Raw genomic sequence first — 61,203 nt, 5'->3', positions numbered from 1 at the left:
TAATGCTGCCCAGTTCTGCCCTATTGTTGTGTAAAGGTGACTCACCAGCATGCCCTGTGTTTACATGTAAATTACCAGCAAGCATATGTAAATAGAGGCAGCATTCATATGTAAATAGGGGATATCATGCCCCCCCTCAGGGGGGGGCATGATATGTATATCATGCCCCCCTGAGGTCATAGCAACAGTAATCTCTAGCAACCAATCAACAAGCAGAAATCAAGTGATGTAACCTCTAGCAACTAATCAGTGAGCCATAATGTGTGATGTAACCTCTAGCAACCAGTCAGTGAGTGGTAATGATACACTGTAACCTCTGGCAACCAATTACAATAGCTGCCTGATCTGATTCAGTAAACTGATTTTGAGTCTAGCTCCTAATTATTGTATGTCTCAGAGCAGGTGGAGAGCAAAACTGCATGGGGGGTGGGCCCAAGAAAAGTTTTGCCCAGGGTCCAATCAATATTAAAGACAGCCCTGGTTTCATTGTGACATTGCGCAGCCTGGCGATCGAGGAGGCGGTGTGTCGGGACACTCCACATCTCCAACCTTGGTAAAGAGCCAATGACGTAGGCTCTTTACCACGGGTCCAATCACAGCTGATCACAGTGTAAATAGCGCTGACAGGTGGGAAGAGAGGAGCGCCAATAACTAGTGGGGGCATCTGCACTGATAATCAATGCAATGATTATCAGTGCAGCCACTTGCTTGACAGTGCCCACCAGTGATGCCAATCAGTGCTGCCTTTCAGTGCCCATCAGTGAAGCTTGTCAGTGTCGCTTATCAGTGCCCATTCTTGCCCCCTATCAATGCCCATAAATGCTGCACATCAGTGCCACCTATCAATACTGCATATTCTTGCCACCTCATCAGTGCTGTCTTTAAGTGCCCATCAGTGAAGCTTATCAGTGCCCATCACTACCACCTATCAATGCCCAAAAATGCTGTCCATCATTGTCACCTATCAATGTCCAAAAATGCTGCCTATCGCTGCCCATCATTGCCACCTATCAATGTCCAAAAATGCTGCCCATCAGTGCCACCTATCAATGCCCACAAATTCTGCCCATCAGTGCCCATCATTGTCACCTATCAATGCCCAAAAATGCTGCCCATCAGTGCCACCTATCAATGCCCAAAAATGCTGCCTATCGCTGCCCATAATTGCCACCTACCAATGCCCAAAAATGCTGCCCATCAGTGCCACCTATCAATGCCCAAAAATGCTGCCCATCAGTGCCCATCATTGTCACCTATCAATGCCCAAAAATGCTGCCCATCAGTGCCACCTATCAATGCCCAAAAAATGCTGCCTATCGCTGCCCATAATTGCCACCTATCAATGCCCAAAAATGCTGCCCATCAGTGCCCATCATTGCCACACGGAGGTGTGAACACAACCTGACAGAAGTCAATGCAAGTCGTATTGCAGTCAAACCTAAAGTAGTGCAGGAACTCAAGTCGCTCCTATCAGAACGGTTCCATTGCCGCTAATGCCCCATTAGCGGCAAAGGAATCGTTCTAATAGGAGCGACTGAACTCTCATGTCGCGGCAGTGAACCAGGGCTTAGTGTATATTGATTGGTTTGAATGAAAGTTATAGCGCCTACAAACTGTGATATACAGGGCCTTGAAAAAGTATTCATACCCCTTGAAATTTTACACATTTTGTCATGTTACAGCCAAAAACGTAAATGATTTAATGTGATAGACCAACACAAAGTGGCACATAATTGTGAAGTGGAGGAAAAATTCTAAATGGTTTTCAATTTTTTTTTTTTTTACAGATAAATATGTAAAAAGTGTGGCGTGCATTTGTATTCAGCCCCCCTGAGTCAATACTTTGTAGAAGCACCTTTCTCTGCCATTACAGCTGCAAGTATTTTTGGGGATGTCTCTTCCAGCTTTGCACATCTAGAGAGTGACACTTTTGCCCATTCTTTGCAAAATAGCTCAAGTTCTGTCAGATTGGATGGAGAGCGACTGTGAACAGCAATTGTCAAGTCTTACCACAGATTCTCAATTGGATTTAGGTCTGGACTTTGACTGGGTCATTCAAACCCATGAATATTTGATTTGATCTAAACCATTCCATTGTAGCTCTGACTGTATGTTTTACTGCGGCAGGTTGGCTTGGCAAATCGACGTTACCTTAAGTCACTTTTCCTTTTGACCAGGGGGGCACGTGCTCGGAGCCGATGCGAGTGCCCGGTGGGCACGATGACCACCGGGGCGCCCACGATCACTCGTGACAGAGCGGGAACCACGATGTGTGTGTGTAAATACAAAAATCACGGTTCTTTCAGGGTAGAGCCAGATTGTGTGTTCATACTAAGTATGAACACCGATCTCTCTCTCCTCCTAGACAGTCCCATCCCTCCTACAATTAGAACACAGTGAGGGAACACAGTTAACCCCTTGATTGCCCCCTAATGTTAACCCCTTCCCTACCAGTGACATTTATACAGTAATCAGTGCATTTTTATAGGAATGATCGCTGTATAATTGTCAGTGGTCCCAAAAATGTATCCAATTTATCAGCCGCAATATCGCAGTCCCGACAGAAAATCGCGGATCGCTGCCATTACTAGTAAAAAAAATATATATAAAAATGCCATAAATCTAACCCCTATTTTGTAGACGCTATAACTTTTGCGCACACCCACCACACTTATTAGGCTCTCCAGTGTGATCGGGGAGCTCTGTTAACAGCCAGTAAAGCAGCCAATCAGACCTATCTGTGTCTGATCGCCTGTATTGGAGCCCAGAGAAGAGATCTAGGGTCTCTCCATAAAGAGGACCCGTTACAGCCCATGCTATTACAAGGGATGTTGTTCATCCCTTGTAATAGCAATACATTTAACCCCCCTGGCAGTATTCCCGAGTCTGGCTTGGGGTGGAAGTTTTACACCAAAAGCGGTAACCCTGAGCCAGACTCGGGACCGCATCGCTGAATGCAGGGAGACTTTACTTACCTTCTCCCTTGGATCCAGCGATGTCCCCACGCTGTACGAGCTGCTCATCCTACGGAGTGATCTATCACAGAGCCGATCTCCGTTCCCTGCGAGCATATCAGGAAAAGTCTGATAATTGGAGGAGAGCGCACAGAGTTCCCAGCATATCTAGAGAACTGACCACAATGTGCTCCCTTGCTTAGTGTGGTCAGTTTTTAATAGGAAAGCAGGAGGGACTGGCAGGAGCACCAGGGATGTCATAAAAAGGAAGCATACAAAGAGAACAGTATACTTTATTATACAAAGTACACTGTACAGCAGGCGTATATCAGGAATACAAAGTTTTAGGGTAACAAACAAAAAATAATTGAAAAGGTACAGCTTTAAGATTTTTTATATATATATATATATATATATATATATATATATATACACACACACACACACACACACACACACACACACACACACACACACGAGCCAGGACTATTGAGGTTAAAAGACTTAATATTAGGCCAAAATAATTATTTTACATATGTTTCCATGAGCCAAGTTGAAGCCATTTTGTGCTGGTTCTTAGTTTCAACTTTCAAAGTTCATGGCTGTTGAATAGACACTGTTACTAGAGGTTTTTTTTCTCTTAAAAGGACCCAGTGCACATTCTCCCAAGTTATAAATCTTGAGAAGTCTTATGCCGCGTACACACGATCAAACAATCCGGTGGAAAAGTCAAAGACAATCCCCCCCGTGTGTAGCCTCCGGCGGACTTTTTTTACCCAAAAGTATGGCGGACTTAGTAGTTTTGCACTCCAATCTTCCCATCGGACTCGCATTTCGGCGGACAATCCAGCCGTTGGTATGCCAGTCCGCCGTACTTTTGAAATGAGCGGACTTTTCCCGCGCAGAGAAAAGTCTGCTCATTTTGAGAGGGTCTCCAGGTAGACGGGGCCAGCGAAGGAGGCGTCGCTGGCCCCGTCACCTGGTATGGAGTTAAAGGGGAACCCCAACGCCGAAAAAATCGGCGTGGGGGTCCACCCCAGACCCTTGTCCGAGCACGCTACCTGGCCGGCCAAAGCACCTTGTCCCCATGTTGATGAGGACAAGGGCCTCTTCCCGACAACCCTGGCTGTTGGTTGTCAGGGTCTGCGGGCGGGGGGCTTATCAGAATCCGGGAGCCCCCTTTAATAAGGGGGCCCCCGGATACCGCCCCCCCATGTGAATGAGTATGGGGTACAATGTACCCCTACCCATTCACCTGTAAAAAAAAAACACAACACACAGGGGTTAAAGTAGTTTATTGCACAGCTCCGGAGGTCTTCCGTCTTTGGGGGTCTTCTCGCCGGACTCCTCTTCTGCTAGCTCTTTTGCTAGCGGAGGAGCCCGGCATTCTTCTTCGACGCCGCCCTCTTCTTCCGACTTCGGGGGTCTTGTCCCCCTCTTCGGTTCTTCTTGCCGGGCCACCGTGCCTTCTTCTAGCTCTTTTACAGGCGGTGGCCCAGTCTTCTGTCGTCGCTGCCGACGTCTTCTGTTACTGCAGCTGCTGACTTTTAATAATTGGAAACTTACCTGTCCCAGGGTCCAGCGATGCGGGGGAACGAAGCCCCCCCTCGTTCCCCGCTCCGCTCGTGGTGCCAGCATTCCTACTGTGTGAGCGGCACCGCATGCCGTGATACGCCGCACAGTCATCTGGGACACGTGACAGGTCCCAGATGACTGTGCGGCACCGAGGGGAAGTGATGTCAGTGTCCGGGCGCTGAAGGAGGCAGACTACGAGGGACCCACTAGCAACAGGAATTTAGAGGTAAGTAAAAACATACATTTTTTAATGAATTTTAAGCTATTTTTTCATTTTATTTTTTGGTGGAAACACCACTTTAAGTCAATGACCTTATCCAAATTGTCTCAACCATATATGCATGTTTCAAACGCAAAGTCTACCAAGTTTGACAGTTCATGGTATTTTATATATTTTTTTTAAGCTTATGTCTAGGGTCATTCATAAATTGAAATTTACATTTTTTGAGAAACATTTAAAAAGCATTTTTAATCTTATACTGTCCCTAGTAGTAAGTATGCACTAGGGTCCGAGATCATCCCTATAGCTTTTGGGCAGGAAGTTAAATGTGTTTGCCGTCACTCATGACGTGAAAGGCATTGCCACACCCACTCCTGGGGGGAATATAGAGTGATAAACATGGCAGAAAGGGGATGGAGATTGAAACAATGGAAGGAGAGAAAGCAAGAGGAAAAGGGAACGGAGAAATGTAGGAATAGTAGAGGTTTCCTTTGGGATGCCGATATCTCTCAAAACAAAAAAGTTTCTTAGATCTCCAGTAAAGTAATAATTTTCTATTTTATATTTTGGTATTAAATTAATTTAGTATATACATGGCTAAACCATTTAACCTTTGTGACATGGCATTGGAGTTGTGTTATTTCTATCTGCAGCATGACATAATTATATTCCAATTATAAGAGAAGTACACATCTTTGTATATCTAAAAATAAAAAAATCGAATTCCAAAGTCTGTAATCAATGGTTTTGTTACGATAGATGTTTAAACATAAAATTCATTCGAGAATTATCTTTACCGTAAAAAATTCTTGATTAAATTAAGCAATCTCTGTGCACAATATAAAATTTTGTCTGTGCATTTTAAAGTGTAAGCTTGAAGGTCTATTTGTTTGAGACTAAATCACACATGTTGAATCAACACCTAGTTTGTTTTCATAGTCTGTAAAGCCATGGAAAGCTATTTACAAAGCCATCATGAAGTGTTGAGACATGGTATTTTTATAACAAGAGCTTGTGGTAAAATTTCTCATCATTTGTATTACCAATATATTTGAAGTTATAGTCTTTGTATCAAATTATATTCATATTATTTTGCACCAAATTTTTAGTTAATACATATAGATATTTTAGCACACTGCTGTATTCCTTTGTCTTCAAACAAGCATGGATAAACTAATTTGAATTATTGGTTGATCTGTGGAAAAACGTGAAAATCTCCTCAGCCATAGATTTTTGCATATTTCCAATACTGTTAATATTTCAGTATATATATATATATATATATATATATATTATTATTATTTTTTGAACCACTTCATGCCCGCGCTATAGCCAAAAGACGGCTACAGCACGGACACCAACTGCCGGGAGGGCGTCCTCCTGTTTACTTCCCCTCTGCGCGCCGCCACAGGCGCGCATCGGGGAAGTTCTGTGCTGGCCGTGTCCCTCGGACACAACCAGTCACAGATCGCTGTAAACGGCCAATCACAGCGGCTGTTTACAGCACGATCGGCGTGTCCAATGAGAGGTGATCTTATATGTAAACAGACAGAGTGTGAGGAAGGAGAAACGAACCGCTGCAGCGGTTAGTGTAAAAAATAAAAAAATAATAAAAAAAACAAAAATAAAGTGCCCATCTGTCCCCACTGCCACCTGTCATCAGTGCCATCTGTCCCCAGTGCCACCTGTCATCAGTGCCACATAGTGTCATCTGTCATCAGTGCCATATCAGTATCATGTGTCATCAGTGCCACATATTAGTGCCATCTTTCATCAGTGCCACCTGTCAGTGTCACGTGCTGTTATCAGTGTCACGTGTCATCAATACTAGGTATCAGTGTCACGTGTCATCAGTGCCACGTCGGTGTCACAGTTTTTTTTAAGGTTCACCGCAACATGCATAGATGTGAATCGAGCCTTAGTGTAACCATATTGCTACACTTAGAGGCACCTCTCTTCTCTTTTATACTCAGTTGTGACATGACACTGCTTGTATATCAAGACATCACTTGGTTTTTTAGAAGTCAAAATGTATTAACCACTTGGCGTCTATTGACGTCATGGGCTTTCAGTGGTTATATCTGAATGATGCCTGAGGCCACAGACATCATTCAGATATTGCCGTTTTCAGCCAGCGATTCCCTGCACCATAAGAACGATCATAGCGGCTGTTCCGCTGCTTGATCGTTCTCACGGGCGGCGGGAGGGGACGCCCCCCCCCCCCCTCCGGTGCTTCTACCGACTCACCGTTTCCATCGGTGAGTCGGTCATAGGATCCGCCGGCCCCAGCAAGTTATCATAGAGATTTCCAGCGGACTAGATCGTCTCCGGAGTCTTTATGATCGTTCAGAGGCCGGGCGTGATGTTATGACGTCACGCCCGGCCTCTGTATTCAAATTAACGGCGCCGATCTGGCTAGGAAGCCAGGATCGGTTTTATTTATTTATTTTTTTATTTTTATTCTTCCCAGCCTAGAGGTGAGATATGGGGTCTTATTGACCCCATATCTCACTGTAAATATGTCCAATCATGCCATATTCCTATTACAAGGGATGTTTACATTCCTTGTAATAAAAAAAAAAAAAATTATTCCTATTGTTAATTTTATTTTTATTTTTTTAGTTTTACACAAAAAAAAAAAAAATTGGATGACTTTTAAGTGTAAAACAAAAAAAATTAAAAAAAAAATTAACAATGATAAAAAAATAAAATAATTTAAAGCGCCCCTGTCCCCGTGAGCTCGCACACAGAAGCGAACGCATACGTAAGTCCCGCCCACATATGAAAACCACACGTGAGGTATCGCCGCGAACGTTAGAGCGAGAGCAATAATTCTAGCCCTAGACCTCCTCTGTAACCCAAAATATGTAACCAGTAAAAAAATTTAAAGCGTCGCCTATGGGGATTTTTAAATACCAAAGTTTGGCGCCATTCCACAAGCGCGTGCAATTTTGAAGCGTGACATGTTTGGTATCTATTTACTCGGTGTATCCTCCTCTTTCACATTATGCAACAAAATTGGGCTATTTTAAGCAAGAAACAGTTTTTTTTCTGAAAAAAAACGTGTTCGAAAAATTGCTGCGCAAATACCGTGCGAGATAAAAAGTTGCAACGAGCGCCGATGTATTCTCTAGGGTCTTTGCTAAAAAAAACATATATAATGTTTGGGGGTTCTATGTAATTTTCTAGCAAAAAAATTAGGAATTTTACATGTAGGAGAGAAATGTCAGAATTGGCCTGGATGCAAAGTGGTTAAAAAATGTTTGCTTGTCTTGCAAAATGCTCTCAAAACAAGTTACTCTCTATCCAAGGATTAAGGGCCGGTTCACACAGCGATGCGATGCGAGGCGACACGGCTCGCCTCGCCTCGCTCCCGCAAGTCGCCCCCGTTCAGTACTATGGAACCGTTCTGAGAGGAGCGTCTCGAGTCGCTCCGACTCAGAAAAAAGGTTCCTGTACTAATTCTGGGCAACTTCGGGGGCGACTTGCATTGACTTCTATACAGAAGTCCTCTGCAAGTCGCCGCTGAGATCCCCGCAGGTCGCGGCGAGGCAAGTCGGAGACGCCTCGCCGCGCCTCGCTGTGTGAACCGGCCCTTACTGTAGTTTTTCTAGGCTAGTCAATCATCAAATGGAGTACAGAACAAACAGGAGCGACAAACCATTGTTTAAAGCAAAACTCCAGGTTTACTTTTAGTTTGTTTGGGCCAAGCTGGCACAAATGAACTATTCCTTTTACGAACAGTTGCGGCTGCTGTCAGCATTGCATAAATTGTATGTAGCATCAGCTACATACAGTATACAGCACTTTGTTCCAGCAGCAGCACAGAAAATTACCATCTGCTGTTGGAACAAAATCACATCAAGCTGAGTGCTTCTCACATGATTCTCACGCTATTCACAAAAAGCCTTGTATTTTTATGAACAATTTCAAGGCTTCCTCTGGTTGGCCAAGGTGGAGAGGCGGGCGGATGACATGAGGCTCTCTGTAAATGGCCGAGAATCACATGCAGCGTTGACAGCAGACTCAGATTAATTAGTAAAGGAAATAGTTTGGGGCCAGATTGCCCCAAAAACTATTTAAAGTAAGAGTAAACCTGGAGTTTCGAGTCCAAAATATACATTTTCTCATAGAAAAACAAAAAACAAAAAAAACAGGCATTAACTTTATAAGGAAATTAACATATTTTTCTGGATGTGTGGTGCTCTTGTTTCTTCTGTATCCCTTGGTCTTAACTCTATGGGCACCCACAATCGCTCGTGACCCAGCGAGAAATGGGATCTGTGTGATTCGGCACTGCGTCGCTTTAATTGACAATTGCACAGTCGTGCAACATTGTACACAAACAAAATTGACGTCCTTTTTTTTCCCCCCCACAAATAGAGCTTTATTTTGGTGGCATTTGCCTCAGCGATTTTTATATTTTTTGCGCTATAAACAAAAAAAAAAAAAAAAAGAAGAGCGATAATTTTGAAAAAATAAATATTTTTTTTTTACTTTTTGCTATAATAAATATCTCCCAAAAATATATAAAAAAAACAAATTTTTTGCTCAGTTTAGGCCGTTCTGTATTCTTCTACTATTCTATTTGTGGTAAAAATCGCAATAAGCGTATATTGATTCGTTTGCGCAAAAGTTGTAGTGTCTACAAAATAGAGGCTAGATTTATAGCACTTTTATTATTATTATTTTTTTTACTAGTAATTGCGGCGATCTGCGATTGTTATCATGACTGTAAAAAATATGACAGACACAACGGACAATTTAGACACATTTTTGGAACCATTGGCATTAATACAGTGATCAATGTTATAAAATTGCATTGATTATTGTAAAAATGTCACTGGCAGTAACACTAGGGGGCGCTCGAGGGGTTAACTATGTTCCCTGGGAAGTGATTCTAATTTAAGGGGGAGGGGGACTGACTGGAGGAAGTGACAGATTGTGGTTTCTAGCCAATAGGAACACACGATCTGTCACGCCTGTCAGAAAAGAACAAGGAAGTGTGTGTTTACACACACACACACACACACACACACACACACACTTACTTGTCCCTGTTCTGTCTCTCCTAGTCATGACTGCTTGTGGCCGGCGGTCATCACGACCATCAGCCACGAGCATCGGCACCCTCACTGTGCTATCCCAACCGCACGAGCCGACATATAGCTACAACGGCTCGTGCAGGGGAGCCAACCTGCAGCGGTTGGTAGGGAAGCAGTTAAAGCGACACAGTGCCATATCACAAATAATTGGCACTTGCCCACTGCATACGTACAGCCGGGTGGGCGCCCTCTCCTTCTGAGTGGACGTTCAGGATAGTCCCTCAGAAGATGCCGGATCCCGATGCGCTCGTGTCACCCGGACACGGCGCATCTTAGATCGGCAGGAGGGCTCCGTTATTGGCCCTCCTGATCACATGATGGCCGTGTCCCATCACAAACAGCCTTTTGCTAGGCAATTGGCTCTCCTCTCCTCTCACGGAAGTTGTCGCACAGAGGAGAGCAGATCTCTGCAGCCGATCAGCGAGTAGGAGCTGTTTCTTACACCAGTCTAGTGTCATCTAGTGTCACCACACATGTAAAAACACACATAGTAAATAAACATGTCCCCCACATATTTAACAGTAAAATCACATGTCCTAATTATCATTTGCACACATGTCCGTGATCACCTGCGCACATCTGTACATGATCATTTGCGTACATATGTCCGTTATCACACAAACCAATTATTATAGAATTAACAGGATTTTTTTTTTTTTTTTTTTTTTTTTTAGCAAAAACATGTAATACATTTTGGTTTAAATTTATGACAAAATTAGATTTTATTGGATTTCTTTTAAAATATCCAAATTCCCGCTCTTTTTTTGCTTATTATTGCAAAAAATAAAAAAACAGAGTCGTGAATAAATACCACCAAAAGAAAGCTCTATTTGTGCGAACAAAATGATAAAAATTTCAGCATTGCATGACTGCGCAATTCTTATTGAAAGTGCGAGAGCGCTGAAAGCTAAAAATTGGTCTGGGAAGGAAGGGGGCGAAATTGCCCAGTATTGATGTGGTTAAGCAGCCAAATCTTCTGCTGAAGTGGTTAAGTAAATATCTCAAAATAAGGCGATTTGTCTTCAGTAGTTTTAAAACATTGATCAATGTCAGACAAAAAGAAAAATAAATAAATAAATCTATAGCTCAGTCTTTAGCCGTTCTGCTAAATTCTCTTGGTCAATGTGATCATCCTTTCCATACCACTGATGGTAAGATAAAAGAGCTACATTCTTGGCAGAAATGGCACTCATCTCCATGGCACTGGCTGCCCATTCAATGCCATTCAGGTAATAAATTGCACGGTGAAGTTTTATTGGTGGTATTTTCTCTGGTGGGTTGTATCTCGGATAAGCCAACCAAGTTCTCGCTTTAACTGTATGGTAAGACTCAAACAGCTGATGCAACTGTTCATCAATTAGGACTTCCGGGGAGAAGATTTTCCAGACTCTGAGACCTGAATCTTTTGATGCGTCAGATTCTGGTACTGGATTGACTGGTGACACGGCTGAAATACTGCGGATAAAAAGTTTGGGGTTTTCCGTAGTTAATATTTCTGATAACGGAAACTGACATGGTTTGGCGTATCCAAAGAAGGAAGCATTGATCCGTCCATGAACAAATGTGGTCACTGTCTGTTGGTAAGGTCCTGTAAAAGTTTCGATTGGTGGTTCAAAGCCCACAAACTTGACGTTACCAAGATTCCTGTTGAGTGGTGTTGCGATGACTACAATGTCATACAAGTCCAACCCAGGTCCTCTGTCCGTCATATAGCTTATTTCATACAGTGTCACTGTATTTCCTGCAATGACCAAAAAAAAAAAAAAGCATATTAATAAATTAAACGCTTGATCTTCTGCTCACCTTAATTATAAGCGCTTTAATGGCACCAAAGATCTGAACACCAACATCACTGAAATGTTGCTCTCAATAGTGACAAGGGAATCCCTCACAGCTTAATCTCACATGCATCCATAACGTCCACTCCAATATATAGCGAAAGATCCTCAAAGCAATAATATCACAGCTAGTGCTCTCTGTAAAGATCTTTATTACTCTTAAAGACAAATATACATACAAATAAAACATTTGTAAGCCAGCAAAATATTAGTGCTTCAAGCTGGATGTGCTTAGTTAATGATCAGGATGGGTCATCTCAAACAAGCCGCCGCTCAGAGGGTAAGGCCGTGCGCAATGATGTCACTCCATAACGCCACTGGTACACGCTGCGGTCCTGGGAGGGGACTTCTTCAGTGGGTCCTCTGAAGAAGTCCCCTTCCAGGGACACAAAGCACCAGAGCTGAGTTACAAAGTGTCATCACGCACAACCGCACGTCGCTTACCCTCTGAGCGGCAGCTTGTTTGATCTGTCCCATTCCGATCATTGACTCGTTTTTAGAGACAAGAGGTTATAGGAATACTGGGATAGTTGCTAATGCTGTACCCTGTGTATCCAAACCTACAAGATTTATTTTGAATATATGGGCTCTCTCAGTACTAGGTAGTAAAATATACAAAAGTTTAATAAAAACCAAGAAATATACATACACATATACATGCAAATAATTAAAAACATATCCACCGCAACTAAACAATTTCTATCGGGTTTCCCCGTATGATTTATGTTGAGAAGTGGTGTGACGAAATTTCTCTACCGGTTTTTTCGGCGAACCGCTTCTTCAGGAGGAGGTTCTACAAAGTAGATGGCATAATTGTATACAGTAAAATAGGAACAAAAACAAAAACTGTCATTGATGTTAAAGTGGGCAATACACGGTATTAAGTACTGGGGTATGTAAACTTTTGATCAGGGTCATTTGGCTAGTTTGTTTTTTTCATTAGGATTTAAAAAGAGTAAATACAGTAGATTAATAATAAATGGCTTCATCCAAATACTAACCATGAGTGAAAAATGTTTTTGTGTTATTCATATTTTCTGAAAAATGGCCAAGATATCATACATTTTGCCAGGGTATGTAAACTTAGGAGCACAACAGTATGTACGGCCCGACGCAACTTACCCTCTGATCGGATACTTGTTTTTTGGGTCTCATCCCGATCATTAGGAATTTCGACACTCATAATACTTAAAACAACTGAAAAATGTAATATCGATATCAAGTAACCAACACTAAACTTGTCAATGCAGGGCAAAGTGACAGTGCCTCTGCAAAGGGAATTCCCCAACACCTATATACTTACCTTACCTATACTCTCTCACCGATTCTTCCTCCCCTACGCCCAGCAAAAATACCTGACATTTCCATGTATTGGGGAGTAGTGCTTGGTCCTAGCAGCCAATTGCTAGGCCCAAAAACTTCCATGTTACTGAGTGACATCATCACTCCCCAAGTTCACCGGCATTGTCAATTTCAGCGCTGGCTGCATAGGAGAGAATGGTGAGGGAGTATAGTGTAGGCAAGTATAAATAAGGAAGGCAGGGGATGCCCTTTGCAGACACTGTCCTTTAGCACTGCATGGGCAAGATGACAGCGTCTTTGGGTACAGTAAAAAAGAAAAGTTAACCAAAGTGATTAGGACTCTTAAAATTCAGTCTAACAAATTAGCAGACTTGCTAATATTTAAATTTTCCTCTATTTAGCCTAACTTGCATTGTCCGAGGAGGACTCTGTATTCTGGGGTTAGAGATGAGGTCACATGAAGTCCGATAGTTACTGCTACACAAAATGCCTGATCTCATACTGATAATATATGCAATTCACAAACCTAACACCAGAATAAGCTTACTTATTTTAGAAACAAAGTGCTTTATTATCCAATACAGTCATGTGAATAAAAACAAAATGATTCTTATTTCTTGTTTTAAACCTGTCTGAATTTATTCTGTCTCAAAAGTACATTACTATATCACACAGTGGCGGCTGGTGGAATTTTTTGGTGGGCGGCAAACAACCACCCTCCCAGGTAGCCGGCAGCACTTAACCACTTATTGTTTAATACACTGACCTTTTTTCCCCTATTCAAGCTTCTTCTGGCATTGCTCTCTCGGCTGCTAGAAAGGATTTGAGGCAGAGTGCTCTTGGTATCACGCCACCTGGGACAGGAGCTGGTGCTACAGAGGAAGCATTGGCTTATGCAGCTCCCGATTTTGTGGCCACCTGCTTCCTCTGCCGCCGACGCCGGGCTTGATGCACTCTCATGCTCTGGGATGATAGCGGCCAGCTGCTTCCTCTGCTGCCAGCGTGTGGCTAGCTATTCCCAGAAGTGGGTGCAGATACCTGGATTATACAGGTATCTGCACCCCCCTCCCCCCTGAAAGGTGCCAATTGTGGCACCAGAGGGGGGGGGGGAGGAATCCGATGAGCGGAAGTTCCGCTTTAAAGAACCTCTTTAATAATAAATGATTTCAACTGAATATTATTTGTGCTGCCTTATAATTATGGCAAATGTATAGTATATCACAAATTAAAATTTGGACATGTAATTGACATGTATCATGTGCATGATCAAAGTAAATGAGAGCCATATTTTGCTCCCAAGCCAGTGATTAGGGTCACTGGGACAAAATTACACATTTATAGTGTGTATGATCTCATGCCAGCTTTCTGTAACATGGATAATACTGAAGAATAAAGCAGATCAACAGATTTATCTGGAACACGTGGATCTGAAGTTATGCCAGTCACACTCACCAGGCTTTGTAGAGCGAACTTTCTCCTGCACAGAAGTGACAGTGCCCTCAATTAGCTGGGCTTTTGCAGAATATAGGAGGCCATTACAAACCAGTTTATTCCCGCCCACCACTGCCCACAGTCCAGAGTCAGTTCCAGCAAGAGAAACAGCACCTAGGGGGAAGAAAGAAATAAAAAATAAAAAAAAATGAACCATGAACAGTGACAGTAATTAACATTGGGCTAAACACAATCTAGTCTCATGGCTCAGACCTGTAGGCATCTTTACTAACAATGTATATGCACAGATATTGTCAGAAAGGTGGGTATTTTAACCTAGAATTCAAGAATAACCAAAACAAAATAGTACCCCCTAGCCAATGATGGCATCTATAAAATTCTACCAGTCTGTCTCCGATTCCAGACTTGATTGTATTGACCTAGAATAAGCATGCATCAATTAAAGCAGTTGTAAACCGCAGGTGGTAAAAATAAAATAAAATAAATCCTGCAAGGCAATGTCATAATGTGCATCGCATAATAGCATATTATGAAAGACCATAGAATGAAGCCTTTCAGCGCCGCGATGACAGCGCTGAGACGGCTGACATCTTCCCCTGGTCTTCCAGGTTTGCATCCTCCGGCTACATGAATGGCTGGAGGCGCAATGAAGTCACTCCTGAGCATGCGCGTGGGAGGCACCATTTCCGGCACAGGGTCCGAAGGTCCGGCACTGTAAGCTGGACCTTTAGAGCGCATATGTAAACTTTGAGATCATAGGCTGTGTGCACTCTGAATAATCTCTTAAACTTGCACAGTTTAGGAGATATTCACAGTACCTACAGGTAAGCTTTATTATAGGATTGCCTGTAGGTACAAGTGGTGTAACAGAGTTTACTACCATTTTTATATCAGAAACAAAATGCATACTCATCATCCCAGGTCAAATTACTTTATTCTGGGTGTAATCTTACTAATGCAGGGAGCAGTACTTTATTAGCACTGTGCAACCAGCCACTACTCTTCCACTTACTTCCAAGTAGTACAATAAGGCCTCATTTACACTTGCTTCAAAATGTGGCATTTGACACGATTTTTTAAAGCATTCTAAATGCCAAAGCACCTTGAAGCCTACCTGGTTACCTTACAGTCCTGTTCACACTGTTTGCTTTGCTTCAAAAATGATACCCAGTGTCGCTTTCTTTATTAAAGTATCTTCAAAGCCTCCATACAAGTCTGACAATGCTCGTTAACAGCACCTGAAGATTTTGAGGGGCTTTCATTCAGGAGTTAGCTTTGCTTTGTTTTGGAGATATTGCGATTATGAGATATCCCAGGATGCAGTTGGAAACCAAGTGAACCAGAAAGACGTCAGCAGTCACTTCTGGTTCATGTTTATATATTCTGTGAGTATCTGGTGCAGGCATCACATCTGATGTACAGTGTGGAGCAGCAGGAAGATGAGTGGGGTCTGGACTGGAGCAACTAGCAGACGGCACATGTGGTGTGCAACAGGGGAACGTTATAGCGAAAGATGAGCAAGGACCAGAGACAGAGGAGACTCAGCAGCAGGAGATCAGCAGAGCTGGGGGATAGGAGCAGGTAAACTAGCAGCACTGGAGCAATATAGCAGAAGGTGGGTGGGAACTGGAGAGAGAGGAAGATCAGCCAACAAGGGCATCAGCAGAGTTGGGGGTTACTACTAAGAGGGGAATAAGCAGAGCTGGGGGTACTACAGAGCAGGAGGAATCTCCTGAACTGGGATACCAATGAGCTGGGGATCTGCTGAGAGGAGGGGGGGGGCTACCAAATCGAGGTTCTACTGGGCCCCTTTAAAATTAACACACAGAGGGCATTTTGTTAGGGCTTGTTCACACTTGACTAAACTTCAAACGCTTAAATGTCCTATACCATTAGTATGGGCATTAGACTCGCTTGAATGAGCCTTAAAATGGGCGTTAGACTTGCGTTTTACAAGCGTTAATGACAAGTTAAAAATGCTCCCCAACTGCCCTATGGGCAGTTTTGAAGCGTTTGATTAGCATTAAGGCACGTTAAAACTGCTGCACAAATGCCTATTCCATTACCATGAATAAACTAATCTTAACAACCCGCATCCGCGTTTGCGAAGAGTTACCGTAGACTTAAATGGGACACATTGAAAGGCTTCAAATGCCTCCTGACTTGAAATGAGGCTTCAGTTTTGCAGCGATGCAACACTAACGCTTCAAGTTTGATAGTGTGAACAGCACTGTGTGCCAGAGTGAACTTAGCCTTAAGCTTCAAAGAAACTATGCTAAAGCGGTAGGCACTTTAACGTGTGTTAAAGTCTAAGCAAGTGTAAAGGAGCCCTAACATACACAAACAAACAGAAATAATTTAGAGTGGTTAAAATGTTAGCTAGAACAGTATTTAAAAAAAAAAAAAAAAAAAAAAACACACAAATTTAAGGAAATGGCACATGTTGCCACTCTTGCAGCCCTTTGTGACAGCAGTATGGTCCACACGGCCACTTCATTCTTTCACAGAGTTATGTGAATTAATCAACTACAAGTACTGACATTCATTGTGGATGTCAACTTGTAGTTCTTAACCTTTCTTGTGGTTTTCCCCGAGTGTGACTCAGGGTTAAATTTCAGTACCATTAGCAGTAATCCCGAGCCACACTCGGGATTGCATTGCAGGATCCTGGTGCAGTGTACTTACCTTGACCCCAGGGTCCTGCAATGATCCTGCGACGTCCCCCCCGCTGTGTCTGCGGGCTGTGTCCTCCACCCAATGCCTCTGGGTGCCAGGCTCTGTTCCCTGCAAGCTTTTTCAACGCACAGGGGCGGAGCCCGCCGGCAAATTCAAAAAATAGAAAATTCGTAACACATACAGTCTTACAGATTACATTACTGTATGAAATCGTTTCACATTCCTTTTGTCCCTAGTGCTTTGTCCAATGCCCTGCATGCAGTTTTATATTATATATACTGTTCTTTCTGCCTGGAAACTGGAGATTGTCCATAGCAACCAAAAAGTGTCCCTTTACGTCAAAAGTGGTTTTAGATCAGCTAGAACACAGCAAGAGTAAATTATATCTACTAGACTCTTGTTTGGACAGATTTAGACCCCTTTCACACCAAGCCGCCCCAGGTGTCAGCGGTAAATCTGCGCTATTTTTAGTGCCGCTTTACCGTTGTTTTAGTGGCGCTATTTGGCCACTAGCGGGGCGGTTTTAATCCCCCGCTAGCAGTCGAAAAGGGGTTAAATCCACCCACAAAATGTCGCAGAGGCAGCGTTTTGCCGGCAGTATCGCAGCGCTGCCCCATTGATTTCAATGGGGAGCAGCAATGAGTTCACCGCTCCAAAGAAGCTGCTGGCAGGACTTTTTCTGACGCTCTGCCAACGCACCACTCCAGTGTGAAAGCCCTCTGGCTTTCACACTGGAGTGAATGGAGATGCTTTTTTCAAGAGCTATGCAGGTGCTATTTTTAGAGCTGTAGCGCCTGAAAAACGCCTGCAGTGTGAAAGGGGTCTTAAGTGTGTTATTGCTAAGAATTACAGGCTTACAATATAAAATGCCGAATTTCTCTGCAAAACAATTGTATCGCTTTGAGAAGCAAAAATCTGACATAATCATACTACCAGGTAGGATACTGAACCACCACGGCACTGTTGAGCTCTGTGGTAGTGAATTGAATCTTCCTGCCTGCTAGTAAGATTAAAGGGCAGACAGCTTACACTGACAGTCTACAGGAGTGCTGTATTGCACCCCCGATCTGCTAATCGCTGGCACAATGATTTCCAGGCTCCCAAAAAAAATAAATAAAAAAAAAATCATTTTTTTTTTTTTTAAAGGTGAACTTATTCTTTACTGGAACAGACACCAGAGCTTGATTCGGCTGCTCAGCATGCGCTTGTACTGAACACCCAAGTGCTTCCGTATGTGAGGGTAACCCGAAGGAAAGGGAGTTTCTTTCTTATTGGGGCCAGCATCTTATTTAGTCGCTCAGCAGATGCACTTCTGCTGAGCATTAAGAGAGCCTGACACTCATTTTCTGATGAGCACCCATTCGGTGCTCATCTCACCCCTTCCTGCTAGCCCCCAGGTGTGATGCTGGAAACAGGCAACGTGGTGAATAGGAGATAAACAGCGCAATGTTAAAAATATTAAAAAGATTAAGTTGCCAAAAAGCCCTTTTCATTTTTAAAAGCCTCAGACATTCTTAAAAGCATCTCAGATTTAAATATGGTTTTGATTAAATTATTATTATTTTATTTTTTTATCAGGACAAGTAGACTGTCAAAGGGACAAGTAGATTGGGACCCCAATTTAGTCCCTTGGACAAGTTTTTTGATGATGTGCTGTGTCCGAGGAACACTGTTCACCACCAATCGCCATGCTGCATGCTCCTGGAGGAATAGGATGTCCACCTGGAAGGAGAAGTGTCCCGTCCGGCCTATAGCAGATTGATTAACTGGTTAAAATAATTATAAGCTTTTAAAATTATATATAAAGTTGATCCAAAACCTTTCACCATGTCAAGGTAAACATCTCTCTAGCATTGTACAGCCAACAATTAGAAAAATCATTCCTTAGCATAGCAGATTCTCACCAACAAATCCATTAATCTTAACTCCTTGCCCGTAGTTGACTCTCATAGCTGGAACCACTATGTCATCAATAAACCTCTGCGTGAAGCCAGATTTCTGCATCGCTTCATCTATGGTCATGTTTAGCTTTGATATGAAGTCATCCCCGCCCATAGCATGCAGTAAGGATTCTGTGGTGGAGAAAGAATAATCGAACGTCTGATAGCGGTAAATCCTGCCAACAAAAGCAAAATATAGTAAAAGATGATGCTGTACCCAATCACATTCTACTTAAAGAGCTGAAAAAAAAATAAGTTTGACAATTTTACCTTTAAGGGTAACAGGTCATGAAAGAAACATGTGGGCCTGTCACTGCTTTTCTATGACTTTACTAATCTGCATACTTGTTCTGGGTCATTGACAAAGTACTGGATGAAACAGCTCAAGATACGCTATCAATGACCTCCCAATTAGCATATCATCACAGCGCTCAAACTCACCCTCCACCCAGCTGCCACTTTAAAAGTAAATGAATCTATCAAGAGGTGAAAAAAAAAAAAAAAATCTACCACTAAAATACAAGTAACACCTAGTGGCGCTATAAAGACTGCACACTGTTGAAAAAACAGTGTGTTAAAATCCCCAAAAATACCAACATAAAAATAAAAATAATAAATAACTGTGCATCAATGTAATCAACAATACAGTGAATATATCGTGATAATGTGACAATAAGAAATGCAAATAAAAACAAATTTTAGAATAAATGCATTAATAAATCGCACAGAGAAAAATGCAGTGGAAAAAATGAAAAAATGATGAAAAACACATGCAAAATGACAAAAAAGTGCTCTAATGAGACTGTGCAGTTCCAAAGTGCCTTAAAGTGGTGATGGCAATAGTTCAAATAAAGAGAAGTAAAATCTGCAAACAAATGTCCATCAGCTGCAAACCTCCACCACACCCTAGTGGTCGTGCCCCCCTTGTTCAAAACACTCGCCAAAGGTTTTGCCCAGCACTCTCGTGTCGGGCAAACAATGCTTATAATGTATGCAGGTGATGATTGATTCTCCAAACCACTTCTTATGCCAGCACCGCAGGTGGAGGTTAATCGCTTAATAACTCAAAGTTACCTCAGGGAGACAAAAGAAACTTCCCATAGTGCAATAATGTAAAGCTGTTTAATCTCAATAAAACGTTCAATTAAAATCACACTCACATGGATCCAATAAAAAATAGGCACTTCACAATAGACAATCCACTGGTCAAATCAGAGATTCATCTCTCATGGGCATTGGTGAGTACACTGGAAGCAGGCTCAATTCATATCAAATCGCACTGTCTTTATACAAGGAATCTGTGTGGTACCTGACAGCAGACAACTCGATTCAAAGCCAGCGCCAGATAAAGATATCCAATCCTTCAGCCTGTGTGTTCCCCTTCCTCCGCCTTCTCTCTACTCAGTAACTGTGTAAGCTGGTCGCCCTATAGCCACGCCCCCCACATGTTTCGTCCAATAGACTTCTTCATGGGTTTGTACACAATGAAGAAGTCTATTGGACGAAACATGTCGGGGGCGTGGCTATAGGGCGACCAGCTTACACAGTTACTGAGTAGAGAGAAGGCGGAGGAAGGGGAACACACAGGCTGAAGGATTGGATATCTTTATCTGGCGCTGGCTTTGAATCGAGTTGTCTGCTGTCAGGTACCACACAGATTCCTTGTATAAAGACAGTGCGATTTGATATGAATTGAGCCTGCTTCCAGTGTACTCACCAATGCCCATGAGAGATGAATCTCTGATTTGACCAGTGGATTGTCTATTGTGAAGTGCCTATTTTTTATTGGATCCATGTGAGTGTGATTTTAATTGAACGTTTTATTGAGATTAAACAGCTTTACATTATTGCACTATGGGAAGTTTCTTTTGTCTCCCTGAGGTAACTTTGAGTTATTAAGCGATTAACCTCCACCTGCGGTGCTGGCATAAGAAGTGGTTTGGAGAATCAATCATCACCTGCATACATTATAAGCATTGTTTGCCCGACACGAGAGTGCTGGGCAAAACCTTTGGCGAGTGTTTTGAACAAGGGGGGCACGACCACTAGGGTGTGGTGGAGGTTTGCAGCTGATGGACATTTGTTTGCAGATTTTACTTCTCTTTATTTGAACTATTGCCATCACCACTTTAAGGCACTTTGGAACTGCACAGTCTCATTAGAGCACTTTTTTGTCATTTTGCATGTGTTTTTCATCATTTTTTCATTTTTTCCACTGCATTTTTCTCTGTGCGATTTATTAATGCATTTATTCTAAAATTTGTTTTTATTTGCATTTCTTATTGTCACATTATCACGATATATTCACTGTATTGTTGATTACATTGATGCACAGTTATTTATTATTTTTATTTTTATGTTGGTATTTTTGGGGATTTTAACACACTGTTTTTTCAACAGTGTGCAGTCTTTATAGCGCCACTAGGTGTTACTTGTATTTTAGTGGTAGATTTGTTTTTGTTTTTTTTCACCTCTTGATAGAAAGTACTGGATGAGCAGGACTGCCGGGTGAATGCTGATGGCTTGGTGGTCACGTGACTCTGGGGCTCTCGGTCTGACAGTGGCTTGGCTGAAGCGGCGGCTGTGCGAGAGGCTCCCGCTGTCCTCCCCAGACAGAGGAACAACTCCAGCAGCAGTGCATGCTGGCAAAAAGCCAAGCACTGAACGCTGAGATCCGGAAGATTAATTCCACTGAAGTATGGTATCTCCCCTGAAGCACTGTGTGGCGAGAGAGGACCTCCCTGAATCAGGAACCAACTTGGCAGAGCGATGGTGGATGGGTGAGAAACATGCAATGAATATTCCACTATACTCAAATTTAGTTTCACTGCCAGTGTGAGAGACTGGCAGGAAGTCAAGGGCCAGGACCTGGAGGTTGGGGAGGGATTAAACCTTAAAGGAGATTTGTAGAGGGGGTGGTTCGTGCTTCTTAGTTGGGACCTGTGTGGGGGAGAGCTCACACAGCCTATGAACTCACTGTTGTATAGCGAAGAGAGAAACCTTAGATTTAAAACAGTGGGTTCTTTCTGCACTCCAAACCTAAACATCAGAGACGATCTAGCTTGCCCAGTATTGACATCTAGTGGACACTTAGCTAATAGTAATGGGGTAAAAAAAGAAAAAAGGCACATCTCCGGGTGCCAGCCCCCCTTTTTTTGGGGGGAGGGTGCAGGTGCAGGTGCTGTCCCGCCTCAAGTAGAGGAGGCCCGGCTGCAAAAAATTCCACCATGACAAGAAGGGGGGGGGGGGGGGGGGGCAGCACAGTGCCAGAGCTATTACACAGTTGCAGAGAACCACAAAGGGGAGTCAGGCAGCGGCTCACTTGGAGAGGTTTGCGCATACTTTGGCCAGACCCCTCAAAAAAAAAGAAGAAGAAAGAAGAAAGAAGAAGAAAGAAGAAGAAAGAAGGAAGAAGAAGAAAGAAGGAAGAAGAAGAACCCGCAAGCACATTCCAATCAGCAGTCTGGGGCTCCAGCTATGAGAAAAAGCCAAGAGCATAGTCAAGTAGTAGCAGCAATGGAAGCAAATAATGCAGGAGGGAAATCCGCAGGTAAGGAAGTTAAGGATACCCCAAAATCACCAGGCAGGTGCCATCATTAATTATGTTTTATGCATGTCTTATTGTCTTGGTGACTGATTCACATCACAACTTCATTGATACAAAAAAAAAAAAAAAAAAAAAAAAAAAAAAAAAATGGGGGGGGGGGGGGGTATGATTTATGGTTTTGCTCACAACTGCCCCACACACATGCAATGCATGGCTACATGTGTGGGTTCAGTGATCAGCAAAAAAAAAAAAAAATAAATAAAAATAATCAATGAAGTTGTGCTGTGAATCAATCGCTAGGACAATAAGACAAGCATAAACCATAATGAAATGGCATGGTCACTTTAACGTTTGGGTCCACCATCAAGTTTATTACGGTCATAACTTGCCAAATTTGTATTACAAGGTAAGAGTACTTAGTGCCTAGATATCATCCTGCCATACTGTAAGGATTCTCTGAGTGGGTAACACAGAAATGTTGCCAGCTATGCTTATTACAAAAAAATTATTTCAGTATAAATAAGGGACAGTCCAATTTAAAATTTGATAGGATTCATCTACTTTAATGATATTGTGATCTAATGAAGACCTCCAAATGTGATAGAAGCAGCAGACCATGAGTTTGCATCCATCAGTCCTGGACTGGCAATCTGTAGAGGAGGACAGAGGACAAGCACGGCCTGGCTCGCTCGGGTCTCTCCCCACAGTCCTGCTGCCCACACATCCAGTTGTAAGGAGTCGGGTGAAGGTCTTCCCCCTGTAACAGCCTGTGTGCAACAGTGAGCCAAGGAGGAAAGCTCTGGAGATTGGGACTCAGAACACGTGTGTCTCCTCTCTTGCCAGCGAAGTCAAGCGAGCGTCACAGGGTGGCTGGGGATGATGTCAGTGGGAGGCGGGAAAAGACAGCGCCACTTAATTCGGCTCTGGACTCAGAAGCAGGGCATGGCGCGGCACGAGGATGACGTCATAAATTTTTTTTTTTTTTTTTTTTTTTTTTTAAAGTTGTAGCATTGATGCCACATCGTGGATGGCCGAATCCAGATGCATCAATGATACGATTAATTTCAATACCCCTAGTGACCACCATCATTTTACAGCACTGCCTTAACACTCTTGGGCATGGAGTTCACCAGAGCTTCAGGAGGATGCCACTGGAGTCCTCTTCCACTCCTCCACGACATCGCGGAGTTGGTGGATGTTAGAGACCTTGTGCTCCACCACCTTCCGTTTAAGGATGCCTCATAGATGCTCAATAGGGTTTAGGTCTGGAGAGATGCTTGGCCAGTCCATCACATTTACCCTCAGCTTCTTTAGCTAGGCTGTGGTCATCTTGGAGGTGTTTTTGGGTCCTTCTGTTGGAATACTACCCCGTGGCCCAGCTCAGCTTCAGAGCCATCTTTATGCAGAGAAACAATTCTTTTTTTCAGATCCTCAGAGAGTTCTTTGCCATGGAGGTGCCATATTGAACTTCCAGTGACCAGTATGAGAGAGTGAGAGCGATAACACCAAAATTTAACACACCTGCTCCCCATTCACACCCGAGACCTTGTAAGACTAATGAGTCTCATGACACCGGAGGGGAGGGGGGGGGGGGGGGGGGGAATGGCTAATTGGGCCCAATTTGGACAATTTCACTTAGGGGTTTACTCACTTTTGTTGCCAGCGGTTTAGACATTAATGGCTGTGTGTTTAGTTATTTTGAGGGGACAGCAAGTTTACACTGTTATACAAGCTGTACACTCACTACTTTACATTGTAGCAAAGTGTCATTTCTTCAGTGTTGTCACATGAAAAGATAGAATAAACTATAAAAAAAATGTGAGGGGTATACTCACTTTTGTGGGATACTGTATATGTATTGTTCGGTGCATATGATTTGCAGGTGTATAGTTAAGCCTACCTAAATCTATATTTAATAGTAGAGCAGGAATATTCAATATTCTTACCGACTCCTGTCACCAGAATATAACATTATTATACAAGATTTATATAGTGCCAACAGTTTGTGAAGCACTTTTGGAAACAATTAATCTGCATGCAGATCTTGACACTAGCAAAGCGTAATTATTACCACATACCTCATGAACTTATCCAAAATATCTTCCACCCACATGTACATTCGAAGGAAATTCAGTCCATAATTCCACAGCATTTTAACAATATTTATAAGGAACCATTCACTCTCTTGAAAAACAAACTCATCCCCATTGTAAATTCCCAGCAGATCTCCAGAAGGTTTGCGTGGATTCAGACCTGTAAAAAATGCAGAGTGTTAACTAAGAAAGTTGCAGTCTGTGTGTGAGTAGACAACTGATACAGTCTTGTGATTGACAGAAAAAGGTAAACAGAGAGGCTGAGACCTGGATAACTCTGGTCTATAGAGGAATAGGCCTCATTCATAAGGGCGCTGAGGCCTGTATACCATTTTCAGTGTTTCTAGACCCCAGGTTCTGTATGCAGGAAACCCATTCAAGTCTATTAGGACGCAACACCCACTCATCCCAATTCCACCAGCTTACAGTTGTTGGTGAGTGGCCCCAAAAGCAGACAGTGTGTGCTCAGGGCCACTCACCCGCATGTCTGTCACATTAAAACAAGAGGCATTCTCTGTGCATCCACTGTATCCTTAGACTTGGATGACTGCCTATATGCCGCACCTGGAGTCTAAAGGGGATGAAAAAAAATAAAAAAAATAAAGGCCGCCCACCCTATAGCAGCACCTATGTGAACAAGGTCATAGACAGAGCTGTGCAGCAAAATGGCCAGGAATCTCTTTGAGATTGTTGTTGTTACCCCTGAACACTGTAAAGCTGGCTATATACTCTTCTTTTTACATTCCTTCAGAGACAAGGATGAAGAAGCATCCCCCCCCCTCCCAAATCCATACAAAATAAAGTGATGGGGGAATTCCCACACTAACCATAAATCCAATACACCCCCCCCACAGGACTGACAGTGGTACCCGAAGAATATACTGATCCGCAGCTGCAGATCAATGGAAGTTTTCCCAACATATCCCTTCAACAGAAGTCGATTAAGCAGTCAACTTCTGTTGAATCGGGGAGCCCACACACCTCGAAATTCAGCAGTCCCAACTGATCCAGACGAATTTAAATCAGTGTATTACCAGCTTAGCTTTCAGGGTTGGATGAATAAAGATGGGCAAAAAACCCTGCTACACATTCATTCTGCTGATTAGGCCAAGTCCTTGAAAAACTCTCCACTTGAAGACAAGTCTCACTCTATTGTGTTTTGTGCCACATTTGTGGGGGCACAGCAGCCTATTCGTTTGAATGGACTGTGTACCTGCGAGAAACTGTCTCTGCACCTTTGATAAAATGCAGCCGCACACAAAACCTCATGGAGCTTTTGCACCCGAAAATGTGCTAAGAATTAATGGCACCCCACACATCTGCGAGAAGCTCTCCGAATATGACCAATTGCAGATCATGTTTTCTTGGTCCATCAAATCATAGAACTTATCCTTTAATTATGATTAAAATAATCTGGATAACATGCAGTAATTAAATTGCTGTACACTAGACTTACCCAGATCTTTAACAAAAGCTTTCATATGGAGATTCAAGGGGTGTATCACTGTCCCCCCAGCCTCATACTGGTTCCCTTCCACCTCAATCGTAGCCAGTCGGCCACCCACATCACCCTTCTCAAATACATCAATGTGGACATCTTTCCCAAACTTCTGACGTAAGAAATAGGCTGCCGACGTTCCTCCAATTCCGGCTCCAACAACCGCTACAAAACATACAAAAATAATTAATTTTGCATAAAAAAAAGTTAACTTCACACAAGCATTCATTGGGGGGGGGGGGTTTAGTTATAAAAAAAAAATAGTTTATTTCCTATGATTATCAGCTCCATCTAGTGGCCATAATACAGCAATATCCTTAAAGGCCAAATTCACCTTTTTCCTAAATTCCTGCCCCCTTATGTACTAATAAAGCATTAATGAACTTCTTTTGCAAAAATAAAACAGCTCTACCTCTAGCCTACACTCTCTTCATAGCTGTTTAAAAACACTGCTGACAAGACAGAAGAAGGATCCGAGATCAGGTCAATAGCAAGCTGGGTCAGCAACCAAGGAAACACACTGGAGGTGCACAGGGAACAGCTGAAGACCTGTCATGTTGTTTGTTCGCCTGTTCACGTGCGCGTTTGACTGATAGCTGTTCTGCGGAGATTCATGCTACTTTTTTCGATTTTCAGGTGCGACCTGCATAGACATCTGTGCATGAAATCGCAGAGATGTCAGCCAAGTCCCACCTGAAGTAGCACATATTCAAAGCCGCATTCAGTGTGAATCTTGACTTACAACCACTTTAAATATTTCAATCAGGAAAATTCAGCATTATGGCCACTAGATGGCACTGGCACTTATTTAACTGGTTGCCGACCGCCGGCTGTCAAATGACGGCGTCATATGACGTCCTCCCATTTAAACAGGGAATGCACGCGATCATGCATCCCTGTTCCTTCGGTGTCGGCGTGTCACAGAGAGACACCGAGGGGGGTGAGCAGCCATTGGGTACGGCTGTTTACCACGTAATCGGCCGTGATAAAGTCAAGACCGATCACAGATGGTTCCACCCCCACTGTGCACTGCGCATGCGCGCAATTGCGAGCGCGTGCACGTCGGTGGCGGCATGTTCCCGGGAACAGAGCTTGTCACCGATGCTGGTAAACAGCCATGGGACAGCTGTTTACCCACGTGATTGGCTGTGATCCTTTCACAGCCGATCACTGAATGTAAACAAACCGAGGTAACGATAGGTTACCAAGTTCTCCTCCTCACACACCAATCATGTGTGGAGGAGGAGATTGCGGTAACATCTCGTTACCGCTTGCAGTACACACCAATCACACCGATTGCCGCCCCCCCCCCCCCCAATAAAGAGGACCTGTCACCACCCATCAGAGTACCCGTCACAGTCCATCAGAGTACCCGTCACCACCCATCAGAGTACTTGAATAACTTGAATAACAGTCACCAGGCCATCAGAGTACCTGTCACCAATCCATCAGAGTACCCGAGTACCTGTCACCAGCCCATCAGAATACCCGAATACCTATTTGCAGCCCATGCCTCATAGAATATACGTTGGGGTGTTTGCTTTCCAAACTGGGGTCATTTTGTGGGTAATTGCATTGTCCTGGTGCTCCAGGACCTTCAAAAGTGTGATGGGTAGGAATGAAATGAGATGTGCAATTTATGCTCCTAGAATGCCTGAAGGTACTACTTCAATGTTTTGCCTCTGTATGTGGCCAGGCTGTGAAAAAGTCTCACACACGTGGTATCGCCATACTCGGGAAGAGTAGCAGAACGTGTTTTGGGGTGTAATTGTTGTTATATACATGCTATGTGTTAGAAATATCTTTGTGCTAAAAAAAAAAAAGGTTTCATTTTTTTTTTTTTTTTTTAACATTTTCAAAAAAACTTCTGGAAAAAAATGAACCGTTCAAAAGACTCATTCTGCCTCATAGATTATACAATGGGGTGTTTGCTTTCCAAAATGGGGTCATTTTGTGGGCAATTCCATTGTCCTGGTGCTCCAGGGTCTTCAAAAGTGTAATAGGTGGTTGTGAAATGAGGTGTCATTTTTGCTTGTAGAACACCTGAAGGTACTACTTCAATTTTGGTCCTCTGTATGTCTCACACATGTGGTATTGCCATACTCAGGAAGAGTAGCAGAATGTATTTTGGGCTGCAAGTTGTTGTATGCATATGCTGTGTGTGAGAAATAACCTGATAATAAGACAAATTTGGTAAAAAAAAAAAATATATATATCTTACATTTTGCAAAGAATTGTGGGGAAAAAGGACAACTTAAAAAACTCACCATGCTACTTACTTAATACCTTGGAATGTCTACTTTCTAAAAAGGGGTTATTTGGGGGGTATTTGTACTTTCCTGACTTGTTAGTGTCTCAAGAAATGTACTAAAGGCCTGATCAGATGTGATCAATTTTCAGTGATTGGCACCATAGTTTGTAGGCTCAATAACTTTCACAAAGACCAAATAATATACACTAATTTGGGTTATTTTTACCAAAGATATGTAGCAATATAAATTTTGGCCAAAATTTATAAAGAAAAATGACTAATTATTTCACAAAATTTACATTTTTTTTTTATTTATAGCACTAGTGATTAAATACCACTTAAAAGAAAGATCTATTTGTGTGGAAAAAGGACTCAAGTTTCATATGGGTACAGTGTTGCATGACTGAGAAATGATCAAACTGTGAAAGAGTTGAAAGCTGAAAATTGGTCTGGACAGGAAGGGGGTGTAAGTGCATTGTATTGAGGTCGATAAACAGAAATTTACATTTCACACATACAGTAAAGCAGTGGTCATCAACCCTATCCTCAGGGCCCACTAACAGGCCAGGTTTGCAAAATAACTTAAATACATCACAGGTGATATCATTTACTGCTCAGTGATTGCAGTATTCTAGTCTGCATCTCCCCAAGGTAATACATAAAACCTGGCCTGTTAGTGGTTTTTCAGTACACGTACGCAGGGTAGTTTACAGTAGTTTCTAGGCAGTTGAGTTTACAGGCATTTTAAGCACCAAAACACTTCTAAATGAGGCAATTCATGTTTAGCCGCTTTTCGTTTACAGGAGTTTTTCATTTTTGGCTATTTTTAACCACTTCCCGCCCGGCCTATAGCAGAATGAAGGCCAGAAAGTGGATCAGTTATCCTGACTGGGCGTCATAGGATGTCCAGCAGGATAAGCCACTATCGATGGTACGGCGTGTCAGTCTGACACATCGCATCACCGATTTTGGTAAAGAGCACCTGATGGAGGCTCTTTACCACGTGATCAGCCGTGTCCAATCACAGCTGAACACAATGTAAACAGGAAGTGACGTTTATCGGCTTTTCCTCACTCGCATCTGACAGACGTGAGTAGAGCCGATCGGTGGCTCTCCTGACGGGGGGGGGGGGGGGGGGGTTCTGTGCTGATTGTTTAACAGCGCAACCCCCCCCTCCCCCCATGCATTCCCGCCCAGGACCACCAGGGATGGCAACCACACAGGAAATCCATGTATGCCAACCTAGACCACCAGGGATATGCTAATCAGTAACCAGGCAGCTGCCAATTAGTGCCCATTAAAAATGCCTGCCAGTACCACCAGAGATGCCTATCAGTGCCGTCCATCAGTCCCCAGTGCCACCTATGAGTGGCCATCAATGCTGCATATCAGTGCCATTTCACTGGTGCCACCTTATCAGTGCAGCTTATCAGTGCCCGTCAGTGAAGGAGAAACTTACTTTTACAAAATTTGATAAACAGAAATAAAGAACTTTTTATTTTTTTTATTTGTTTAGCAAAAAATAAAAACCGCAGAGGTGATTAAATAGCACCAAAAGAAAGCTCTATTTGTGGGAACAAAATTATAAAAATGTTGTTTGAGTACAGTGTAGCATGACCGTGCAATTGTCATTTAAAAAGTGAAATGCTGAAAGCTGAAAATTGGCTTGGACAGGAAGGGGGGGGGGGGCCAGGAGGGGGGGGGGGCGCGTAAGTGCCTGGTATTAAAGCATTTTTTTTTTTTAAACACTTCTTCACGTAAACGCGGGTTACTATCTGTCAAGGTAACTCATTCAGGAGAGGTTGTAAAAACATTCCGTGTACATGAAGCCTAATAGACACATTACGGGGATCACTTGCAACTGCTGTGAAAATGAAACACCTGCACAGCATTTTTTTTTAAATAGACCTCTTAGGCTTCATGTACATGGAACGTTTTTACAACCTCTCCTGAACGATTTAACTTGACAGATAGAACCCATGTTTTGCTGCATTTACATGCCGCGTTTAGAAGCGTTTTTAAAAAATTAGTTTTTTTCAAAAAAGTACAGGCTTACCTTTAACACCAGAACACTGAGCTAAAAGTGCTGCTTTAAACAGCCCATTCTAAATGAACGGGCTCAGGTGCACCTCAATGCATGCAAATCTGGGGTAGGCCGACTTTTATAGATCAATAAACATCTGCATTTCAAGTATTTAGAAGCTTCACTTGGAAATAAACCTGTGATGAGAGGAATATAGAGTCTGCTCCTGCTATACCAGTCTAGTGACATTGCTGGCTGTCACTAGTCCACACAAGCTGAAGCTGCCTGTTGATACAGTAGCCAACACATTCTGATTTCTTTCATCTGCTACTTTCTTGTTCTTCCTCGTTGCGTCAGAAGGGTGATGTGATCCATTTCTGAACTAGCATTTTGTGAAGGAAGCCAGCAATGGCAGCCTACTTGATCTATGACTGGTGAGTTTTAAGGCTGAATTGGGAAATCACTGTAGATGTGCGGGTAACGCCACACTGCTCTGAGGACAGGGACTGGTCAGACTAGTCATTATACCCCAAAGTAGTAGTTCCCAACCTTTCTTCACTGACATACTTTGGCTCCATTCCCATCAATTTTACCCTTTGGTCGCATTCACATGGGGTGTACTATAGTGTACCCCGTATGAGGGCCGTACTTACCTGCATGGAGATACACAGGGGTTCCATGAATTCCCATGCAGGCAGGCTCAATGTCCGGTCTCCACTTCCTCCACCCCAGTTCTGGTGACTGGCCTGGTGTTCCCCGACGATCAAGGACACTTTATTTATAGTCACAGAAAAACTATTTGGGCCACACGAGCACCCCTTGATTGGTGGTACCTCATACAAGCCACAGATGGCCCTCCAAGGTACACCACTGCCTTTTCCTAGCATTACTGCCTCCAGCCTCGGCCCCGGTCCCCACCCCCTCCAGCCCCGGTCCCTACCCACTCCAGCCCCGGTCCCCACCACCCCCGGGGCCTACCCCCTCCAGCCCTGGTCCCTACCCCCTCCAGCTCCGGTCCCCTCCCCCTCCAGACCCTTCCCACCACTGGTCCCCACCCCCTCCAGCTCCGGTCTCCTCCAGCCCTGGTATCTACCCCCTCCAGCTCCAGTCCCCTCCAGCCCTGGTCCCCATCCGCTCCGGTCCCCTCCAGCCCTGGGCCCCTACCCCCTCCAGCCCCGGGCCCAACCTCCTCCAGCCCCGGGCCCAACCTCCTCCAGCCCCCGTCCCCTCCAGCCTTGGTCCCTACCCCCTCCAGCCCCCGTCCCCTCTAGCCTTGGTCCCTACCCCCTCACAGCCTTGGTCCCCACCCCCTCCAGCCCCGGTCCCCTCCAGCCTTGGTCCCCACCCCCTCCAGCCCCGGTCCCCTCCAGCCTTGGTCCCCACCCCCTCCAGCCCCGGTCCCCTCCAGCCTTGGTCCCCACCCCCTCCAGCCCCGGTCCCCTCCAGCCTTGGTCCCCACCCCCTCCAGCCCCGGTCCCCTCCAGCCTTGGTCCCCACCCCCTCCAGCCCCGGTCCCCTCCAGCCTTGTCCCCACCCCCTCCAGCCCCGGTCCCCTCCAGCCTTGGTCCCCACCCCCTCCAGCCCCGGTCCCCTCCAGCCTTGGTCCCCACCCCCTCCAGCCCCGGTCCCCTCCAGCCTTGGTCCCCACCCCCTCCAGCCCCGGTCCCCTCCAGCCTGGTCTCACCCCCTCCAGCCCCGGTCCCCTCCAGCCTTGGTCCCTACCCCCTCCAGCCCCGGTCCCCTCCAGCCTTGGTCCCTAACCCCCTCCTGCTCCGGTCCCCTCCAGCCTTGGTCCCTACCCCCTCCTGCTCCGGTTCCCTCCAGCCTTGGTCCCTACCCCCTCCTGCTCCGGTTCCCTCCAGCCTTGGTCCCTACCCCCTCCTGCTCCGGTTCCCTCCAGCCTTGGTCCCTACCTCCTCAGCTCCAGCCTCGGTCCCCTCCTCCTCCAGCTCCAGCCTCGGTCCCCTCCTCCTCCAGCTCCAGCCTCGGTCCCCTCCTCTCCAGCTCAGCCTCGGTCCCTCCTCCTCCAGCTCCAGCCTCGGTCCCTCCTCCTCCAGCTCCAGCCTCGGTCCCCTCCTCCTCCAGCTCCAGCCTCGGTCCCCTCCTCCTCCAGCTCCAGCCCTGGTCCCCTCCTCCTCCAGCTCCAGCCCTGGTCCCCTCCAGCCCTGGTCTCTACCCCCTTGGTCCCCTCGGCCCCGGTCCCCACCCCCCTCCAGCCCCGGTCCCCTCCGGCCACGGTCCCCACCCCCTCCAGCCCCGGTCCCCAGACCCTCCAGCCCCGGTCCCCACCCCCTCCAGCCCCGGTCCCCAGACCCTCCAGCCCCGGTTCCCAGACCCTCCAGCCCCGTCCCCAGACCCCTCCAGCCCCGGTCCCCAGACCTCCAGCCCGGTCCCCAGACCCTCCAGCCTTGGTCCCCTCCGGCCCCGGTCCCCAACCCCTCCAGCCTTGGTCCCCTCCAGCCCCGGTCCTCAACCCCTCCAGCCCTGGTCCCCTCCAGCCATGGTCCCCACCCCCTCCAGCACTGGTCCCCTCCAGCCACGGTCCCACCCCCTCCAGCACTGGTCCCCTCCAGCCACGGTCCCCACCCCCTCCAGCACTGGTCCCTCCAGCCACGGTCCCCACCCCCTCCAGCACTGGTCCCCTCCAGCACTGGTCCCCTCCAGCCACAGTCCCCACCCCCTCCAGCACTGGTCCCCTCAGCCACAGTCCCCACCTCCTCCAGCCCTGGTCCCTCCAGCCACAGTCCCCACCTCCTCCAGCCCTGGTCCCCTCCAGCCACAGTCCCCACCTCCTCCAGCCCTGGTCCCCTCCAGCCACAGTCTCCACCTCCTCCAGCCCTGGTCCCCTCCAGCCACAGTCCCCACCCCCTCCAGCACTGGTCCCCTCCAGCCACAGTCCCCACCTCCTCCAGCCCTGGTCCCCTCCAGCCACAGTCCCCACCTCCTCCAGCCCTGGTCCCCTCCAGCCACAGTCCCCACCCCCTCCAGCACTGGTCCCCTCCAGCCACAGTCCCCACCTCCTCCAGCCCTGGTCCCCTCCAGCCACAGTCCCCACCTCCTCCAGCCCTGGTCCCTCCAGCCACAGTCCCCACCTCCTCCAGCCCTGGTCCCCTCCAGCCACAGTCCCCACCCCCTCCAGCACTGGTCCCCTCCAGCCACAGTCCCCACCTCCTCCAGCCCTGGTCCCCTCCAGCCACAGTCCCCACCTCCTCCAGCCCTGGTCCCTCCAGCCACAGTCCCCACCTCCTCCAGCCCTGGTCCCCTCCAGCCACAGTCCCCACCTCCTCCAGCCCTGGTCCCCTCCAGCCACAGTCCCCACCTCCTCCAGCCCTGGTTTCTGACTTCCTCCTCTACTCCAGGTCCAATCTCTATTGTACACACCATAGGCTCTCTCCCTGTCATGTCCTTCTACATGTGTCCACAGCCCCGCCCCCTTCCCCACACATAGTCCCGGTTCTCACCTATCCTGCTCGGAGGGTGTCGGAGCTGCTGAGTCGCTGCAACCCTTAGGCTGCACAGTATGAGTCCGGTCAGCATGGAGCTGACGGCGGCGGAAAGATACATGCTGCGTCTCGGTTCACTTCCTACTGGTGCTCTGCGCATGCACCAAATCCTCTCTGCCTCCTACGGGTGTCTAGAGGCTGATATGGGGGGGGGGTGTATACTTATAATATACAATGACCGATCACTGCTGGGGTTTGCAATAAGAGCTGAACGCAAACAAATGCAAGAGTGATCGATGGGGGGAGGAGTCCTATAAGAGACCTTTGTACCGGTTATCTAATCGTCGTGTACTGCATGAGATAGGGCTGCAGGCCAAGGGTGAGGGGTCACCTCAAACAAGGAAGCAACACTGAGCTCCGGGTCCTGGATGATTCTTCCTCAAAGGGGAGCTAAAGGCAAACATGGTTTTCCTTTTCACTTTAACCCCTTGTGCCTAAGGGTAAAACACATCTTAATGCCTGCGCACTACTTTGACAGGTGTTAGTAAAACCGTACATGCCGTCGCCACTATTAGTGCATCAGGTGGATTATACTGCGTTTTTATTTTTTTAGGACAAATTGGGTTTTCATTTGGTGATAAATGGTTATGGATATCCCTGATTTTTTTTCTTTTATTATTATCAAAGGAAACTGGCCCAACATAGTAAAGAAAAGCATTTTTTATTTAACTTTGCTTTATTTTTCTTACTACTACCATAACCTACCACCAAAGAACAACCCAAATAAATTCTCCAGCTCCCGATGATCACAGCGATACCACGTATGTGTATGTTGTTGTTGTACCCGTAGAAGTACATACCAGACAACGATAGTGCGCATTTTTATCCTACCTAAAATGTACTGATACTAATTTAAAAAATAAAAATATACTGACCCTGACCTTGACCTATATAACCAGCCCATGATATCTAGGGCTCTCTTCCAGGCACCCAATTTTTTTGTAGGACCTCTGATCTTCTGCACCACCTTCAGGACCGAGCTTTTACTTTCCTATTACAGCCAGCCTCCTACTGCACAGGTGCATGATCACAGATTGCAGGGAGACCGGTCCTGCAGCTTCCTGGGATGTACGATGTGTACCCAGGAGACTGCAGATGGGCTAAGGCTGTGTCATCCTCACAGGGCTGCTTTTAGAAATCACGGGGCCCCATGCAGCCTACCTCACGGGGCCCCCCATTCTGTCCTCAAGTGACTGAGGACAGAGATTTATCAGTTCCTTTCTCTGCAGCCTCAGCAGCACAGATGAATATGTCTATTTCTGACACCCACAGATGCTCAATAGGGTTTAGGTCTGGAGACATGCTTGGCCAGTCCATCACCTTTACCCTCATCTTCTTTAGCCAGGCAGTGGTCGCCTTGGAGTTGTGTTTGGGGTTGTTATCATGTTGGAATACTGCCCTGTGGCCCAGTCTGAAGGGAGGGGTTCGTACTCTGCTTCAGTATGTCACAGTACATGTTGGCATTCATGGGAACGCAATGAACTGTAGCTCCCCAGTGCCGGAAGCACTCATGCAGCCCCAGACCATGACACTTCCACCACCACGCTTGACTGTAGGCAAGATACACTTGTCTTTGTACTCCTCACCTGGTTACCGCCACACACACTTGACACCATCTGAACCAAATAAGTTTACCTTGGTCTCATCAGACCTCAAGAGCCACCTTCTTTACATATAAAGATCATGCAGGCACCACGTGTTATTCCCTTCACCAAGCGAGATATACGCTTACCAGATCTATTGGATCCAAACGAATATACATTCGAAGGATCACAAAAGCTTATATGTTTGTGTGTAGAATTCTCAGCAGTACATTCTCCAAGGGAATTTCAAGTATAACCGTTCCGTTCGTGTACTGGGCAGTAAATTATCTCCAACCATACACATCCATAAAAATAGTTGAACACGAATACGGCCCTCCCTCTTTACAGGGCCACCTACCTTTCGCGAGGCTGTGGCACTAAATTTCATAAAGTATGGGGCATTTGGACAGAGTCGCGTGACACCAACGCTGACTTGAATCCGGACTGATGGAGTTTCATTAATGCTTAATGGAAGAGTTCTAAGTTGTGTGATATTCATGTAACCCTGGGTCATTATTAACGTGGGCAATAGGGGATTGGTAGGTGAAGGGTGATGCTTGCATATTTTATCCTGGGTCTGTGTGTGGACTGCGGTGGAGCATGGGTGAATTAAGTAACTGTCCTGAGTAAGGTGCAGTGGTGCTGGAGCGTACAGGGGGAGGGGGGGGGGTTCTCTTTTTCTTTTTTTTTTTTTTTTTCTTTTTTTTTCTTTTTTTTTCTGTTGGATGCACACGCCGGTGGCGGTGTGTCGGGTGGGGGGAGGGGGAGGGTTATTTGGTTGTTCCCTGATTGTTGACTCAGGGGTTTTTTGTAATAATCAGCCTGGGTATGCCCAATAGGCTGTAGGTTGTTTTATTGTTTTCTTGCAAATTAATAAAAATAATTTATAAAAAAAAAAAAAAATAGTTGAACACATGTAAAGGAAAATAGGGACCAAATAGCGTAATTCCGTTTTTAAAAGAAATTTTATAAAAAGTAGTAAACTCACATGTGTACAGTAGATCAAGCGCTTTTCAATAAAAACATGGCTGCAGTGGAGTCCCCTGCAGCCATGTTTTTATTGAAAAGCGCTTGATCTACTGTACACATGTGAGTTTACTACTTTTCATTAAATTTCTTTTAAAAACGGAATTACGCTATTTGGTCCCTATTTTCCTTTACATGTGTTCAACAATTTTTATGGATGTGTATGGTTGGAGATAATTTACTGCCCAGTACACGAACGGAATGGTTATACTTGAAATCCCCTTGGAGAATATTATTCCTTATATGTAAAGAAGGTGGATGGTGATTTCTTGCACACCTGTGGATCAGACATAGATATCACATATAAGAGACTTTGTATCTCTGTTTTTTTGGACTTCTCTGTTTGGATTTTCTTTTGGTTAAAAAAAAAAAAAATTTTTTTTACTTACCTGTAATTACTACATATATGTGACTTACAGTAAGATTTTATAGGTCACCCCCTTTTTTTCACGTTGTTAATGTTTAAGAACACCTATGCACATGTTTTATATATGAGTATATATTATTTCATTTAAGGATGGTATAATATGCCTGGGTTTGAGCGCTACACCTTTGTATAGAATCTATAACGTTACACTTTTAAATATCCTTGTGGTGTGTTAGCAGCTTTCTTTTGTTATCATTTTAGTTTTAAAGGATAGCGCAGTGTTTGTTTGATAGTTTGTGACTCATCAGACCTCAAGACATGGTTCCAGTAATCCATGTCCTTAGGCCGCGTACACACGGGCGGACTATCCGTCCAACTAAGTCCGTCAGACAATCCGACAGACAGTCCGTCCTACTTTTGAATGAACGGACTTGACCACACACGACGAACAGACAGTCCGCTGAAAGCTTGCGCGATGACGTGTACGGCACGTACGACGGGACTAGAAATACGACGTCCAATACACTGCAATGCAACCTTCGGCCGTGTAAATCCTTTCTGAGCATGCGCCATACTTAGTCCGTCCAACTTGCCTACTCACGAGCGGACTGTCCGCTGAAACCAAGTTTGGACGGACAATATTACGGAAATTCCGAAAGACTTAGTCCGCCAGACTGTCCGCTGAAAAAGTCCGCTGAAGCCCACACACGAGCGGATTGTCCGCTGAAACACGTTTCAGCGGACCAAGTCCGTCAGACAGTCCGCCCGTGTGTACGCGGCCTTAGTCTGCTTGTCTTCACTAAACTGTTTGTGGGCTTTCTTGTGCATCATCTTGCTTCTGGGATGACAGACATGCAGATTAATCTGATGCAGTATGCGGCGTATGTTCTGAGCACTTGCAGGCTGACCCCCCCACCCCTTCAACCTCTGCAGTAATTCCAGCAGCACTCATACATCTATTTCCCAAAGACAACCTCTGGATATGATGCTGAGCACGTCCACTCAACCTCTTTGGTCGATCCATAGCGAAGCCTGTTCTGAGTGGAACCTGTCCAGTTAAACCGATGTATGGTCTTGGCGACTGTGCTGCAGCTCAGTTTCAGGGTCTTGGCAATCTTCTTATAGCCTAGGTCATCTTTATGTAGAGCAACAATAATTTTTTTCAGATCCTCAGATAGTTCTTTGTCATGAGGTGCCATGTGGAACTTCCAGTGACAAGTATGAGAAAGTGAGAGTGGTAACACCAAATTTAACACACCTGCTCCCCATTCACACCTGAGACCTTGTAAGGCTAACGAGTCACATAACACTGGGGAGGGAAAATGGCTAATTTGGCCCAATTTGGACATTTTCACTTAGGGGTGTACTCACTTTTGTTGCCAGAGGTTTAGACATTAATGGCTGTGTGTTGAGTTATTTTGAGGGTAAGCAAATTTACACTGTTATACAAGCTGTACGCTCACTACTTTACATTGTAGCAAATTTCTTCAGTGTTGTCACATGAAAAGATATAATAAAATATTTACAAAAATGTGAGGGGTGTACTCACTTTTGTGAGATACTGTAAGTGTGGCACGGACTGTAAGTTGACCGTACACTACGAATTTCAGCCCCTTTCTGGGGAACCAACCAAAATGAGCTCAGTGGTGCCTGACATCCCTCGACTGAGAAATAGAAGTTGAATACCATCGGCCAAAAAACAGCTGTATCCGATCAGATGCAGGCATTGTTAGAGTATTTTCACAGTTGTGGGGGGGGGGGGGGGGAGTCAAAATACATTGAGCTCAGCGTGAGATTCGTCCATCTGTGCGTGAGATTCATCCATCTGTGCTGTATAGATATGGAAAAAAAACGTACTATTTGGCCAACTATAAGCTGGCCATATGCTGATTGAAACGCAGCAAGTTCAGCAGGGACCAATGTGTGGCGGTCTCCAGTCAGCAGAATTAATTGTTTAATTGACTTGCGTTGAAGGGACATGCTGGAAAACGTTTTCGATCAGCGACTGCAATTAATCCTCTGCAGCTGCTGATCAGTGTATTCTGTTGGAACACAATTTCTCGACAGGGTGGATTCCTTCATCCACCTCGCTTTTGTTCTCTTTTATCCCTTCAGCCTATTGGCTAAACAATAAGGCTGTTTTCACACTGAAAGCACTGGTTGTTATAGGTAAAGCGTCGCTCATTTGAGCAGCACTTTACCCATGTTTAAGAGGCGCTTTTGCACCACTTTTCAGCCGATATTGGGGGGCTTTTAACGGCAAGGGGTTAAAAATTCCAGTTTTGCTGCACTTCTGAAGTGCTTTTCAGGCACTTCTGCAGTGCTGCCCATTCATTGCAGTGGGCAGGGGCGTTTTGGGAGCGCTGTATACAGTGGTGTCACTAGGGTTGGTGTCACCCGGTGCGATAAAACATTAAAACATGGTGTCACCCCGCTCCAACTATAGTTGCCCCTCAATACAGACCCCCGTCCTTCAGTACAGACCCCCTTCCAAGTATAGTTCCCCCCCCCTCCGTACAGTCCCTCCACAAAGTATAGTCCCCCCTCAGTCTAGACCGCCCACTTAGTACAGACCCCCCTGCCTCAGTATAGATCCCCCCACTAAGTATAAACCCCCTCCATCAGTACAGACCCCCTCAGTACAAACCATCCCCCTCCTCCATCAGTAAATCCCCCCCAGGACAAACTACCCCCTCCATCAGTACAGCCCCCCCAGGACAAACCACCCCCTCCATCAGTACAGCCCCCCCCCAGGACAAACCACCCCCTACACCAGTACAGCCCTCCTAGCACAAGGTACCTCCCTTCATCAGTAGAGCCCCCCCAGGGCAAACTACCCCCTTCATCAGTACAGCTCCCCCAGGACAAACCCTGTCACAACACCATGGAGGATATTCCCATCATCTCAATCCGACACCCCCCGCCCGTTACCGCACCAGCTCCGGTGGCTCAGATACATGGAACACCCGGGCGGGAGCTGGAGAGGAGGGGACAATGTGCAGCCACGCACCACCTAGGTAGAGAATAGATCATGACAGGCAGCAGCGTTGTAGAGACAGAGGAGGAGGAGAACACCCGTGGCGCTGGAGGTGGGTTCCCAGCTGAAAGAAAAAAAACTTCCAGAGTCAGCAAGGGCTTTCCTCACCCTTGGGATGGTGTCACCTATGTAGTGGGTGGCACCCAGGTGCGGGCCGCACCCCCCCCCCCCCCCACCCCCCTAGCAACACCAATGGCTGTATACAGCACTGCCACCAAACCCCAAAGATGCTGCCTGCAGGACTTTTTCCAATGTCCTGCAAGCACACCGCCTGGATGTGAAAGCACCCATTGCAATGAATGGATGGCAGTTTTCAGGCACTTTACAGGTGCTATGTCTAGCACTAAAACACCTGAAAACTGCTTCAGTGTGAAAGGTGTCTAAAAGATGAACTGTAAGGGGGTAATTCTTCCCAATGGCCACAAGTGTAGGGCGCATTCTTCCCACGGAACATCACATTAATGTATCATGAGTTGTAGATTGTAGATGTAGTCATCTTTAGCAGGGGTTCCCTGAGCCTGGAAAGTTATTTCAGGGGTTTCTCTATCTTGAAAAGGCTGAGAAAGCCTGATTGAAACATAAAAAGTATGTGGCTGGAACCAAAATGCAAAACTCTGGGTAGGAGTATAAAAAAAAGAGAGAAGCTGGAACTTTTCACATGTTAATTATGCATTTACATTTAAACAAAGCTTGCCTTTTCGGGAGTTTAGAACAGTATTCTATTGTGTAACGTATAAAGCTCCTTGCCAAGGGCAAGGTAACCTCACAGAAGTCTTACAAAGACCATTAATTAAAAATGGAGCCTTTATGCAAAAAAAAGAATTGAAAGCCTGCTATGGGAATGTACATCAGAAACCTTCTGTTACCTGCAATTACCTCTGTGTTGTCTGTTATCTCAGTATTGAACTCTTACTTAAAGCGGAGGTCCACCCTAAAATGGACCTCCGCTCATCGGAATCCCCCCCCCCTCCGGCGCCACAATCGGCACCTTTCAGGGGGGAGGGGGGTGCAGTTACCTGGATAATCCAGGTAACTGCACCCACTTCCGGGCTAGCTCTCTGCGGAAAGGGGCGTACGTTACGCCCCTTTCCGCAAGCGCCCGCCCCCTTCAGCAAGTGCCCCGCTGCCTGCTGGGAAACACACAGCTCCCAGAGGCAGCGGGGACCGTCTGGATTGCGCCGCGCGGCTCGCGCATGCGCAGTAGGGAACCGGGAAATGAAGCCGAAAGGCTCCATTTCCTGATTCCCATACCCAAGATGGCGGCGGCAGGACCCGATAGACGAGCGAGCGATCGGCTTCGGGTGCCGACATCGCGGGCGCGCTGGACAGGTAAGTGTCACTATTTAAAAGTCAGCAGCTGCAGTATTTGTAGCTGCTAACTTTTAAAAAAAAAAAAAAAACGCGGAGTCCCGGTGGACTCCCGCTTTAAAGAGGAGGGCCGGTTATACGAAAAAAAAAAAAAAAAAGTCAGCAGCTGCAAACACTGCAGCTGCTGACTTAATCAACACACTCACCTGTCCAGGGCGCCCGCGATGTCGGCCGCCCGAGGCCGACCCGTCCCTCGGCTCTCGGGTCCCGGCGCCGCCATTCCTTGTAAGGGAAACAGGCAGTGGAGTCTTACGGCTTCACTGCCCATTTCCTACTGAGCATGCGCGAGTCCCGCAACGCTTTCTGAATGGGACGCGCTGTGTTCTGGAACACACAGTTCCCAGAACACAGCGCGACCCATTACCCAGAAGACGCCGCGACGAAGACAGAAGATCTCCGCGGAGGAGGAAGAGGAAGATTAGGAGAAAGTGCCTAGCAACAGGCATTTCTGGTAAGTAAAAAAAAAAAAATGTTTTCATTTTTTTTTTTTTTTTTTTTTATATTTTTTTGTAATTTTTAATATTTTTTTTGTTTTCAGGGTGGCCCTCCACTTTAAAGAGGAGCTGCACCTTTAAAAAAAATATTGAAAGCCAGCAGCTACAAATATTGCAGCTGCTGACTTTTAATAAATTGACACTTACCTGTCCCAGGGTCCAGTGATGTCGGCGGGCAGATGACGAGCAATCGCTTGTCTCTCTCCGCTGCCCCCGCCGCCATCCTCTGTCAGGGAATCGGGAAGTGAAGCATTGTGGCTTCACTGCCCAGTTCCCTACTGCGCATGCGCGAGTCGAGCTGCGCGTCTCCACTGGTCACCGCTGTGTCCTGGGAACTGTGTGTTTCCCAGAACACAACAGGGGGGGGGCATCTGCGGCTAGCTTGTCCCGGAAGTGGGTGCAGATACCTGGATTATCCAAGTATCTGCACCCCCCTCCCCCCTGAAAGGTGCCAATTGTGGCACCGGAGGGGGGAAGGGATCAGATGAGCGGAACTTCCACTTCAGGGTGGAGGTCCTCTTTAACCAGTTCATCAAGGGACAATGGCAAAAATGCCTCTTACATTGGCGGTCACTTGTCAGTAGGGAAAATACAACCACCACACAAGTTGCAATCTGATTGTACTATCTCCTTTAGCTCTACCAACAATTATTTAGGGCAAGGGACTGCCTGGTTGGATACAGATTGATTAGATAGATTTGGTAGGTCCTCATATTACATTGAATTATTGTATGATCAGATTGTACTGTGTATGGTGACCCTTACAGTGGTGGTCAGAAAGTCATCTTCACCCACAACTAAAGAGATAATTGATGTCGTGCTGCTGGTTTTGCCAAGTGGAATCAGTCCTGGAACTATGCTGGTACCATTAAATGGGAAGTCAATCAGCCACAGTCAAGGAACCCTTAGGCCTTAGTAACCCTGGAGGAACCCTGAATGAGAATGAATGCCTTATACAGTTGGTTTTATACTTCCATTATTAACTGGTTCACACCCAGCCAATAGCCTAATGACAGCCGGGAGTGACTGCTCTAGATCCGAGTGGATGTCATAGGATGTCCTCCCCGGAACGCTCTTTGTGTGGCCCACGCGGTCCGTCACCCACTGTGTGGGTCATTGTACCGTGCCACTGCCAGTACCATGTGATCGCTGTGACCAATCACAGCAGATCACATGACAATTGTACACAATGGATGGATTCCGTTCATTGTCTACTGTGTTGCTCACTGTGATTGAGCACAGTGATGACATAGTACAGACAGGGCCAATCACAGCCCATCTGTACCATGTGATTAACTGTCTCCAATCACAGCTAATCACAACAAAACTGTACACATTGAATGAATCGATTTAATTTAGAAAAATGGTTACTTATAACAGTGAATAATATTGTTATAAGCTATTATAATGTGTAAAAAAAAAAAAAATCCTGATCACCTCCTCAGAATAGTACAGTGTTACTACTATGGTAACACTGTATTGCTCTGGTCACAGTATGTAAAGAAAAAAAACATCAAACATAAAAAAAGTGAAAAATGTAATAAAAAAGAAAAAAAATGTAAAAAAAGTTAACATTTGTTTTGTTTCTTTGGTTTACATACTGTCACCAGTCAGTGTCCCTGATCACCACCACACCAGTTATATGTTTCCCTCTGTACTGCACTGGTCAGAGTATGTAAAAAAAACAAAAAAATTTGGGAAAAAATGTTAATTCTTAATTGTCCAAAATCTTGTGACAAGAAATTACAAGTTCAAAAAACTTGTCATGCCTCATACTAAATACCTCAGACTGTCTACTTTCAAAAAGGGGTCATTTGGGGGTATTTGTACTGTCTTGGCATTTTTGGACCTCAAGAAATTAGACATCAGCACATGAGAGATGATAGGTTCCTCCCTACAGGAAACACAATCAAATCACAGCTGTTTAGAAGGCCCCACCTTACCCCTTGTCCTTCAGTTCTGATTGTGTTTCTCCCACTGCAAAACTTTTTTTTTTCTGACCAGAAGACTAAAAAGAGTCAGATGGTACCCCTGTGAGCCAGGTGTAGGAATGCTGGTGAGGGCTGCACTTACCTGCTGCCTCAGAGCTTCACAGATTGCCCCCAAAATGTCATTTGTGCAGGCGGTCTGGGCGTTTCAATCCCCCACCGTTACACGCCGCTCAGCAGCTGTGGTCTCCTCCTGGTCTTCCCCTAGTGTAGCAGGCGCCATTTTGCTGGAGTACAATCGATCTAAGCACCAAGGGGAGGACTCAGCGTGCTCCAAGCCTCACTCTAAGGCTGAAACTTCCTGTCACAACAGGAAGAGGTGGAGCAAGCCCAAATGCGGTAAAGATTGTCAAAATCGCACACCAAGCCATTTTGTTATAGGTGTATTAACAAACTGGCTCGGAAAGAGGCCTCAGGATTAATGAAAGATTTTCTCAAGTCTGTACAAGAGGAAATGTTGGCCACTATACAATCTTTCCGCAACTCTACTCACACACCCTTAGTAGTAGGTTCAGAAGAACCCACCCCTAAAGAAGGTCCCTCATCACAGGAGAGTTTACTATCCAAGCCAGGACCAAGTATCTCTTTACCTTTCTCTCAGGGGCTTCCCCCAGCTCAGCCCAGGGAAGAGGATGTGATAGAGGAAGTAGAGAGCCAGGCAAACTCTGAGCTCTCTTCAGATGAGGAGGCCGGCTTAGGTACAGATAATGATGTAGAAGACATCAAGTTAAATAGTCACCTCTTTGGCTTAGAGGACTTGGAGGGACTCCTCCAGGCTATCTATGCCACTGAAGAAATCCCTGAACGAGTTAAGAAAACCTCTGCTCAGGATAAGATGTACAGGGGGTTGGTTAAAAGCCAGGCTAGGGTATTTCCCTTACACCCTTACACTAGTCTCTTAAAGACATGGTTCTTCAGGAGTGGAAATTTCCTGAAAGGAGTTTGGTCAGTCCTAAAACCCTGAAGAGAAGGTTCCCCTTCAAGGAGGAGGAAGCGGATTTTTTTTTAAAGGTCCCCAAGTTGGACGCCACCCTCTCCCAGGTGACAAAAAAGTCTGACCTCTCCTTTGAGGACACTGGGAACATCCAGGACGCAATGGACCGAAAGTCCCTGCTGAAAAAAAGCCTGGGAGGCCAATTCTTCGGCTATGGCCCCTGCTTTAGTAGCAACCTGCGTTGCCACAAATGTAGACTTATGGATAGAGAAGCTTAATAGACATTTCTCCCAAGGAAATACATTTTAGGATATCCTAGATTCCCTTTCAGTGATAGGGAAGGCTGTTGCATTCCTGACTGATGCGGCAGTGGATTCCGTTAAGGCCTCTGCAAAAACAGGAGCACTGATTAACTTGGCCAGGAGGACCATTTGGGTTAAAGCCTGGGAAGGTGATCTTACCTCTAAGGCCAAACTGTGTGGCTTGCCCTTTGAAGGATCTTTGTTCTTTGGCTCAGGCCTGGATGATGCTTTGTCTAGGTCCGCAGAAAAAGGGAAGAAATTTCCTGTCAAACCCAAACCGGAAAAGTACAAGAATTTTTTCAAGGCCCCTAGAGACAAAATTAGCAAAGGTCCAAGAAGGAACCCAGCAGAAAGCGGGGTTATGGTAGAGGCAGGCAAAAAGGTAAAGGTAAATTTGCTCTTTTCCTCTTCAGGCCAAAACACAAAAGATCCAAAGTGACGCCAGAATGAGGGTACAGGGTAGACTGTCTCAGTTCATTCCTGGGAGGAGATTTCAGACAGTCCTTACATCATCAGTCTGCTCAGGGAAAGCTACCGCATAGAATTCTCATCATGGCCCCCACCTATGATCACATTAACGCATCTTCCCAAGGATGCATTAAAAAAGAAAGCCCTATTAGACGGGATTCAGGAAATAGTAGAACAACAGGTGGTAGTTCCGGTCCCAAAAAGCCAGCTTTACCAAGGCTTTTACGCCCACATTTTTGTGGTACCCAAGCCTTATTATAAATCTCAGAAACTTAAACAAATTCCTAGAATACAAAAGGTTTTCCATGAAGTGTATTTACGCAGTGCGGAAAAACCTACTGAAGGATGTCTTTATGACCACCCTGGATCTCAGGGATGCCTATCTACATGTTCCGATTTTCCCAGAACACCAGGTTTTCCTGAGATTTGCGGTAGTAACCCAGGAAGGAGTTTTCCACTGGCAGTTCAAGGCACTTCTTTTTGGACTAGCGGCAAGTCCAAGAATCTTCATGAAGATTCTAGCAGAGGCGGTGGCCCATTTCCACCTCCAGGGGATAGCAGTGATACCCTACCTGGACGACTTGCTAATTTCCGGTCCATCAGCCGCTCTGGTGGAAACAGATACCCAGAAGGTGATCTCTGTCCTGAAAAGACTGGGCTGGCTGGTAAACTTGGAAAAGTCCTCCCTGGAACCAGCTCAGGTCCAGACCTACCTGGGTTTCAGGCTCAAAAGCTTTTTCTACCAAGGGAAAAGGTGGAAAAGGTTGTCTCAGTCATTAAAAGGCTGTTAGGAACCCCTGTGTGCTCATGTCAACCATCATTCCAGCAGTAGTCTGGGCACAACTGCACTCAAGGGATCTGCAATACTTCCATCTTTCCTCTTGAGACAAAAAGAAAGAATCCCTGGTCGAAAGTCTAATCATTACCCATCAGGTAAAATCCTCCCTGGGGTGGTGGTCAGTCTCAGACAATTTGGAAAAAGGCAGATCCTGGGGTCAGTGGGATCCGCTAAAGGTCACCACAGACGCAAGTGCCTGGGGTGGATAGCTCACCTAGGGAAAGCCAAAGCTCAGGGCTCCTTGCAGAGGGAAGTAGCCAGATCCTCTTCCAATCTCAGGGAACTCAGAGTGGTGGGCAATGCCCCAAAAGCCTTCAAAAAGACAGTCACAGGAAAAGAAGTCCTGGTCTGTTCAGACAATGCTACGATCGTAGCTTATCTGAACCATCAGGGGGCAACCAGATCCCAAACCCTTCTAGCCTTAGCAAAGGAGATCCTGACCTGGGCCGAGTACAGGGTAGTCTCCTTGTCAGCGGTCCACATAAGGGGCACAGACAAACAGGAAGCAGTCTTCCTCAGTCGCCAAACTGTCATACAGGGAGAATGGGAACTGAACCCGAAAGTGTTTTGAGTACTAGTTCAAAAGTTTGGCTGCCCAGAGATAGACCTCTTTGCCATTCAAAAGAACAGGAAGGTAAAGAAGTTATTTTCTCTCTCTCAGGAAAGAGAGTCAGAGGGCTTAGATGCTCTAGCACAAAACTGGACCTTTCAGTTGGCTTATGCCTTCCCCCCCTGGCACTGATTCCACGAGTCATTCAGAAACTCAATCAGGTTTCAGGCCGTGTCCTCCTAGTGGCCCCATGGTGGCCAAGAAGGGCTTGGTTTGCGACCTTGAAGGCACTTTCAGTAGCGCCTCCCTGGATGCTCCCGGACATTCCGGACCTTCTCTCGCAGGGTCCTGTGCTGTACCCCAGACCAGGATTCCTTCATCTGACGACCTGGTTAGTGATTGAAAGATCCTTAAGAGCAAAGGTGGCTCAGACAGCGTGATAGACACTCTCCTCTTAAGCAGGAAGCTGGTGACAAGAAAATTCTACTTTAAGGTTTGGTGTAAGTGAAAACAAATAGTTTACACTTCTATTCCAGTAATCCTGAAATTTCTCCAGGATGGAGTAGAGAAGGGTGTGGCTGTCAACACTCTTTGAGTACAAGTGGCAGCTCTTTCGGTTATTCTTGATGCTAGAGTAGCGAAAGAACCTTTAATTAAAAGATTTTTGGTAGCCAGGGATAGGGCTACCCCTGTCAGGAAGGATAGGTTTCCTCCTTGGGGCCTAATGAAGGGTTCTAGAGGCATTATCTAGACACCCATTTGAACCATTAGAAGAAGTTTCATTTAAGTTTTTGACCATAAAACTAGCCTTTCTCCTAGCAATTACTACTGCTAGGGGGTAGGGGACTTACAGGGTCTTTCTATTAAAGAACCCTTTTTTCTGATCCTACCAGACAGAATCATCCGCAAGCCAGGTCCATTATATCTGCCTAAGGTGTCTTCAGCCTTCCATAGGACTCAGGTAATAACCTTACCATCTTTTTTGCGAGAACCCTAAGAATGAAGGGGAAAATAAATTTTATTGTTTAGATGTCAGGAGATGCCTCCTTATCTACAGAGGGTAAAAGAATTTAGGATATCTAATCATCTTTAATCCTCTTCTCTGGACCTAGAAAGGGACTCCAAGCCTCAAAATCTTCAGTCTCTAGGTGGATAAGGCAAGCCATTCGTATAACTTACAAAAGTTCAAGCATACCTGCACCAGAAAAGTTTAAAGAACACTCAACTAGAGCTCTAGCAACCTACTGGGCTGTAAAAACAGGAGCCTCCTGGGAGCAAATTTGTAGCGCAGCCACTTCTGCTTCATCGACTGATGAAAAATGTGTGGAAAGATACTGAAAGTCTGCTGCCAAGAGTTCTGGGTTTATGTTTTATAGGTTTCTGAAACAGATTTTTTTTTCGATTGAAAAAGCCCATGGCGTGCAAAACACACCCAAAAAACGTCCACCCGGTGCATAAAAAAAGTGCACACACATAAAGAGTGAAACACAAAAAAGTGCAAACGGGTGTCTGATGTCCTCCACTAGGAAGGACCATACCCTGATCCCCTGGAGCGTTAGGCTTCAGACAGGGACTGAGGTACCAGACTCATCAGTGGCCTTCCAGCCAAAGCCGGAAGACCTCCTCTCCCCAGGAGGTCTGCCGAAACAGAACCTCCTAGGTACTTGGTACCATGGGGCTTCCCCGAAGGTAGGCCCCCCAATAGAGGTTGGACCAAGCCAGAAGGCCTATCTCCGCCCTCCCACAAGACTTTCAGGATAGGTCCGAGGACCGACACCCTACTCATCAAACGTGAAGTGACAAACATGACTCACATAACACAAAAAAATAAATAAAAAGTGAGGAAAGGGATAGTGAAGAGGAGAGTGAAAAGGTAGCCATTGTGCAATACAATGACCAGGCCCTCCGGCCAGGAATCAAAAATTCCTCTGGTCCTAGCCAAAAGTCCGGGCCCTAGAGGCAGGTGTAAAAAAGCGTGTATCTGGTGACGTGACCTAGGTGCCGAATATCAAAGTGCAAAGCACAGTGAACATAAAGCACATCACCATGGGCTTTTCAACAGAAGCATCCCCGACCTCCCAGCCCAGACCACGACAGCCCCCACCCCAGCCAGAAAGGCACGGAGATCCAGGAGCTTGGTGAGACCCTTTGCCATCAGGTCACACCCTCACTCCCATCACTCCTACCTAATTACATTCGGGAAGTACAGGCCGCCCCCCTGCTGGAACAGGAGAACAAACGTTCCCTGCTCAGGACTAGCACATCCTTCTCGTGGACACTTATCTGAACTACAAAGATCTCGACTCTTTTGAAATACTCTGGTAGGAAGACATCCATGCAGAACCATCCAGGTGACATCTTTCTGTTTATTACTAACACCGGCCATCTCAAATCTCTTCCAGGTCTGCGCAGCCTGTGGGGAACTTAGAAAGGTTATATTACTCACTGTCTCTTGTGCACGAAATCTCCTGATGATAACGCCTTTAACCAGATCTTTTGGCATTAAATCTTCTACCCCCAACTGTTTTCTGATATTCTCTAAGCAAAGGTAGAACGGTGCAACTACAAAAGCACAGGGTTTAGTCAGGTCCTTTTCTATCCATTTCCATCTCACAAACTTCCATCCCCCCAAATACCTGGCTAAGAAAGCTGCTTTACTGCCACCATGTAGAATCCTATTCACCAAAAGCAAATAATGAAGCTTTAAAAAAAAGTCCAAGTTTGGGAAGTTCAACCCGCCCTTCTCCTCCTCTTTCATAATGGTTGCCCTTGCCAGTCTTTCCATACGAGAACCCCATAGGAAACTAAACAGCTCTTTGGTAAATTTTTGCACTCACCTTTTCCCAGGCGGCAAAACAACACATGTGTAGAGTAAAAGAGGTAATATCACGGCTTTTGTGATCAAAACCCTACCTCTTAAAGACAGGTCTCTCAGTTTCCAAAATCCCAACTTTTTATTCATTTTTTGAAACAGATTCTGGTAACTCGTCCCACCACTTAAGCTCTTGTCAAAAGTTACCCCCAGCACTTTAACTTCTTCCACATCCTGGAACCTGTCTGCCTTTAACTGGATTTCCCGACCCAGCTGACATCTCTTGCTCTTCTGCCAATTGATGGACATTCCTGAGACGCCACAAAAGATCCTAAAGAGCAAACTTGCCCTATCGAGATCCCTCTGCGACGTCCCAACCACCACAATGTCATCCATATAGGCCAAAACTTTTATTTTCTGATTATTACTACCAGGGACAGTAAAACCCTTCCATACCTTATCAAGTAAGATCCTCTGTAGTAACGGCTCCACCACTGATACGAAAGCAAGCGGGGAAAGGGGGCATCCCTGCCTCACCCCTGACCGTACATGAAAGGGCCTGCTCACATGTCCATTCACTAACACCTGGCTTGTTATCCCTTTATACAGACCTTTAATTGCTCTTATCATAGTCTGCGGTAACTGCATACTAGCAAGTACCTGGAAAAGAAACGCATGAGAGACTTTATCAAATGCCTTCTCCAGGTCCATGCTTACCACCACTAAAGCCTCGTTATGCGAATTGACATGATAAATCATGTCCCTTAGTAAAACTAGGTTGTCTGCTATCCTCCTGCCTGGTATCGCACATACTTGGTGGTCTCCGATTAAGCTAGCAGCCACATCTCGCATCCTATTGGAAATAACTTTTGACAAAATTTTGTAATCGGCGTTAAGCAGGGAAATTGAACGCCAATTCCGCAAATCCCTCTTATCACCCCCTTTAGGAATCAAAGTTATTGCGCCCTCCCTCATTGACTCACTCATCCTCCCTTCTTGATAAGCGAACCTCACCACCTCACACACCTCCTTACCCACCGTCTGCCAAAATTTAACGTAAAATTCTGCTGGAAGACCATCCTTACCAGGTGTTTTGTTACAGGCCATACCTTTCACAGCGGCATATATTTCGTTATCTTCTAATCCTTCAGATAACGCGTTAACTTCTTCAGGTGTTAATCTTCCCTTTAACACACTGCAATATTCCTCCATCTCTTCTTCCATTATCTTGAGATCTCCTTTAAATAAATTCTCATAGAAAGACTTTACCTCCTCCACAATCTCATCCCCTTCCACCTCCCCTTTAGAACCAAAAACAGAAACAAAAACTTCCCTTTTACCAAAAACTTTCTTGAAAAAGAAACGGGTGCACCTTTCCTCCTTTTCAAGATGTTCAACTCTGGAGTGGTATATAATCCTCTTCCCTTTCTCTTTCAGAATCCTCTTCCTCTCCTCCTGAACCTTGGCAAGCTCACTCCCAACATCAACACCAATGGATTTGAACTTATACAAGGTATGTAGTCTTTCTATCAAACCCTCCTCCTTTTCCCTTTCCTGTCGAGCAAGTTTTAGGCCCCAAAATCTGAAGAACTGTTTAAACTTAGATTTAGCCCAATCCCACCAGGCTAAAACATCAGGGAATTCTCCCTTACGTCTTACCAAAGAACAGAAAAACAACTCAAAAGAATCTACTACTTTTCTTTCTTTTAACAAATTAATATTTAGTTTCCAAAGACCCCTTCCGAAACTAATTTTCTGATCTACCCCAAGTGAAACCAGCAAAACGCGGTGGTCTGAAAAGGTTACATTTTTTGTCTTAAATGACACCGGGTTAACATTTTCTGAAGACAAAACAAAATCAATACGGGACCTGATTTCCCCTTTGTCTGAAAAGAAAGTAAATTTATCTGCCTCTGACCCCAACTCATGACCTACATCATTTAACCTAAAATCAGAAATCAAATTGTTTAGAGCCGTGGAAGTACTATCTAATGACACCTTAGAAGTACTTTCTCTGTCACCCACACTCCTAATACAATTGAGGTCCCCCACTACCAGTGTGGGTTCCCTCCCTGGGAGGTACAGAGCTAAGGTCTCCAAAAATTCAAGTCTCTCCCTCCTATTTGTTGGAGCATAACAATTAAAGAGGCGTAATTTAAAACCAAAACAACTCAACTGTACTTGTAAAAATCTACCCGGAATTATGACCTTAGCCACAGACCACACTGCCTGACCAAACTCCCATTCACTTGGTTTAGGGGCATTAGTTAGCATACATTCTTGTACACACACTACATCCCCATTCAGATCACTCAAATCTTTAAGTACAGCAGCTCTCCTATCTAGAGAACCTATACCTCTCACATTAACAGAAACTATACTAACCATCTAAATTAAGGTTAGGTTATGTGGTTTCTATCCTCCCTCCACCCCTATCTTTTCTTATCACCTCCATACCTTCGGAATCAGTTTCTTCTGAATCAGAAACCATCAGGTCACTTGCAAGTTCCAGTTCTGACCCAGAATCCTCCTCTTGTGGAGGATCATTTGGCACAGGCTCCACCCTACTCCTCTTTACTTTACTTTCATCCCCACTCTCCTCTCTTTCCACACATACCTTCTCCCTCTGAGCAGCCGTCATAGGCCGGTCAGAGCCAGAAGCCACATCCATCTCATCTACCCCCTCCTCCTGTGGTACCTCCTCCTCCATTCCTTGTTCCGTATTACATTCTACCACTTTGGACTCAATCTCTTCACCACTGGCAACTGCTGCCAAGGTCTGTTCCACTCCTGCATCAGTTGTACTTTCGTCCAGGCCCTGATTCACCTCCTTCTTCCCACCTCCCCCGCTTACCGCAGCACCCTCTACCCCTCCAACCTCTTTATCCTGCCCCTCAGTTGAGGGCTGCAGGCTCACATTCTGCCTTGTTGCTGCGGCAGCGGGCCTAGCACCCCTCGCTACGTCTGCATAGGAGGCCATCCTACGAGTCGTATTCAAGCTACATGTTCGGGCCTTGTGTTCAGTTGACCCACATAGGTCGCATGCTGCAGGCTTTGAACAATTAGCAGCCTGATGACCCGGCTGCCCGCAAGTTCTACAGCATACTCCCACCTGACATTCATCCTTGGTATGCCCATATTTGTAACACTGACGACAAAATTTAGGTTGACCAACGTAAAAAAGGGAGCACCGGTTCCCAGCAATGGTAAAGAAAGCTGGGGGGTGCTTTACCCCTCCATACCCTTCAGGGTCCTCTTTAAACTTTACTTTAAATTTGATTTTGCTACGATAAATCCCAAAAGGATTTTTTAACGGCTCTCCCAAGCTCACCTCATGACAATACCGAGCTAAAAAAAGACGGACCAATTGAGTTTCCATAAAAGGGTTATACAAATGAACAGTAACAAACCTACTTCCAGGGTTGAAAAGGAGCTCAAAGGTACATTTTGATAGCAGTTCATTCCCTTCAAATAACTTCCGTCTAATATCTTCAAAAACTCCAAGGCAAATAGTCTCGATAATAAAAGAAACATCGTAAGTTCCGGTTGCTGGAAAATCTTGTAAAGCGTAAATCTGACTCACCGTTACATTTAAAGTATCCTGTAGAATATCCACAACGATAGTCCTCAGAGTGACCTCCTTCACGAAATCTGGCTTGACCAGTATTCTTAGGGTGTTTTGGATCTCCCGCCGCGCCATGATAACGCCCGGTAAATATTCGCTCACCCGTCGCCCTCTCGCTAACCTCGGATAGCGCCCTGCCCAATAGCAGCAAGACCTGAACCCCGAAGGGAAGCAGGTCAAGGCCGAGCAGGACTGGTATCCTCAGAAACCTCTTGTCCGCAACCAATGATCGCAGCCAAAAGGCCGAGAAGTGAAACAGATATTCCGCTTAGGCCTGTAAAAGCCAGATGGGGATGGCAAATCCACGGAGATGGCCTTGTGATCAGACACACCTAGGTCATACACCTGCAGGTTGGTGAGAGGACCAGAGTTTGTAATGACCAGATCTAAGCAGAAGTATATTCTCATTTCTGTCATTTTAAGGAAGTATCACTATCTTTTGCATTATTATAGTATTACACGTAGTACTTTGTACCATCTCCCTAGATGTATGGTAACGATAGCTGCAATGTCAGACAGGACACCCCCCCTTGTTGCATGGCGCCCAACACCACAGCTAGCATGGTGCTTGTCTCAGGTAAGGCCGGCCATAGACAAGTCGAAAACCAAACGGCGAATACGATTATCCTATCATTTTTTTTTTCTATAAAAAATAATCCAGCATGTAGAATTAGGCACTTTCAATTGTGGCACAAAAACTGCATGTCGCAGCTGGCACAACACTGATGCAAAAAAAAAATGACATTTGACTAGAGTTTTTCATTCAGTTTTCAACTTGTCTATGGCCTGCTTAAAGTGGTTGTAAAGCCTAGACATTTTTTACCTTAATGCATTTAACCGGTTCCCGACCAGCGCACGCCGATGTACGTCGGCAGAATGGCACGGCCAGGCATATTGGTGTACAGGTACATCCAATCTTTAATGCCGCCCTGCCATCGCGAGTGCGCCACCGCCGGCATACCCCGATCGTCTCATGGGGCGGCTGAACGAGGAAATGCTGATGTAAACAGCATTTCCCCGTTCTGCCTAGCAACTAGTGATGCTGATCTCTGCTCCATGTGATTCACTAAAATTAAAGCCCAGCCCCCAACAGTTAGTAACACACCCCTAGGAACACTTAACCCCTACACTGCCACCCACTGGTTAACCCCTTCACTGCCAGTGTCATTTACACAGGAATCACTGCATTTATATAGCAGTGATTGTTGTATAAATGACAATGGTCCCAAAAATGTGTCAAAAATGTCCGGTGTGTCCGCCATAATGTCGCAGTCACAATAAAAATTGCTGATCACCGCCATTACTAGTAAAAAAAAAAAAAAATTTATAAAAATGCCATAAAACTATCCCCTATTTTGTAAACGCTATAACTTTTGCGCAAACCAATCAATAATCGCTTATTGCGATTTATTTTTACCAAAAATATGTAGAAGAATAAGTATCAGCCTAAACTGAGGGAAAAAAAATGTTTTTTTATATATTTTTTGGGGATATTTATTATAACAAAAAGTAAAAAATAATGCGTTTTTTTTTTCAAAATTGTCGCTCTATTTTTGTTTATAGCGCAAAAAATAAAAATCGCAGAGGTGATCAAATACCACCAAAAGAAAACTCTATTTGTGGGGGGGAAAAAAAGGACGTCAATTTTGTTTGGGAGACACATCGCACGACCGCGCAATTGTCAGTTAAAGCGACGCAGTGCCAAATCGCAAAAAGTGGTCTGGTCTTTGACCAGCAAAATGGTCCAGGGCTGAAGTGGTTAAGGTGAAAAATATTTAGGTGTCAGCATCCCCCCAAACCCCCTCTTTTACTTACCTGAGCCCTCATTTGATCCAGCGCCGTGCACATCTGCAGCTCTTCTCTCCTCTCACTTCCAGGTCTCGCTGGCTTTGCTGGGGCCATAGGCTCCTAGTGCTGTCAATCAAAGCCAGTGACGAGGGAGTGGAGCTGAGTCTCACTGTCTGTGTCAATGGATGCAGCAGCGGGGCTGGACAGAGGAGAGGAGCCAGGAGCGCTGGCAGAGGAAACCGAAAAGAGGAGGTTCACGGGCCGCTCTGTGCAATTCCATTGCACAGAGCAGGTAAGTATAGACATGTTTTGTTATTTTAATTATTTATTTATTTTATTTACCTTTACAATCACTTTAGTCTGGATTCACAATGCCATATGGAGCTGCTCACAGCAGGGGTCCAGTGCGTCCCTGTTTACTGTTTTTGGTCCAATTTCAGTCTGAATTTTTGGCCGAATTCGGACTTGAAATGTACCAGAAGACACACAGAACTCATGTGCAATTTGCACCAGAGCAGCTCTGGAGATGTGTGACCCGGCTCCATTGAGAGCCGGTCACAATCTCCTGACATGCGGATTGAATGCAGGGAAACCCACATCCAATTTGCAATAGTGTGAACCCAGCCTCAAGCGCTGGTAGCTGGAAGCAGCAGCTATCTCCTTGTTAGTTACAGTGTCAGACACCTGTGAAAGGGGGCCCTGCTGTTAACAGAGTAGGGAGATGGGACAAAGTACTACATGAACTTTGTCTTAGCATTTTGCTAAACTTCTCAGTAGCTGTACTTCCTGGGCCTAGAACAAGGGGGTTGACCCTTGCAAGCTTTTCCCCAAAAATATTAACTGTTAAGCCTCATGCACACGAGACGCAGTTAAACGCGTGTTCAGATGCAGTTGGACACTTTTTTCAACTGCCCCTGAACTCATTCAATGTTATCCTAGGTGTCCATGCACACAGTCTCGTTTTTTTTGCCGTTTTTATGCAGTTGCGTTTAACCTCGTTTTTCTAGAAGCAAAAAAATGGGTTCAGACGCAAAAATTTCCACGTTTCAGATGCAAAACCGCGTTTGCATGCGTTTTTAAAGGAACCCACTTTTTTGGACCTGAAAACTCAGAAATATGATTTGAGAATGACATTTTGTGACCCGAGTTTGGGGGCCCATATCTTGGGGCCACTTATTGCCAGGAACCCCAAATTTGGTATGCTGACACTGTGAATCTAGCACTACAACATATCCAAATTTGGGGTTCCTATCACCAAGTGACCCCGAGATAGGGGGCCCCAAAGTCGGGTCGCAAAATGTCATGCACTTTTCTGCATCAGAGAATGAAATTTTGTGACCCAAATTTGGGGGCCCATATCTTGGGGCCAATTATTGCCAGGAACCCCAAATTTTGGATGCAGACACTGTGGATCTAGCACTACAACATATCCAAATTTGGGGAAAAAAAAATCGGTCTTACTGTCTTTTTTTTTTCTTTTTGTGGGGGGTGGGGGCAGTGTGCCCTGTGATCTTTGACTTCAGTGTTGTTCAAGTAGATCTCAATCTCTTGAAGGTTACCTACCCCTGCCATAGATTGTAGAATTTCACACAAACCAATCATTATACACCTATTGGGATTTTTTTTTTTACCAAAGACATCTAGCAAAATACATTTTAGCCTAAATTTATAAATAAAATTGATTTTATTGGATATGTTTTACAACAGAAAGTAGAAAATATGTATCTATTTTTCACAATTTTCATTATTCATAATAATTTCATTATTTATTTTATCAAATACCACCAAAAGAAAGCTCTATTTTGTGTGAAAAAAATTATTAAATGTCTCATTTGCGTACCGTGTCGCATGACTGCACAGTTGCCAGTTAAAGTAGCACAGTGCTGAATAGCAAAAAATGCAGGGGTCCAGATTGTTTAATAAACAGAGTGAAGGGGCCAGGAGTAAGTAAAACCAGAGTTCAAGGGTCAGGATTAAGGGTCGGTTCACACCATAAATTGCACAGGAACATGCTGTGTGTTCCTGCGTGCAATCTGGGTGCAGTGCAATTTTAGCTCATTAATTTGAGTAGACTGAAATCATGCCGCACCAAAGCAAAAGTAGTGCATGTACTACTTTATAAAATGCACAGAAACCACTGTACCATGTGATCTGGTGCAGGCAAACACACTGTAGACATGCATTTAGAGTGTCATTAAAGTGAATGTAAATTCAATTTTTTTTTCTCTATAAAAAAAGAAACATGTTATACTTACCTGCTCTGTTGCAGTGGATTTTCACAGAGCAGCCCAGATCCTCCTCTTCTGGGGTCCCTCTTTGCTGCTCCTGCAAAAAAAAACTTCTGCCTTTACAACCCCTTTAAGTTAACACTGACACCCACTGCAGATCACAACTGCAGTGAATGCAGTGAATGTGTTTTAATGTGGTGGGGGAAATGTGCATGGAACGGAGGTTTCCTGCTCCACATTCTGCTGTACTGGTTCTCAGTAAAACCCAACATTCAGGGGTCAGGATTAACATGCAGAATTTAGGGGTTGGGATTAAGCAATGCACAGAATTCAGGGGTCAGAATTAAGTAACACACAGAGTGCAGAGGTCAGGATTAAGTAACACACAGAGTGCAGGGGTCAGGATTAAGTAACACACAGAGTGCAGGGGTCAGGATTAAGTAACTGTCAGAAACCATGAATCAGACTGAGACAGAAGTACAATTAAATCACACTTGTTTATTAAAAAATAAAAAGGGTAAATAGAAAAAGCGTAGTCAAGCATAGCCAGAGTCCAGTAACCAGATCGGTAGTCAGCCAGTCCAAAGTTCAATAACCAGATCGGGTAATCAGCCAGGCCTGAAGTCAGGGATCCAAGTAGAGCAACTGCAAGCAGGATAAGGAGCCAGGAGGGATGTCAGCAAGCCAGTCTAGAAACAAACTGCAGGAGATGGTTTCTTGTGATGTGACCAACGCGAAGGCAGAGGTGAAGTGAACTGGAAGGCTTTAAGTAGGCAGGTCAGACGAGCATCATCGGGAACAGCTGGTAACTGTGGAGAGAGAAGAGAGCTGGCAATTAGCCGACAGCTGAGCGGCCAGCCCAGAGAAGGAAGGGCTAAGCCAGCCCTGACAGTACTCCCTCCTCAATGACCCCTCTCCCTCGGAGGGCCACCGGGCTTGAGGGGAAACCGTCTATGGAACTCGCGGAGGAGGAAAGGGGTATGTACGTCAGAGGATGAAACCCAGGAGCGTTCCTCCGGACTGTACCCCTTCCAATGCACCAGGTACTGTATGCGCCCACGGAACCTATGGGAGTCAACAATGGATTGTACCTCATACTCCTCATGGTTCTCAACCTGAATAGGGTGAGGACGTGGCACCAAGGTGGTAAATCGGTTACAGACCAACGGTTTCAATAAGGAGACATGAACCACATTTGAGATGCGCATACTAGGAGGAAGGTCCAACGCGTAAGCCACTGGGTTAATCCTGCGAAGGATACGGAAAGGCCCAATAAACCGAGGTGCAAGCTTCAGTGAGGGAACTCAAAGCCGGAGGTTGCGAGATGACAGCCAGACCCTGTCCCCAACCTGGTAGGAAGGCGCAGGCAGGCGTCTGCGGTCAACATGGAGTCTTTACCTATCATTAGCATGACGCAAAGCCTCCTGGACTTGTACCCAAGTGGAACGAAGACCAATGAGATGCTCCTCTAATGCAGGAATACTCTGCAGAACAAACGAGGCAACATGGAAGGTTGCAAACCAAATGGAGACAATCGGGAGGCAGAATTCAAGGCACTGTTGTGAGCAAACTCTGCCCAAGGTAATAGGTCAGACCAGTTGTTATGATGGTCAGAAATATAGCAACGTAGGAATTGCTCCAAGGACTGATGGTTAAGAAATGGTGTTGCGCTCCGACTACATAAATCTAATTAAATTAACATGTACTCAAATGACAACCAAAACAGTAATAAACTAAAGTGTGGAACTGTATGTTTAAATAAACTCAGAAAATGTGCATAAATATTAAAGTGCAATACACCAGGTCACATTGTGCGCTTGACAAAAAACTTGATATGAGAAATCCTCTATAGATAACAGTGAGATAATATTAAGTATATATCCGAATATATAGATGATATGACAAAAAAAAAAAAAAAAAAAAAAACCTGAGTGTCGTTATAAAAGTGCAAAACAGATCAAAGAATACACAAAATACTAATAATCCATGTGTAGTGTGTCACGTGTCTGAACAAAATACTAATAGTCCATAAACAGTGAAATGTGTGTTTGAGCAAAAATTCCAAAAACAAAAATAAAGTGAACTATAGTTATATAGAGAGCATATCCATTTAATGATAAAATGCGTCCATTTGGTGATCAACAAAGCAGTATCCTGCGTGCTCCAAAGGCAGGGGGTGGATTCCACCAGTGCTCCTATCCGTATAATATCCTCACACTAGGTGCAGTAATTACCTTACCTTACTGCTGTAAGGTAAACAGCATTTCCAAAGTGACGCTTGTTGTCCAATGTAGGTTCAGTAGGTGATGTAATCCTGGACTCTCATTCACCGTGGGCACGTTGTAACATGCAGAGAAAGCAAGGGGAACACTCCAATAGTGAAGTACGTATTCACAATTTATTGGGTATAAAACGAAGGTAAGGTACTCACATTTAAAACAATAATAAAAGCACAACTTAAACGAAGTTTACGTTTTTTTTTTTTTTTGTCATATCATCTATATATTCGGATATATACTTAATATTATCTCACTGTTATCTATAGAGGATTTCTCATATCAAGTTTTTTGTCAAGCGCACAATGTGACCTGGTGTATTGCACTTTAATATTTATGCACATTTTCTGAGTTTATTTAAACATACAGTTCCACACTTTAGTTTATTACTGTTTTGGTTGTCATTTGAGTACATGTTAATTTAATTAGATTTATGTAGTCGGAGCGCAACACCATTTCTTAACCATTATTACTTAATCTGGGGAGGGTGTATACCCCTGCCGGTGTTTTGCTGCAACCCCACTAGTTTTAGGACACATTGGTAGGCGCGAGAATACTTTTACTCTCATGCTCCAAGGACTGATTGGCTCGTTCTGCGGACCCATTAGACTGCGGGTGATATGCAGAAGAGAACGCAAGCTGGATTCCCAACTATGCACAAAAGGCTCGCCAGAACCGGGAGACAAACTGACTGCCCCTGTCCGAGACAATCATCTTGGGTAGCCCATGTAAGCGAAAGATCTCCCAAGCAAAAATGGAAGCCAGTTCCTTAGAGATGGGCAACTTCTTAAGTGGAATACAATGACACATCTTTGAGAACCGGTCAACCACCATAAGGATAACAGTGTTGCCTTGGGAGTTGGGCAACTCCAAAATGAAATCCATAGACAGGTGAGTCCAGGGCCTCTCTCCATTGGGTATGGGTTGTAGGAGGCCCACTGGAAGGTGTCGTGGAGTCTTACTCTGAGCACACACGGGACAGGCAGCTACGAAGGCAGTAACATCAGCCCGTAGACTAGGCCACCAAAATTGTTGGGAAATGGCCCAAATGGGTTGATTCTTCCCAAGATGGCCAGCTGCCTTGGGAGAATGGTAAGTCTGGAGCACAACAGTACGGAGACTCTCTGGGACAAAGCAGCAGTCACAAGGTTTATCAGGAGGAGCATGGACCTTAGCAGCAAGAATTTTGTCACCCAAAGGAGAAGTAAAACTGGTGCGAACCGTAGCCAAGATACGATCAGGAGGAATCATAGGAACCAGAACCGACTCCGACTTGGAAGTGGAGGAAAATTGTCGTGACAAGGCATCAGCCCTTACGTTCTTAGTACCGGGTAAGAATGAGACAATGTAATTAAAGCTTGACAAGAAAAGAGCCCATCGTGCCCTTCTGGGAGAGAGTCGCTTAGCCTCAGACAAGAATGTAAGATTATTATGGTCAGTAAGAATAAGAACAGGAACAGTGGTACCTTCCAGGAGATGTCTCCACTCTTTCAGGACTAAAATGATCGCCAACAGCTCTCTGTCACCAATCTCATAATTGCA

At 45.2% G+C, this 61,203-nt stretch overlaps 1 protein-coding gene across 1 annotated transcript; it reads right to left on the bottom strand.

Moving 5' to 3' along the window:
• Positions 1–10,658: 10,658 nt before the first annotated feature.
• On the bottom strand, positions 10,659–34,205 carry PCYOX1 (prenylcysteine oxidase 1). The gene is made up of 6 exons (XM_077469448.1): positions 33,936–34,205; positions 26,159–26,365; positions 24,688–24,862; positions 19,027–19,238; positions 14,447–14,599; positions 10,659–11,595 (listed from the first exon to the last, which is right to left on the bottom strand). Exons 1-6 carry the CDS (start codon positions 34,075–34,077, stop codon positions 10,934–10,936), a joined length of 1,551 nt encoding a protein of 516 aa, XP_077325574.1. The 5' UTR covers positions 34,078–34,205; the 3' UTR covers positions 10,659–10,933.
• Positions 34,206–61,203: the final 26,998 nt, after the last annotated feature.

This window comes from Lithobates pipiens, unplaced genomic scaffold (genome assembly GCF_037356315.1).
Source record: "Lithobates pipiens isolate NorthernLeopardFrog02 unplaced genomic scaffold, aLitPip1_a1.2 Scaffold_8, whole genome shotgun sequence".
In the NCBI taxonomy this organism is placed as follows: domain Eukaryota; kingdom Metazoa; phylum Chordata; class Amphibia; order Anura; family Ranidae; genus Lithobates; species Lithobates pipiens.
Note: the sequence above shows the minus strand (reverse complement) of the source record. Positions and strands in the feature narration are given on the sequence as shown.

Excerpts from the sequence above, each read along its gene's own strand:
- PCYOX1 (XM_077469448.1), bottom strand. The coding sequence starts at position 34,077 with ATGCGCAGAGCACCAGTAGGAAGTGAACCGAGACGCAGCATGTATCTT. Across the intron at positions 26,366-33,935 it reads ACACCCTCCGAGCAGGATAG|CGGTTGTTGGAGCCGGAATT; the intron begins GTGAGAACCGGG and ends TATGTTTTGTAG. Across the intron at positions 14,600-19,026 it reads TAAGATTAATGGATTTGTTG|GTGCTGTTTCTCTTGCTGGA; the intron begins GTGAGAATCTGC and ends TCTTCCCCCTAG.